Source organism: Spermophilus citellus (assembly GCF_964194105.1).
Source record: "Spermophilus citellus genome assembly, chromosome: 5".
NCBI lineage: Eukaryota > Metazoa > Chordata > Mammalia > Rodentia > Sciuridae > Spermophilus > Spermophilus citellus.
The window spans coordinates 96,597,902-96,669,990 of record NC_138186.1 but is presented as its reverse complement, the minus strand read 5'-3'; the positions used below and the strand labels follow the sequence as shown (position 1 = coordinate 96,669,990).

General features: G+C 38.8%; 2 protein-coding genes across 7 annotated transcripts; both read right to left on the bottom strand.

Moving 5' to 3' along the window:
- Nucleotides 1–27,554: 27,554 nt before the first annotated feature.
- LOC308650549 (uncharacterized protein C6orf163) lies at nt 27,555–54,285 on the bottom strand. The gene is made up of 6 exons (XM_081296575.1): nt 54,183–54,285; nt 47,754–49,068; nt 44,590–44,684; nt 42,965–43,072; nt 35,994–36,196; nt 27,555–27,992 (listed from the first exon to the last, which is right to left on the bottom strand). The coding sequence occupies exons 2-6, from the start codon at nt 47,899–47,901 to the stop codon at nt 27,560–27,562; spliced, it is 987 nt and encodes a 328-aa protein (XP_081152701.1). The 5' UTR covers nt 47,902–49,068; nt 54,183–54,285; the 3' UTR covers nt 27,555–27,559.
- Nucleotides 54,286–54,289: 4 nt separating this feature from the next.
- SMIM8 (small integral membrane protein 8) lies at nt 54,290–66,358 on the bottom strand. 6 transcript variants are annotated; one of them, XM_081296580.1, is made up of 3 exons: nt 66,266–66,358; nt 56,794–56,950; nt 54,290–54,680 (listed from the first exon to the last, which is right to left on the bottom strand). In XM_081296580.1, exons 2-3 carry the CDS (start codon nt 56,926–56,928, stop codon nt 54,522–54,524), a joined length of 294 nt encoding a protein of 97 aa, XP_081152706.1. In that variant the 5' UTR covers nt 56,929–56,950; nt 66,266–66,358; the 3' UTR covers nt 54,290–54,521. The 6 variants fall into 6 exon arrangements, with proteins under 6 accessions (XP_081152706.1, XP_081152705.1, XP_081152707.1 ...); XM_081296579.1 differs by having other exon boundaries at nt 66,262–66,332; XM_081296581.1 differs by lacking the exon at nt 66,266–66,358 and adding an exon at nt 58,033–58,164.
- Between the last annotated feature and the right edge of the window lie 5,731 nt (nt 66,359–72,089).

Genomic DNA, 72,089 nt, shown 5'->3' with positions numbered 1-72,089 from the left:
TAGAAGAGCAAACAGTTTAGGAAAGTGTCTGAATGGTGGAATGTGAAAGAATTTGTCAGGGAACTGAACAAATGAAGGAACCTTCTGAAGCTTCCTGCGTGCTGTGTGCCTAAGTGTAACCCACCCCTGTGTCTGTCCTTTGTGGACTCTCCCTACCTACCTTCACTTGCTCTCCTTTCTTTCCCATCTTCCTCTCCTCCTCCTACCTTTCTGCTCTCTCCCCACCAGGCCTTTCCCTCTCACTTTGTTCTGGAGGATGTTATTTAATATTAGCGTCTACATGGATAAAACATTTCTGCTTCATACACTTAATATTATATTATTCTTTTATTTGTGTAGATTGTCCACATTATCTGAGAAGAAAGAATTAAATATAAAGGACTTTATTATTTGCAAAGTTCTTTCACTTGTGTTATCTTGTTAATCCTTAGGTTCTCTCAAAATCTTATTAGAAAATAGCATTTCAAATTACAGCAATAGATAATGATAGCAAAAAAGCTTTCATTCTGTTTTTCCTTAATAGTCAGATGTCTCTCAACTGAGCAAAAGGGGAGCTTCCTGCCTTGGGGATGTGGAGTTTCACTTGGTTGATTTAGTTCTCTATTCTCTGATGTTGCTGTGGACATCTTCCTCTGGCCCATTTTGCAGATGTTCATGATCATGATATTGCCTGTAAAATAAATTCCCAATTCTCTAGCAGGGTGTTAGAAAGCCTCTATGATTAACCCCTGATCTTTCGTTCAGACTTCATTTCTCACAAGCCCCCTCTAGCTACCACACTAGATTACATTTTCCTAGTTGTGCCTTTCCTCATACATTTCTCTCTGCTTAGATGACCCTACTTTTTTCCTCAGCAGACCTGACAATTGAAATTGGACTTGTGCTTCAAGGCTCAGAGATAAACTAGCTGCCAGGCTTCTTGGAATTCCCACTGCCTTTTGTTCATACCTCAGTTGGGCCCTCCCCAAATTGGGCATCATGTTCTATTCTTACAGTTTGTGAACCTATCACCTCCCACTACTGTCTAATGTTTTCCTAGGCCCCTCAAACCTAGCACAATGACTACAGAAACTAGGTTTTTCTGTGAATGTGTTGTGAATGACTGAATCTACTGTCTTTATCAAAATTCCCTAAGAGCTGGGAAAAACAACAACAACAACAAAACAAGGTTTAAAAAGATTCATTTATATTTCTGTTCCATTTAAGGATTAAGTCACCTTACTTATTTGGTACCAGATTTTACTTTAGCATATATGACATGATGTTCAATATGCCACTGCTGAGTGTTTCTCTGCCTAAAATCAAAGTTCTGGAAAAAATAAAAACCATCTGCCATAGGTACTTATTCAGGCACTGCATATAAGTGTAAGGATTCATCAAACATGACTCTGAATTTGATGCCAACTTTTGAGAAAGCTGTGACATGGCCTTAAGGCTGCCTGTACTTCTAAATTTCAGTCATCTAGAAAATGCTCCAAATTATGCATTTCTCTACAATGGGTCATAAAATGTGACATTGAAGTTACGGAAAAAATTACATTTGGATCTATAATTGAAAGAAAAACTGATGGTATTTTTAGGAAAAGCCTCTCTAACTGAAGAAAATAGGAATAGGTTATAAAATTACTTTATTGGGGTTTTATTAAGACTCAAGCCATCTGATCCACTAATGTCTCAAGTTTATACCAGGGTGACATTATCATAACCACATATGGTCCTTCGGGAGGTAGATGTCACTCAGGAAGAAAAGTAATATATTTGTGGCTCAGATTTCTTAGCAACCTAAGAAATTAATTTTGCCAAAATTCAAAAGTGATTTCTTTAAATGTTACTGTGTTTTCCATTTTCAAGTTCAGAAAAATTTCCCCAGTCAGATGTTCTCATTTTTTCCTTTTATAACCTTTTCTTGCGACCTTACAAAATGGCAACACTTTTTCTCTTATAGGACATACTATGTTTAAAAAGAAACAAATTTTTACAGTGGCAGAAATACTAAGTTGAGTTTATGTAAAGTAGGCACCAGTGAAGCAAGCTAGGTGGCCTCTGCCCTGGATTATAAAGGGAAAGCTGTGAAGATGTGTTCATAATTAAGGAGATAGCATCGTCACCTTTCCTGTCTTCTCCATCCCCTTCTCCCTCTGCAGAAAACCTCAGTGTCCTCCACGACTTCCTTAATGATATCTAAGCACAAATATAATCATTCTCCAAAAAGGGTCACTCATGCTTTCCTTTTAAGTAGAAATGAGGGTAGGTGTTCAATAAAAATTTCCCAAAACTGAGATTCTGGCTTTTCAGAAGGGATGGAACACAAGTTAAATCTTCATAAACACCACTTGGGAGTTAAAGCAAGTTTATGTATTTATTCTTCATTAAAATGATATCTGAGGTCTTCCTTCTTCTCTTTACCTGTAGCTTTTCAACATGGGTCCTCCCTGACCCCCATCTCATTTCTTGCCCTACCTGTTCCACAAATAAATAGCAAGGTGAACATTAAAGTTTTATTATAGCACGAGGGACATTTTTGATGATTTGTATTTGAAGTACTTTAGAAGTTCATTTTGGGCAACTTGCCAGAGACTTTTTAGAGGTTTGTTTTTTTTGTTTGTTTTTACCCAGGATTAAACTTGGGACACTCAAGTCACTGAGTCAAATTCCCAGCCCTATTTTGTATTTTATTTAGAGACGGGGTCTCACTGAGTTGTTTATTACTTGCTTTTGCTGAGGCTGGCTTTGAACTCCCCATCCTCCTGCCTCAGCCTCCCAAGCCACTGGGATTATAGGAGTACACCACCATGCCTGGCTTAGAGTTTTAACACTAAAACTATTTCTTCTAGGTGTTCTATATCATCACTCTCCTTTTATTAATGAAGTAGATTTAAGTTTGGAAGGTTGGTCAGTTTAACAAAGCACTTTGTAATTCTTGTAGTTATATATTAGGTAGTGAGGCCTTAGTGAGAACCTGGTTCATATAGATTTCTTATTCTTATTTCAGAGAATCAAACTTTATCACCTTTGATGATTTAATAATTTTTTAATTTTTTTTTAATTTTAACCACTAGGTCAAAAGAAGGGTCCAACTTTTCTGAACCTAGCCCAAGATAACTACCTAATGAGTCCAAACTTAATAATAGTAGTTGGCATATTATCTCACAAATATGTCACTATATTTACATTGAAATTTAAAGATATCCTACTCTGTATGTGTGTGTGTGTGTGCATGTGGAGATATTATATAGTCTCTGACTCATAAAGTTTTCAACACATTCACTAGAAACTGTACTTCAATTTTTTAAAAAAAAATTTTTAGTTGTAGATGGACACAATACCTTTATTTTTATCTTTATGTGGTGCTGAGGATCAAACGTGGTGTCTTACACATGCAAGGCGACCACTCTACCACTGAGCTACAACCCCAGCCAATGTACTTCAATTTAATTTGAATCTTTCCCCAGCTAGCAAGATGATGCTCATACTCTATAGGGATTCTGAACAGCAGCATCAAACTGCAGCTTCCAGTCAAGCAAGGGATCACAAGATAAAACAACCAATAGTCTATGGTGTACTGTGTTGCTATGATATTTGATGTGCTAAATGCATTTTTCATTAAATGCAGTTTTTACTTGATATTTCTTACAATGAATTTATCAATTTACCACAGTGAATTGAGGAGCATCTATTATATATGCATTTTTTTATCCAATATGCACATTATATCCATGGCACTAAATACCATCTGCAGATGAAATTGATTAATCATTTAGATGTCTGATAAATATTCCAAATGCCTGAAATTTCCCTCAAAACAAGCTCCATCTGCAGCTTTCCCATTGGGTCAACAGCAACCCCAGCCTCAAATTATTCGGTTGGTTTTCTTGACTCATGTTCTACACCCAGTGCTGACCACTGCTGACCATGTCCTGGCCACCAGAATCTCTCCTGGAAACCACTGCCATTTGATGCTCTACTTCGACCTTGTCTCTTACAGTCTATTTTCACAGAGCACTAGAGGAATCCTTTTAAATTGTAACTCATGCCACTCACCTCAAAACCCTAAAATGGTTCCCCATCCCTCAGAAGATATGTCAATGTCTGTACAAGTCCCACATTGACTGGCTCCCATTTCCTTCCTGTTATTCCGGTTCATTCTGCTTAGACTCCCTGGTCTCTCTGCACTCACCAGACACACTTTTGCCTTGGAAATGGTTTTAGCTCCCTCCACCTGGAACTCTTTCTCTCAGATTCTGTTTTGGCTAACTCCCTCGCCTCTAAGTCTTTGTTCAAATCTTGCCTCCTTCTTTCCACTCCCAGCCCTCTGATCTCCCATACTCTGCTCTATTTTCTCTTTTACCCATAGAACTTTCCAGTTTCCAATATACTCATAATATTTGTTGTTTATTGGCAGTTTGCCTTAATAGGAGGTAAACTACACTATGGTTGAGATCTTTTTCTATTTTACTTACGATAAATACTAAGTATAGTATGATGCCTAACAGAAGATTCTCAAAAAGTATTTGTTGAATATGTGAATAAATTACTCTATGTACTGTTTTGCATCTTGACTTTCCACTTAACAGCATATTCATTTAACATATGTTCTTAAAAAATTCTTTTTTTAGGAGAAATACAAATTTATTAAGAACTTTCTCTGCTATCCCAAAAGCATGGGAGAAAGGACAGAGAAGAGCAAGGCAGGGGAAAGTGTCTTAGGAAAAACAGTCTCTAATGTCTCTTCCAGGTGGGGGTAGAGGGGGCACCTTGTCTCCAGGCAGCTCCTGATGCCTTCCTGATTGGAATCCATAGGGAGAAGCCAGAGGCAGTCCAGCCTGGCTGAGGCTCATGCCATGATGTCAGGATCCATGAGCTGTCCATTGGTTTTGTGTCTGTCTCAGTTGTCCACTTTCGCTGGAGCCACTTTGTTCCTGAATACAGGTCTGTCCTCCAGGCCACAGGCAGCAACATCTTCATAGAATACAGGTAGCCACCCTTCTAGCCCTTGGTGTCATCACGGGTACAGGATGTGGTCCCTCCATCGGGTTGCCTGGTGGAGGAGGAGTTTTCTTCTGACAATGTACCCTGGGAGGACTTGCTGCTCTCTGCATCCCACCCACTTATGATTGTCCAGGAGCTGGGTGTGGAGGGTGCTGGGACACGCTGGGAGGCTGTGCTGGGAGTGGGGTCCTCACATGCAGGCTGCGGAGGGGAATGGCAGGCAGGCTGGCTCTTCTACCATCCTTCTGCCCTGATTGCTTCATGGTCTCAGGCAGCTGACAGAGGGCAAGAAGAGGGAGGCGAGAAGGGCAAGCTCACTGGCAATCCTCTTTGGGTGGAGAGGGTGGGTGGGTGGAGTATGGGCAAGGTTCTTCTGAATGCACAGGCTTAACTTGGAAAATGAAGCCTCTCCTTCAAGTTATCTGGTGCTGGAGTTATCAGATATGTAGCCATTGCCTCATCAAATTTTCTGGTTGCCAAAGATATTTCAGGTATTGTATGGTTCATAACCCTGTCAAACATGGCTGTCATTATTCTGGGGTCTGGGTGTTTGTAGTGGCTTGCTAGAATGACTTGGTGAATATTCTCCATTCTGGCTCAACTCCGGGTGTCCCATGGTCCTCTATTGGCCTCAGCATGGGGTTCACAGTCAGTATTTGACTGATGAGGCTTCATACTTTGGTGGAAACATGAAGGGGCATGTTTTACCTGTGTGTACAACCTGTTCATTGAGCTGCGAAGCAGTGGTCCTGTTAAATGTGAGGCACACCGTGACCATAAAGTATAGAAGGACACTCTAGACATCCACTGTAGGGCTATCGTATTCTTCTGCTGAAACACATTCAGCTTCTGCATAACTGGTGAGTTTATCACTCACGCATCCACCAGGATGTTCACCTGCTTCAGATCTCTGTGCACGATGCCTATCTTGTGGCCCTAGAGCATGGTGCATACAATCTGCCTGAACACTCTCCACGGAGGTGTTGCATTAATTGTCCAGGAGGTGTTGCATTAATTGTCCCCCACCTGTCTGCTCCAACATGAAGTACATGTTCTCACTGGTCTTAATGACTTGAAACAGCTGGATCACATTTGGGTGTTTCACCATCTCCATTATATCCTCTTTGGATGTGATGATGGGGAAGTGTATTAGGACATTCATGGCCACCTCTCATCCTGTGAGGAGATATCGGGCTAATTTCACCTGAGCAAAGCCACCCTGCCTGATGTCCCTCAGAACCCTATAATGGTTGGTGAGGGTCTCCTCACTGGAGGAGCTGGCTGAGAGTAGTCACTCTTCTGACTACTCTCACTACACATCTGAAGCAGCAACACCAACTAAGGATTGCTAGTTAAAAAAATATATATTTATGATAAAGTCAAAAGTGCAAAACCACCAAATTACCAAATGAGCTAGCTAACTATCTGTGAGTCTGACAGGCAAGGTCTTTACCAAGAGCTCCCTGTGTATGTGTGTATGTGTATATGTGTGTGTGTGTGTGGGGGATAAGCTACAGCTGTATACAGGTGTTTCAAATTCCCTCACAGTGGCTCTTTGTGAGATCAGAGCAAGAAACGGCCCAATCACAGTTGGGCATAACCTGCTGTGGTTGTCCCTTTTTGGCCTCTAGGACCTTTTCCACTTTAATAAGGATTCCAGAAGCTTTTTGCGCCTATGGAGACAGATATTTAGTTGTTTAAAAATTAAAGTTTGTAGAATACTTCAATGGCTTGAGTCTGAAAAATCTGTAATAATTTTGGCTTTTGAAGACCTCATTGTATCTACTCTCAAGGTATTCAATTCCGTTTTCTTTTAACTCAGGATAATTAATGTCAAAAGAATGGCACCACTTCAGTCATTGTGATGCTCTAACAAAATGCTCTGTTCCCTAAGATACTATAGAGCAAGTTATTAACACGAGGCTGGGAGGGAGGGAGCTTCCATCACAATTTTTCCATAAGGTCCTCACCAGATTTCTCATCAGAAACCCTGGAACCCAGAAGGGAGTGAGTTGATATATTCGAAGTGATGGAGGACAAAACAAGAATCCTGTGGTAGGTCAAAGTGTTCTTCCCATAGGTGGGAGAAATGGAGGCATTCCCAGACGCCTTGGTACTCTCATGCTGCTGTAAGAAAATACGGGGTAATTATTAACAGAAATTGACTCCTCACATTTCTGGAGGCTGACAAGTGCAAGGTCAAGGTGCCTGAAGATTCAGTGTGGGGAGAGGGCTGGCAGGTCTTCTAATGTGGCACTTTGTTGCTGGGTCCTCACATGGTGGAAGGGATGAAAGGTTGAACTCACTCCCTCTAGCCTGTCCCGGCTTTCCTTCTTTCCTTTGTCTTTTGTTTTTCTCTTTCTACTGGTGATTGAACCCAGGGCCTTGCACATGCTAGGCACGGGCTCTACCACTGAACCAGAGTCTGATTAGGTTGCTGATCTCCAACATATGATCCCCCTGCCTCAGTTCCTGAGTAGCTAGGGGGATTATAGGGTTATGCCATTGCACCCAGTCTGATGAATGTACTTTTGTTTATGGGCAGTGCTGGGGATTGAACTTCAGCCTTGTGCACGCCATACAAACACTCTTAAGGCACACATCTTGTCTGTTAGGTTGGAGCCTCAGAGCCTGAACAACTGAAAAACCTCATCTCTCAAACTGCCACACTGGGGTTGAAGTGTCAACAGGAATGTGGAGGGACACACACATTCAAACCACAGCATCAGAAAGACAAGAGTTGAGGGAATAAGTCACCACAACACATACCCTGAGTGAGGGGAGTCCTTCAGGCTGAACTGAAGGACATTAGACTGGAACCCAGAGCTCACAAGGTTGCTTTGTCAAAGACAGAGGGACTCTAGGTATGTAACAAGTCTCTTATCTGCAAGATAAGCCTGCCCGTGGTCGAAGCACTGTTAATATTGTGTATCCCCATTTCTTTTTGGATGCTGAAATTCTTTTTACCTGTAAATTCGTATCTTCCAACGTCTTTTCAAAAAGTTGTAAGACTTCATTCTCTGACAGTGGCTTCGGGATGTTTTTCATCATCTCCGAAGATGCCAATGAGCAATCATTGCTTGCAAATGCAGTCTTCAGGTTAGGAAGAGGAGGTAGGTCTCTTTCTTGCTTCCTCGAGTTCTAAAACAGGCAAATTTGTTCAGCAAACCACCCATTAGTGTCCTAACGTTTAAGAGAAACTTGGGGCGTTTCTTCCTAGATTCCTCGGTCCGCTGGGCAGGCAGGGGTGTGGCGGGAGCCCGGGCAGAGCAAAATCTTGCTTTCGTGGCAGCTGCCAAGCCGCGGAGGAAGGAGAGTGGCCCCAGCAGAATCGCGGCCCGGTGGCGCAGCCACTGCTGGTACCGCCTTATCTTTGTAGGCAGCTCAGAGTGGCGAAGAGAAGGTAACGGTTCAGTTGGTCGCGATCCGGGTTCCGCTGCCCACGCGGCCCGCGCAGCCCGCCCAACCGCTGCAGTCCCGGCAGCTCCAGCACACTGGAAGCTTCCATCACCGTGGGTCCGCCCCCTTGGAAATTTCTTATCAGTGCATTCATTTTGTTTCACTCATTTTTTTTTGAAGTTTATTATTTCATGTAAAACTATATCATACTCTACACAACCTTTCTTTTCTTTTCCTCTGAGAAAAGGTTTTACTAAGTACTCAGCCTGGGGGGATGAAACATAATGGTAGAGCGCTTGCCTAGCATGCACAAGGCCTTGGGTTCAATCCCTAGCACCGCAAGTAAATTAAAATATAAATTAAAAATTGCCCAGGCTAGTACTGAACTTGTCCCTCTTCTGCATTGGGTTTACAGGTGAATGCCACCAGTACTTTGGGACTTAACCAGCTCCATTAGCCCCTCCCTCCCATCCTCCCTCCCTCCTTCCTTTCTTCCTTCTTTCCTTTCCTCCCTGAACAACTGAAAAACCTCATCTCTCAAACTGCCGCACTGGGGTTGAAGTGTCAACAGGAATGTGGAGGGACACACACATTCAAACCACAGCATCAGAAAGACAAGAGTTGAGGGAATAAGTCACCACAACACATACCCTGAGTGAGGGGAGTCCTTCAGGCTGAACTGAAGGACATTAGACTGGAACCCAGAGCTCACAAGGTTGCTTTGTCTTTCCTTCCTTTTTTCCCTTCCATCCTTCCTACCTTCCTTCCTTAGTTCCCTTTCTTTTTCTTTTTGTACTGGGGATAGAACACAGGGTGCTTTGCTACTAACTGCCCCCCCCACCCCGTTTTTTTAAAAATTTTGAGTCTGGATCTTGTTAAATTGCTGAGATTGGCCTTCAACACGTGATTCTCCTGCCTCTCCAGTCTCTGGGTTACAGGTGTGCCCCACCACGGCAGGCCATTTAGCTTGTTTCTTCTTTTTTTTAAAACAAATAATACTATATGAAAATCTGGCCCATATGTTATTTTGTATGTAAACATATATAGGATAAAGTCCTAGAAGTGAAATTTCTGGGTCAAAAGAAATATGCTTTTTCATTTTGATTTGCCAAATTGTCATAAAAAAATTGTACTATTTACCTTATACCTCCAGCAACATACAAGTGTTCGTTTCTTCATAATTTCACCAGTAGTTCTATTTTAAAATTATTGTTATTGTCTTTACCAGTATGAAAGATAAAATAATGACTTCTCAGTAAAGTTTTAATTTTCATTTCTTGGATTTTGATTGGTTGGAAAATCCTATATTTTAATGATGTTTGATTATTTTTGTATTTCATATATATATTTCCTATGAAGTTGTTGATCTATTTCTTATTGAATCCTAAGAATTCTGTATATAGTACATAAATTATCCCTTTGTCTATGATAGGAAATGCAGATATTTTTCTCTGGCTCATGGTTTGTTTTGACCTTGCTTATGGTATTTAAATTAGGACAATTAAATTTTTTTCTACAAAGTAAATTCATCCACTTTTTAATTATTACTTTTTCCTTCTAGGTTTTACTTTAATCATAGAAGGTTCTTTACAATTCAATTTATTTAAAAATTCTCACATGGGAAGCTAGAGAGAAAAAAAGGAAAATAAAGGTGTGGGGAGGGATCTCATGAAAATCAAAGGGAGGTCAGTAGATTAAAGGGACCAGAGGGAGGATGGAAGGGAGGGAAAAGGGAAATGATAGGGAATGATATTGGCCAAAGTATACTGTTTTCTTTTTCATTTACTTATTTTTATTTTTTTTTTATTGTTGGTCGTTCAAAACATTACATAGTTCTTAATATATCATATTTCACAGTTTGATTCAAGTGGGTTATGAACTCCCATTTTTACCCCCTATACAGATTGCTGTATCACATCAGTTACACTTCCATTGATTTACATATTGCCATTCTAGTGTCTGATGTATTCTGCTGTCTATCCTATTCTCTACTATCCCCCCTCCCCTCCCCTCCCCTCCCCTTTTCTCTCTCTACCCCCTCTACTGTAAATCATTTCTTCCACTTGTATTATTCTTTTCTTACCCCTCATTTCCTCTTATATGTAATTTTGTAAAACCCTGAGGATCACCTTCCATTTCCATGCGATTTCCCTTCTCACTCCCTTTCCCTCCCACCTCTCATCCTTGTTTAATGTTAATCTTCTTCTCAAGCTCTTTGTCCCTACCCTGTCCTTGGTTACTCCCCTTATATCAAAGAAGTCATTTGGCATTTGTTTTTTAAGGATTGGCTAGCTTCACTTAGCATAATCTGCTCTAATGCCATCCATTTCCCTCCAAATTCTATGATTTTGTCATTTTTTAATGCAGAGTAATACCCCATTGTGTATAAATGCCACATTTTTTTTATCCATTCATCTATTGAAGGGCATCTAGGTTGGTTCCACAATCTTGCTATTGTGAATTGTGCTGCTATGAACATCGATGTAGCAGTGTCCCTGTAGCATGCTCTTATTAGGTCTTTAGGGAATAGACCGAGAAGGGGAATAGCTGGGTCAAATGGTGGTTCCATTCCCAGCTTTCCAAGAAATCTCCATACTGCTTTCCAAATTGGCTGCACCAATTTGCAGTCCCACCAACAATGAACAAGTGTACCCTTTTCCCCGCATCCTCTCCAGCACTTGTTGTTGTTGGACTTCATAATGGCTGCCAATCTTACTGGAGTGAGATGGTATGTTAGGGTGGTTTTGATTTGCATTTCTCTGACTGCTAGCGATGGTGAGCATTTTTTCATGTACTTATTGATTGATTGTATGTCCTCCTCTGAGAAGTGTCTGTTCAGGTCCTTGGCCCATTTGTTGATTGGATTATTTGTTATCTTATTGTCTAATTTTTTGAGTTCTTTGTATACCCTGGATATTAGGGCTCTATCTGAAGTGTGTGGAGTAAAGATTTGTTCCCAGGATGTCGGCTCCCTGTTTACCTCTCTTATTGTTTCTTTTGCTGAGAAAAAACTTTTTAGTTTGAGTAAGTCCCATTTGTTGATTCTAGTTGTTAACTCTTGCGCTATGGGTGTCCTATTGAGGAATTTGGAGCCCCACCCCACAGTATGTAGATCATAGCCAACTTTTTCTTCTATCAGACACCATGTCTCTGATTTAATATCAAGCTCCTTGATCCATTTTGAGTTAACTTTTGTGCATGGCGAGAGAAAGGGATTCAGTTTCATTTTGATGCAAATGGATTTCCAGTTTTCCCAGCACCATTTGTTGAAGATGCTATCCTTCCTCCATTGCATGCTTTTAGCCCCTTTATCAAATATAAGATAGTTGTAGTTTTGTGGATTGGATACTGGGTCCTCTATTCTGTACCATTGGTCCACCCACCTGTTTTGGTACCAGTACCATACTGTTTTTGTTACTATTGCTCTGTAGTATAGTTTGAAGTCTGGTATCGCTATACCGCCTGATTCACACTTCCTGCTTAGCATTGTTTTTGCTATTCTGGGTCTTTTATTATTCCATATGAATTTCATGATTGTTTTATCTATTTCTACAAGAAATGCTGTTGGGATTTTGATTGGCATTGCATTGAACTTATAGAGAACTTTTGGTAATATCGCCATTTTGATGATGTTAGTTCTGCCTATCCATGAACAGGGTATATTTTTCCATCTTCTGAGGTCTTCTTCTATATCTCTCTTTAGGGTTCTGTAGTTTTCATTGTATAAGTCTTTCACCTCTTTTGTTAGGTTGATTCCCAAGTATTTTATTTTTGGGGGGGATATTGTGAATGGAGTAGTTGTCCTCATTTCCGTTTCAGAGGATTTGTCGCTGATATACAGGAATGCATTTGATTTATGCATGTTGATTTTATATCCTGCCACTTTGCTGAATTCATTTATTAGCTCTAATAGTTTCTTTGTAGACCCTTTTGGGTCTGCTAGGTATAGAATCATGTCATCTGCAAATAGTGATAATTTAAGTTCTTCTTTTCCTATTTTTATGCCTTTAATTTCTTTCGTCTGTCTAATTGCTCTGGCCAGTGTTTCGAGGACTATGTTGAACAGAAGTGGTGAGAGAGGGCATCCCTGTCTTGTTCCAGATCTTAGAGGGAATGCCTTCAATTTTTCTCCATTCAGAATGATGCTGGCCTGTGGCTTATCATAGATTGCTTTTACAATGTTGAGGTATGATCCTGTTATCCCTAATTTTTCTAGAGTTTTGAACATAAAGGGATGCTGTACTTTGTCGAATGCTTTTTCTGCATCTATCGAGATGATCATATGGTTCTTATTTTTAAGTCTATTGATGTGGGGAATAACATTTATTGATTTCCGTATATTGAACCAGCCTTGCATCCCAGGGATGAATCCTACTTGATCATGGTGTATAATTTTTTTGATATGATTTTGAATCCGATTCGCCAGAATTTTATTGAGGATTTTTGCATCTAGGTTCATTAGAGATATTGGTCTGTAGTTTTCTTTCTTTGAAGTGTCTCTGTCTGGTTTAGGCATCAGGGTGATGTTGGCCTTGTAGAATGTATTTGGAAGTTCTCCCTCTTTTTCTATTTCCTGAAATAGCTTGAAAAGTATTGGTGTTAGTTCCTCTTTAAAGGTTTTGTAAAACTCTGCTGTATACCCATCCGGTCCTGGGCTTTTCTTAGTTGGTAGTCTTTTGATGGTTTCTTCTATTTCCTCTATTGTTATTGGTCTGTTTAGGTTGTCTATATCCTCCTGACTCAATCTGGGCAGATCATATGACTTAAGAAATTTATCTATGCCTTCACTATCTTCTATTTTATTGGAGTATAAGGATTCAAAATAATTTCTGATTATCTTCTGTATTTTTGAAGTGTCTGTTGTGATATTGCCTTTTTCATCCCATATGCTAGTAATTTGAGTTCTCTCTCTTCTTCTCTTCATTAGCATGGAAAAGGGTCTGTCGATCTTATTTATTTTTTCAAAGAACCAACTTTTAGTTTTGTCAATTTTTTCAATTGTTTCTTTGTTTCGATTTCATTAATTTCAGCTCTGATTTTAATTATTTCTTGCCTTCTACTTCTTTTGCTGTTGTTTTGCTCTTCTTTTTCTAGGATTTTGAGATGAAGTATGAGATCATTTATTTGTTGTTTTTTTCTTTTTTTAAGGAATGAACTCCAAGCAATGAATTTTCCTCTTAGGACTGCTTTCAATGTGTCCCATAGATTCCGATATGTTGTGTCTGTGTTTTCATTTATCTCTAAGAAGTTTTTAATTTCCTCCTTGATGTCTTCTAAAACCCATTGATCATTCAGTAACCTGTTGTTCATTCTCCAAGTGATGCATGATTTTTCCTTCCTTCTTTTATCGTTGATTTTTAGTTTCATTCCATTATGATCAGATAAGATGCATGGTATTATCTCTGCTCCTTTATGTTGTCTAAGAGTTGCCCTGTGACATAATATATGATCTAGTTTTGAGAAGGATCCATGTGCTGCTGAGAAAAAAGTGTAACTGCTTGATGTTGGGTGGTATATTCTATATATGTCAATTAAGTCTAGGTTGTTAATTGTGTTATTGAGTTCTATAGTTTCCTTATTTAACTTTTGTTTGGAAGATCTGTCCAGTGGTGAGAGAGGTGTGTTGAAGTCTCCCATGATTATTATATGGTGGTCTATTAGACTCTTGAACTTGAGAAGAGTTTGCTTGACGAACATAGCTGCACCATTGTTTGGGGCATATATATTTATGATTGTTATGTCTTGTTGGTATATGGTTCCCTTGAGCAGTATGTAGTGTCCCTCTTTATCCCTTTTGATTAACTTTGGCTTGAAATCTATTTTATTTGATATGAGTATGGACACTCCTGCTTGTTTCTGCAGTCCATATGAGTGGTATGATTTTTCCCAACCTTTCACCTTCAGTATATGTATATCTTTTCCTATCAAATGCATCTCCTGTAGGCAGCATATTGTTGGGTCTTGTTTTGTGATCCATCCAACTAGCCTGTGTCTCTTAATTGGTGAGTTTAAGCCATTAACATTTAGGGTTATTATTGAGATATGGTTTATTCTTCCAGCCATATTTGTTTATTAATGTTACTAAACCTGATTTGTTTTCCTCTTTGATTACTTTCCCCCCTTTACTGTCCTACCTCCCACTGTTGGTTTTCATTGTTATTTTCCATTTCCTCTTCCTGTAATGTTTTGCCAAGGATTTTTTGAAGAGATGGTTTTCTAGCTGCGAATTCTTTTAACTTTTGTTTATCGTGGAAGGTTTTAATTTCATCTTCCATCCTGAAGCTTAATTTCGCCGGATACACGATTCTTAGTTGGAACCCATTTTCTTTCAGTGTTTGAAATATGTTATTCCAGGATCTTCTAGCTTTCAGAGTCTGTGTTGAGAGATCAGCTGTTATCCTGATTGGTTTGCCCCTAAATGTAATCTGCTTCCTTTCTCTTATAGCTTTTAAAATTCTCTCCTTATTCTGTATGTTGGGCATCTTCATTATAATGTGTCTAGGTGTGGATCTCTTATGATTTTGCACATTCGGCGTCCTGTGGGCTTCTAGGATTTGGGATTCTGTCTCATTCTTCAAGTCTGGGAAGTTTTCTCATATTATTTCATTGAATAGATTGTTTATTCCTTTGGTTTGGAGCTCTGTGCCTTCCTGTATCCCAATGACTCTTAAGTTTGGTCTTTTAATGTTATCCCATATTTCTTGGATGTTCTGCTCTTGGTTTCTTAGCAGACTTGCTGAGCTGTCTATGTTCTTTTCAAGTTGAAATATTTTGTCTTCATTGTCTGATGTTCTATATTCTAAGTGATCTACTCTGCTGGTAGTATTCTCAATTGAGTTTTTAAGTTGGTTTATTGCTTCCTGCCTTTCTAGGATTTCTATTTGTTTGTTTTTTATTACCTCTATCTCCCTGTGAAATTGATCTTTTACTTCCTGGATTTGTTTATGTAGTTCCTTGTCAAAGTGATCTTTCATTGTCTGATTTTGCTGTCTCATGTCTTCCTTGAGACTCCAGATCATCTGAAGCATGTATATCCTGAATTCTTTATCTGACATTCCATCTGTTGCAGCTCTTACCTCTTCTAAAGTTGAGTTGACCTGCATTGCTTGTGGTCCTTTCTTTCCTTGTCTTTTCATACTGCTCACGTTTCTTTCTGCTTGGTGAAACTGTTGCGTTTTTGAAATTTTCCCCCTATTTATTTATATTGCTCTTGTATAGTTGGGAAATCTCCCTTGCAGGGCGGGTAGTGGCTGTGCTCCTCCTCTAATTAGGGTGATCTGTCTACCACGCTGGTCGGTCGCAGGTCTGCCCACCCTGCGGGCGCGGGTGGCGGCTCTGCTCTGCCTGCACTCCAATTGTGGTGACGTAACTACCACGCCCTCGGGTCGTTGGTCCTGATCCGGATGTGGGCAGTGGCTCTGCTCGGCCCCTACTCCAATTGGTGTGACATGTCTACCACGCTGGCAGGCCTCTAGGCCTGTTCCGCCGGTGGGTCACAGGTCTGCCTACCTTGCGGGCTTGGGCGGCAGTTCTGCTCAGCCCCCACTCCCAATGGGGGTACCTGACTGCCTCTCCAACGGGTCGCTGGGCCTTTTACGGACACGGGCAGCGGCTCTGCTCCACCCCCACTCCAACCAGTGTGATGTGACTGCCTTGGTGCTACGTGTCCACCACGCTGGCAGGCTACCGGGCCTGTCCTGCCAGTGGGTCGCAGGTCTGCCTACCTTGCAGGCTCAGACGGTGGCTCTGCACAGCCCCTACTCCAAATGGGGTGACTTGGCTACCGCGCCGTCGGGTCGCTGGTCCTGTTCTAGGCGTGGGCGGCTACTCTCTTCGGCCCCAGCTGCAGTTGGGGTGTCATGATACCACGCTTGCGGGTCACTTGGCCTGCTCTGGGCGCAGGCGGCAGCTCCACTCTGCCCCCCTGACCCCCACAGCACCCAGCAGGACCCGGACCGAGAAGCAGTCACCGCAGGTTCCCCAGCCCTGGGCCAAAGCAGCTTCGGGAGCCAGAACCTGGCCTCTCCGATCTCGGCCACGCTCCGCTAGGAGCAGGCTCCATGGAGCGACCCCCGCGGGTTCCCCAGCCCCAGGCCAAAGCAGCCCCGGGAGCCAGAGCCCATTGCACGCTCCACTGGGAGCAGGCTCAAAGACACAGTCCCTGCGGGCTTCCCAGCCCCGGGCCAAAACTGTTCCAGGAGTCAGAGCCCAGCCGCCCCGAGCTCAGCGCACGCTCCACTTGGAGCTGGCCTCAACACGCAGTCTCCGCAGGTTCCCCAGCCCTGGGCCAAAGCTGCCCGGGGAACCAGAATCCGGCTGCTCAAAGCCCGGTGCACGCCTTGCCAGGAGTGAGCCCTAAGGAGTATTCTCCACTGGTTCTCCCACCCCAAGCCTGAGCGATCTGTCTGGGAGACGCAGGCAAGTACCAGCCTGAAATCACCTGTTCCGTAGCTGAATGAGCTGAGATCAGTAGAAAACAGGGATGATTTCATCAGCTCTCCAAGATGGCGGCTGCTGTCGTCCTCCGTGGTCCGACCGGTGTTGAGAATCGAACTGGACTGCTTCTCTCCTCTGTCTCAAAGCCGGAGCTCAGCACTAAGCACGGCCATTGCACCACTGGCAGGAGCCCCCAGAATCCGCATCGCTGCACTCCCGCTCCAGCACCTCGTCGCTTCCCAGCGCGCACCGCAGACTCCAGCTGCAGGGCGGTCTGCCGATCAGGCACTGCGACCCTCCGTGCGGAGAAATCGCCCGCGACCGAGCCCCCGCAGCCGAACCTCGCGCGATGGAAATCCGTCCACTAGATTCTGGAGCACCTCAATTTCACTGGAAATTCCCAACAAGATAGCCTTCAGCTGTTTCACCTTGTCTTTCTCCCGCACAGTGAGGCGGCGCACTGGGGTGATGCACTCCCTTCGCCGCCATCTTCCCCTCCCGCATCCCAAAAGTAATTGTGAGGATCAAATAAACGTGTTTAAAATACCTACCATATCAGTTAGTACATGGCCATTTTTATCATCTATAAACAACAGCAATAACAAAATGGGATAGCAGCCTCTGTCCTGTCTTAAAAATTGTTTTGAGAACAATGTACATGAAAAAGCAGTGTAAAGCATTATCCTAATGTTATTAACCAATTAGTCTGAATTGCAGTTGTCCTGAAATTTCAGAAAGTTAAACACTGAGGATAATAATAGAATGCATTGATGCAATTGTAAATAAGTTGCTACTTTTACCATTACAAAATCCAACATTGGTTAATGTAAACAAATCCTCAGGAAGTTCTTCAGACTTAATCCCATTGGTATTCCTACCCATATAAATAAAGAGCTCCATTTTATTGTTAAATCCAGTTTATACTAGAACTGGCCCCCATTGGATCCTGGTATTCAGCTATTTTTGTGTCTTTTGTCTTATTTCTTAATATTTCTTTGGACTTTTATTTTCTCAGCTTGTTCACAGCCTGCATATGGAGAACTGTTGCTGCACGGGTCATGTAGCACAATGCTATCCAAGTTTCCCAAGTAATCATCTTTCTACTAGAAGTTAACGTACCTCTCCACAATAGGAACAATGTAAGGACGTGTCTCTTCACTGCAACAGATGCTAAAATACTTATGTCTGACCTTGAAGTGAACAAAGTTAGACACAAAAGTGTTTAGATTTTCTCTGAGAAACATTTCCCTCCTTATTAGTACAATTCCGCTCCCTGTTTTCTCTCCTACATTAGACTTGGTGTTTGTATTAGTCAGGGTTCTCTAGAGGAACAGAATCAACAGGAAGTATGATTATGAAAAGTGGACTTATTAGATTGTCTTACTTCACCAGAAGTTAGTCAGTCAGTCCATAGGCGGTCTGCAGGCTGGAGAGCTGGAAACCAGTAGTTGTGCTGTCCAAGAGGCTGAAGCCCCAGAACAAGAGGGTTAACTGTGCTACTCTAGTCTGAGACTGAACACTTCTGGAAACTCCCTGGAGAATCAGTGGCAGAGTCTGCTTTGGAAGAGTGAAGAAGTAAAAGTCTGATATTCTCAGGCGATCACAGCAGTAATCAAGAACCTGTTCAATAAGGATTGAGGGACACCAGCCCGCACAGGACCCAGGCTCAAAGTAGTCCCTGGTCCATCCCTCCACCGAAGGGGCAGACACCCGCCAGAGCCTAGCCTCTGGCATAGGACCACCCATTTGGTCCAGCAGACTACTGCAAGAGTCAGGCAGGCCCAGATCTGTCCACACTGACTTGTGCAGGACCCAGGTGCAGTGTGGGTCCAAGTTCATCCCCCCTACCCCCACCTGGGAGCCTAAGTCTAATCCACTTCCATCTTGGGACACTGCAGTCATCGCCATAGCCTTCCCCACATAGTAAACCCTAACTTTTGACAACAGACAGGGCCTACAATTAGCTGCATCTCAGAGCAGGCATCCCAAAGAGAGTGTGAGGCCCAGTCTTGCAGTCCCTTCTCTGTAAAACATTGCTTCCATCTTGGGGCACCTTAACTATTATCTTGAGTTACCTCTGCTATTGCCGCCACCAACCTTAGAATGTAGTAGCATACACTGAGGGACACCTGCAGGATCTGGAAGCCCAACATCAAAGTGAGGTAGAGACAATCTGCATGGGTATTACAAGAATATAGGAAAGAAACTGTAACATCTCAGATCCACACTGCAAGAAAGGAAGACACATAGACAACATGAAAAAACAAGGGAAGAAAGTGCCCCAAACAAACCAGGATACTACAATAACAGCAGCCATGTATAGCGAAGTTGATGAAATGTCAGAGAAAGAGTTAAGAAGGTTCATAATTAAAATGATCTGTGAATTAAAGAATAACCTAAATGAACAAATACAGGCAAAAATTAATCATTCCAACAATGAGATAAGAGAGCAAATACAGGAAGCAAAAGATTACTTCAAGAGAGATATAGAGACTCTGAAAAAAAAAAAAAACACCAAAAATCCTTGAAATGAATGATTCAATAAACCAAATAAAAAACCCAATAGAAAGCATAAACAACAGACTAGATCACTTGGAAGAAAGAATTTCAGATTATGAAGACAAAGTATACAACCTGGAAAATAAAGTTGATCAGTGAAGATAGTAAGAAACCATGAACAGAACATACAAGAATTATGGGACAGCATCAAAAGTCTAAATCTAAGAGTTATTGGGATAGAGCAAGGCACAGCATTTCAAACCAAAGGAATGCACAATCTCTTCTATGAGATAATATAAAAAAATTTCCCAAGCATGAAGAATGAATTGGAAAACCAAATACAAGAGGCTTACAGGACACCAAATGTACAAAATTACAACAGATGTACACCAAGGCACATTATAATGAAAATGACTAGCATACAGAATAAGGATAGAATCTTAAAAGAGAGGAATCAGATCACATATAGAGGGAGACCATATCTCAGCAAATTTTTCAACCCAGACCCTCAAAGCCAGGAGATCATGGAACAACATATACCAAGCTCTGAAAGGAAATGGATGCCAACCAAGAATCTTATATTCAGCAAAACTAAGCTTTAGATTTAATGATGAAATAAAAACTTTCCATGATAAACAAAAGTTAAAAGAATTTACAACTAGAAAGTCTGCACTATAGAATATCCTCAGCAAAATATTCCAAGAAGAGGAAATGAAAAACGATGATGAAAACCAGCATAGAGAGGTATTATACTAAAAGAAAATCTAATCAGAGGAGAAACCAAAAACATTAAATAGCAAAAATAAACAGAAATGGCTGGGAATACAAATCGTGTCTCAATAATAACCCTGAATGTTAATGGCCTAAACTCACCAATCTAAAGACATAGACTAGCAGATTGGATAAAAAAAAAAGACCAAATAATTTGTTGCCTCCAAGAGACTCATCTCATAGGAAAAGACATCCACAGACTGAAGGTGAAGGGTTGGGAAAAATCTACCACTCACATGGACTGCAGAAGCAAGCAGGGGTTTCCATCCTATCCTTATATTAAATAAAGTAGACTTCAAACTAAAGTCAATTAAAAAGGATAAAGAAGGACACTACATAATGCTCAAGGGAACCATACACCAACAAAACTTAACAATTATAAATATATGCCCCAAACAATGAAGCATCTACATTCATCAAACAAACTCTTTTCAAGTACAAGAGTCAAATAGACCACAACATAATAATTTTGGGTGACCTTAACACAACTCTTTCATCACTAAATAGATCTTCCAAACAAAAGCTGAACAAAGAAACTATAGAACTCAATAATACAATCAATAACTTAGACTTAACTGACATATATAGAATATTTAATCCTTCAATGAGAGAATACACTTTCTTCTCAGCAGCACAAGGATCCTTCTCTAAAATAGACCATATACTATGCCACAAAGCAACTCTTAGCAAATATAAAAAAAATAGAGCAAAAAGTATTACCCTGAATTCTATCAGATCATAATGGAATGAAATTAGAAATCAATGATAAAATAAGAAATAAAGTCCACTCCAACTCCTTGAGACTAAATAATATGCTACTGAATGAACAATGGGCTGCAGAAGACATCAAGGAGGAGATTTAAAAAATTTTAGAGGTGAATGAGAACACAGATACAACATATTAAAATCTCTGGGAAAAAATCTCTGGGACACTATGAAAGCAGTTCTAAGAGTAAAGTTCATTGCATGGAGTTCATTCCTTAAAAGTAGAAAAAGTCAACAAAAAAATGACTTAACATTATATCTCAAAGCCCTAAAAAGAAGAAGAAATCAACACCAAAAGCAATAGAAGACAGGAAATAATTAAAATCAGAGTTGAAATAAATGAAATTGAAACAAAATAAAAAAAAAAATTGACAGAACAAAACATTGGTTCTTTGAAAAAATAAATAAAGTTGTTAGGAGTCATATAATTTGCCCAAATTGAATCAGGATGATATACACAATTTAAACAGATCAATTTCAAGTGATGAAATAGAAGATGCCTTCAAAAGCCTACCAACCAAGAAAAGCCTAGGACCTGATGGATACATAGCCGAGTTCTACAAAACCTTTAAAGGAGAACTAAGATTTCATCTCACTCCAATCAGAATGGCAGCTATTATGAAGACAAACAAAAATAAGTGTTGGTAAGAATGTGGGGCAAAAGGTACACTCATACAGTGCTGGTGAGACTGCAAACTGGCACAGCCAATATGGAAAGCAGTATTGAGATTTCTTGGAAAATTGGGAATGGAACCACCATTTGATCCAACTATCCATCTCCTTGCTCAATACCAAAAGGACTTATAAAAACCATACTACAGGGACACAGCCACATCAAAGTTTATAGCAGCACAATTCACAATAGCTAAACTAGATGCCCTTCAATAGATGAACAGATAAAAAAATGTGGTATATATACACAATGGAATTTTACTCAGCAATAAAATATAATGAAATCATGGCATTTGCAGGTAAATGGATGAAGTTAGAGAAGATAATGCTAAGTGAAGTTAGCAATCTCAAATAACCAAATGCCCAATGTTTTCTTTGATACAAGGAAGCTGATTCTTAGTGGGATAGGGAGAGGAACATCAGAGAAATAGATGAACTCTAGATAGGGCAGAGGGGCTGGAGGGGAAGGAGAGGTTAGAAATGATGGTGGAACGTGATGATCACTGTTATCCAAAGTACATGTCTGGGGGCTGGGGATGTGGCTCAAGTGGTAGTGCACTTGCCTGGCATGTGTGCGGCCCGGGTTCGATCCTCAGCACCACATACAAACAAAGATGTTGTGTCTGCCGAAAACTAAAAAATAAATATTAAAAAAATTCTCTCTCTCTCTCTCTCTCTCTCTTTAAAAAAACAAAAAACAAAGTACATGTATGAAGACATGAATTGGTGTGAATATACTTTATATGCAACCAGAGATATGAAAAAATGTGCTCTATATGTGTAATAAGAATTGTAATGTATTCCACTGTTATATATAAATAAATAAACAAGACAAAAAAAAAAAAGGAAGGATCGAGAGCTGGGTTGTAGCTCAGTGGTAGAGTGCTTACATGTGAAAGGCACTGGGTTCAATCCTTAGCACCACATAAAAATAAAGGTATTGTGTCTTAAAAAAAATAAGAAGACTTGAGCTTGCATCTGCTGCTGCTTCCTTGTTCTTCCAACTTTTATTTTGTCCAAGTCACCATCCTCGGGGTCTCCAATTCAGTTGGCTATTCCACATGCCAATCATACCTAGAAACACCTTCAATGACACACTCAGAAACCTCTTAATCATTGGCATCTCTTAATCCAATTAAGTTGACATTTCAAATTAACAAGTCCCCTCTTTGTCAACTTGATATCCAAATATGACTCTTTACATCACACTTAATCTCCAAATAAACAAAATGACAAGGTCATAATTCCACCTAGCATAACTATTCTTCTGACAACATAAAACGCACTAGTTCTTTTCCCAGAAAAGAAAAAAAAAAGCAAAAACATTACTGATGTTAAGCCAATTAATATTACATTACGTGATGAGTAACAGGAAAGTAACAATCAATTTCTCTTAATGCATGTGTAAGTATGCACAAACATATTCTTAATGGAATAGGAAAGAAATACCAATGGCAATTACAATCCTGGTTTCTGTAACTGGTCATGTGGCCATAGTTGGTATTTATGACTCTTCTACTAGCTATTTGTATTCTCTCTACCTTCAGCAAGCACCTCAGCAGGTCTTGGTTCTTTACCTGGAGGTGTGACCCACACCTTAATTCCTGAAGGGCCTGAGACATTTGTTGTCTTGCCTGGATTGGGTTGTGGTAGTTTCCCATTGACAGGGTAATATAAAGAGACACCCTAAGGGATCTCTTGCACTCTGGGAGTATGCTTCCTTACCTCTATTGTGAAATAATAGTCCAATGTCCCCTTGGTAATCTGGATCAATCACCAGCACCATAACTCCCTTATTAGCCTATTGACTCAGAGACATGAGGAGCCCAAAGTGGCCAGGGGGAAGTCTTTAGCTTCAGTTTAATGAAATCATTGTTGTATTTCCTGGCAGAAGCATTCCTCCTTCTGGAACTAAGACTTCTAGGCCCACAGAGCAGGGACAGGAAGCAATAACTTTCCTAGTGGGTGACTTGGGTTAAGGGTGAATAGTACCATTCCTGTCTCCACTCCTTGATTCCTGGACCCATGAATTCTAGCAATAGGAGTGACAGTACTATATAGTGGATGCTGATTCAGAGTATGGACAGCCTTCTGAAGAACCTTGCCCCAGCCCTGCAACGTATTGCCACCTAGCTGGCACTGTAACTGCATCTTCAAGAGTCCATTCCATCGTTCTATCAAATCAGCTCCTTTAGGATGGTGGGGAACATGGCAAGACCAGTGAATCCCATGAACATGAGCCATTGCCTCATTCTTTGGATGTGAAGTGAGTTCCTTGGTCCAAAGCAATGCTATGTGGAATACCATGACTATGGATAGGCATTCTGTAAATCCACAGATGGTGGTTTTGGCTGAAGCACTACATGCAGGAAAGGCATAGCCATACCCAGAATAAGGACAAACAGCTGCCCCTTCCATTATGGAAGTGGTCCAATAAAATCAACCTGCCACCAGGTTGCTGGATGATCTCCCCAGGGAATGATGCCATATTAGGGGCTTAGCGTCAATCTCTGCTGCTGGCAGATTGAACACTCAGCTGTGGCTGTAGCCAAACCAACCTTGGTGAGTGGAAGTCCATGCTGCTGAGCCCATGCATAACTGCCAACCCTGCCACCATGACCATTTTGTTCATGAGCACATTGGGCAATGATGGGGTGGCTGGGGAAAGAGGTTAACTGCTATCTACATATTGGGCCATCCTACCTACTTGATTATTAAAGTCCTCCTCTGCTGAGGTCACCTTTTTGTGGGTGTTTACATGAGACACAGATATCATCATATCCCTTGCCCAAAGAGGTTTATCCACATATCTCTTCCAACAAATATCCTTGTCACAAATTTTCCAATTATGTTCTTTTGAGTTCCCTGACCAGTAGACAAACCACTGGCTACAGCCCATTCACACATCTAGCCATTTTTTTCTTCCAGGCAAAATGCACAACCAGATGCACTGCTTGAAGTTCTGCCCATTGTGAAGATTTCCTTTCACCACCATCCTTCAGGATTGTTCTAGAAAAGGGCAGCAGTGCTGCAGCTGTCCACTTCCTGGTGGTACCTGCATATCTTGCAGAACTGTCTGTGAACCAGGCCCTAGTCTTCTCTTCCTCTGTTAATTGATCATAAGGTACACCCCATGAAGCCATAGGTTCATGCTGAGGGACAGAAGGTGCCATAGCAGAAGTAGGAAGCATGGGCATGCTGGACCACTTCTTCATGCAGCCTACTTGTGCCTTTGGGTCCTATCTGTGATGGATCACATATGTACCACTTCCACTTGATGATACAGTGCTGCTGTGCACATCCAACTTTATGACTTGTTGGGCCAGATAACTCCCAGTTCATGATGGGCAGCTCAGGTCACATAGTAACCTGGTGGCCCATAGTCAAGTGTTCAGTTTCCATTAAGGCCCAGTAGCAGGCCAAGAACAGTTTCTCAAAGGGAGAGTGGTTATCTGAAGATGATGGCAGGGCCTTGCTCCAAAATCCCAATGGCCTCTTCTGTGATTCACCGATGGGGGCCTGCCAAAGGTTCCAGACAATGCCACTGACACTTCAAATACCATTGAGTCTGCTGGGTCATATGGCCCAAGTGGCAGAGCAGCCTGCATAGGAGTCAGGTCCTGTTCTGGACCCCAATCAAACCAAAAAGTTTTTCTAGTCACTTGGTAGATGGGCTGAAGTAACATCCACGTATGGAATCTGCTGCCTCCTAAATCTACCAGGTGTTGTGCTTCTTTCTTATTTGTAGGAGAGGCCAGGTGCAATAACTTATCCTCTACCTTAGAAGAAATATCTTGGTAAGCCCCACCACTGGACTCCTAGAAACTTTACTGAAGTTGAAGGCCCTTGAATTTTAGTGGGATTTATTTCCCATCCTCTGTTACACAAATGCTCCACTAGCAAGTTCAAAGTGATTGCTACCTCCTGCTCAGTAATCAACATAATGTCATCGATATAATGGACCAGTGTAATACATTGTGGAAGAGAAAGATGAACAAGTCTCTGTGAACTAAGCTGTGACACAGTGCTGGAGCTGACATACCCCTGAGGAAGGACAGTTGAAGGTATATTGCTGGCCTTGCCAGCTGAAAGCAAATCATTTCTTGTGGTCCTTATGCACTGAGATGGAGGGAAAAAGCACATGCCAAATCAATAGCCACATACCAGGTACCAGGAGATGTATTAATCTGCTCAAGTGAAGAAGCCACATCTGGTACAGCAGCTGCAACTGGAGTCACCACCTGATTAAGCTTATGATAATCAACTGTCATTCTCCAAGACCCATCTATCTTCTGTACAGGCCAAACAGGAGAGTTACATGGGGATGTTGTGGGAATCACCAGCCCCACATCCTTCAAGTCCTTGATGGTGGCACCAATCTCTGCAGTCCCTCCAGTGATGTGATGTTGCTTTTGATTCACTATTTTCCCAGGTATAGGAAACTCCAGAGGCTTCCATTTAGCCTTTTCCACCATAACAGTCCTCACTCCACAGGTTAGAGAACCATTGTGGGAGTTTTGCCAAGTGTTAAGTATACCTATCCCGATTACACATTTTAGGACTAGGGAAATAAACACAGGATGAGTTTGGGGGCCCATTGGACCCACTGTGAGTCAGACCTTGGCCAAAACGCCATTGATCACCTGACCTCCATAAGCCCCTACTTTTATTGGAGGGCCACAATGACGTTTTGGGTCTCCTGGAATCAATTCAGAGCTGTCTAGTAGTCCCTGAAAGTTCTGATCATTGCCTTTTCCCCAATACACAGTTACCCTTGTAAAAGGCCTTAGATCTCTTTGAGGAAGGATGGGAGAAAGATTAACAGTAAAAAAAACAGATTTTTGGTACTGTACTAGGGTCCTTCCACAAGGGGACCTGGCCTCCCCTTAATTCAGGGGTTCTAAATCTGTAATTAACTCATATCTGGGAAGCGGTTGAGGGATCATGATTCTCTGTTGTTATGATCTAGGGCAGACTTTTGTAAATTTGCCCTGGAATTTTCCTGCTTATATTAGTCAAGTAAGAATTTGGTGGGTTTTCCATCTATTTGGCTTCTAGAGACACTATGATTAATTAGACAATGCCAGAGATCTATACAATACGAGTCAGAACATTGCATCCACTTCTTCCCCTTTGCTGTCCATTATGGTAACTATGATCACCCGTCTTTGGCAACTGAGCACTGCCACTGGGCCCCTTCCTCCCCAAGACCACAGTTCCCACAGTAATGTCTGGCATGCAAAGCAGAGCAACCACAGAGCTCTTCAAGGATGCTGATGACACCGCACAAATTTGTTTCTTATAAGTTTGGTGAAGGGTACAACTTCTGGACCCTCCAAGTATGGGGAGAAAGGTTGTACATGACAGATTTATTCCAGCATTCCAATCTCTCTGAGCCTCTGAATTCCCTCATTAACAGTAAACCAAAGGATGTCAGGCATTTCCAGCTCATTTATAATAGGCCATCTTTGAACCCATACTTCAGCCAACCAGCCACACAAACTATTAGTACCCTTTTAAACACTGAGCTATTACCTTACATCTAGAATCTCTGCTAAATGGGCCAATATCAATAATTTAGCCTGATCTAAGTTTATGTTCCTTCCATTCAGAAGCCTTTTAATCATTGGCATCTCTTAATCCAATCAAGTTGACAATTCAAATTAACCATTCATGGGCTGGGGATGTGGCTCAAGCGGTAGCGCGCTCGCCTGGCATGCGTGCGACCCGGGTTCGATTCTCAGCACCGCATACCAACAAAGATGTTGTGTCCGCCGAGAACTAAAAAATAAATATTAAAAATTCTCTCTCTCTCTCTCTCTCTCTCTCCTCTCTCACTCTCTCTTTAAAAAAAAAAAAAAAAACCATTCATCATAACCTGGAATGTGCTTTTAAGTATTTTGGTTTTCCATACAATGTATATAGCCCAATAGTACCCTGTACAATACCAGGGGTTAATAGTGGTTTTAAATAAATTTATTAAGCCTTTTGAATGCTGTTTATGTGGAGACATTTCAGCTAAAGACCTCTATTCAAGAGTTGCTTCATTGTCCATAAGAAGATTGGAAGGTGTTTTCCTTCTTTCTGGCATAATAAAATCGGCTTGTCCTGGTGAAAGCTGAGGAAACGTATAATCAATGTATTTTTGAAATGCTGCTCTGGTTTCCTGTAGTTCCTCCTCCAGAAAATCTTTCCAGTTTGTCATGATTCCCAGTTGGTTTACTATGGACAGCAGCTCCCCCTGAGTGTTAACCAGCTTATCCATCACATTACCAAGAGTGGCCTGGTGTGTTTTCTCAGCTTCCTGAAGCACTTCCTGCGCCTCTTCTTGCTTTTGTTTCTGAGCTATGCCATAGTAGATGTTCATTTCATGTTCCTTTTCTCTTATTATCTGGTTAAAGTTCATCCTCTGGTCCTTAATGATGGATGCACCAGTATTCAGGAGTTCATCCATGGCCTTGCTACCAAAAAAAAAAAGATACAGATTTATTAATTAGATGGATTACCTACTAAAAACAGATTGCTTTTCACTATATCCACAGATGTATAAGAAATCATTACATTACTGAGATGAGACAGGCTGCTGTAGAGAGCATTAGCAATGAATCAAAAAATTTTTTTCATAACAAGGAGGCTATTCAGCTTCTCTGCTGTGGGATAGAGCAAGGCCTCTAGTCTAATGTCTCATGGTACATTTGGGGACCTGCATTCACTTTAGCCAGAAAAAAATATGAATGAGTTTTGCTTAAAAATGAAGAAATAGTGGCTGGGGTTGTGGCTCAGTGGTAGAGTGCTTGCCTAGCATGTGTGAGGCACTGGGTTTAATTCTAAGGACAATAAATAAACAAACAAACAAATAAATAAATAAATAAATGTCCTTCGACTACTAAAAAATAATAATTTTTTTAAATGAAGAAATAGTTTCAAACTTACATACTCCTAGAGAAAATATATCAACCCAGCTACTTGATTTTAGCCAAAGGGAAGAAAACTCTATACCTATGGGCTAGATCTAGCTTTAACCCTGATTTTATCTGAGAGGTGTTCAAGGACAGCCATTTCAGATTTATTTGGTCTCAGGATCCCTTTTATACTCAAAGTTACACTTTTACACTTGAGGTTACTAAGGGCCCAAAGATCTTTTGTTTATATGAGTTGTATCTATTGACAATACTAGAAACTAAATATAAACATTTAAAAATATTTATTAGTTAATGTAAAAATAACAATAAATCAATTACACATGAACTTAAATATTTTTGTGAAAACCATCTCTTCTAAAACAATAAAATATTTGGTGAGAAGAGTGGCATAATTTTTTTTAATATTGTTTAAAGTCTGGCTACATCAAAGCTATGCTTTCATATTATTTCAATCTATTGTGATATTATACCCCATAAAACCTCTGGAAAATTTCACTATACACTCATTAAAAAATGAGAGTGAAAAAAGTAGAATCATCAAGAATGTATTGTTGATTTCATGGATACTCCCCAAATGTCTCAAAGACCCTGAGGGTCCTTGGACTATGTTTTCAGAAGCACTGTTGAATGATTCAGATGTCTGGTTATAATTTATATAGTTATATATAATTTATAGCAGCCAACCCTTTGACCTCTTACCAGGTGCCAAACTTCTGTTCATGTTAACTCACTGACTTCTCAAAAACAATTCTGTGAGATAGTTCTTTTATTATGCTCAATTTAAATAACTTGTCCATCTTCACTTTTAGTAAAAGTGGCAAAATCAGCATCACAACCCATGCAGTCTTAATTCAGGGCAAAAACTCGCAGCCACTATGATAAATCTCTAGTGGATTTCTATAGTTTACCTAGTCTGAGAAGAACCTCTGAAGATCTGAGAATAAATAAATCTGCAAATGTTGGATTCAAATACTTACAACTGTTAATAAAATCCCTCCTGCTTCCCAATTTAACATAGCCTTTCCAAGATTTACCACTTACTCTATTGTCCAAATTCCTTCCTCCAAGATGCAATTAATCCTCTCATCTCTTATTGTTCCATCTTGACTTTTAAATTTGACAGCCTTGAACTAAACATCATTGTCCTTAGCTTCTCTAGTTACTAGACTATTTTTCTTCCTTTCCCACCAACTAAGCTATATCCATTATTGATAGCAAGTGTATCATTGGACACTGTGTCCCAGGGACTTTGCTAACCATTTTATATTTATTATATCTCATTTAATTTTCATAAGAACACAAAGAAGCTGGTACTATTTTATTTATTATTATTCACATGTGATAGGTGAGAAAATTGAGCCTTAGAGAGATTAAGTTATTTAATATTGCAAGGGGAATTGAGCAAGGGGAAGAGATCCTACCCTTAACCAATACCTGCTTCGATCTCATGAGACATCACTATAAATTTTTTCACTGAGAGGGTAACACAATGAATGTAACATTTTAGGATTGTTATTCCAGTAACAGTGAGTGAACTAAATATTAGTGGGGTGAGTCAGAGAGACCAAAAAGTACCATTTTGTAACATTCTGGAGGTGCAATGACAAGAGAGAGGGAGAAGAGACATAAACAAAGAAATATCAGAGTCACAACTGCCAGCAATCAACTACTGCTAGGATATAAGGAATGCATGAAAAAGAGGAATTTAACCCAACTTCCTGGCTTTCAACTCGGGGCCCCAGTGGAATGGAGGTGGCATTAGTAGAAGTGACATTGTACGTACAGTTGAGATTGCACATCCACACATATCCTTAGGGTTTAGTCTGATGTTTTATAAAACCCTTGGGTTGTTGGTGAGACCGTGAACGTGATGACAGGGGCCATGGAGCTTAGTTCAGAAAGAGCCAGAAGGAGCCTTCCTCAATCAGGTTTTAAGTCCCCAAGGAAGAAACTCTGCTCTTCTAAAGTCACAGTTCTGTAACAGGCAGGGTGATTTTCTTTCTGGGTTGCCCCCATACGGGAGGTATTCAGGTAGGGGCCATTGAAAGTCTCCATAGAGCTGACCTTAGGTAAATCTGGTTTCAATGAAGTCTATCTTAGATGACTCCCAATTTCACCCTCAATATTTTTTTATTTTTTAGTTTTATTTTTTAGAATTTTTTGTTGTAGATGGACACAATACCTTTTTATTTATTTATTTGTATGTGGTGCTGAGGATGGAACCCAGTCCTCACAATTGGTAGGCAAGCGCTCCACCACTGAACTACAGCCCCAGGCATGAACAGTCTTTTGTTTGTTTGTTTTTGTTTTTTAAACCCCCTGAAATCAAAGTCTCTTCTCAGAAAGTTCTGGTATTTTCTGAATGTCCTTTCCAACTTCTTCTAGCCTACCTCAGGGCCCAGATTTTTTACCTTTGGGATTTACTCCTTTTGATTTTAGTCAGGATGTCTCTGAATTTAATTCTGATGATTTCCTGAAGGTATGGAGTTAAAGCCAGGAATGGGGTGGGGCATAGTGCATAGAGGCTGTGATCTTCAGTGCCATTCATCTTTATATTTTTGCTCCTTAACATGGTAGTTGGAGTGGATATATTTTTTTGTGTGTGCCAAATAATATCAAATTTTAAAATAGCTAAGTTGAAGTATTGCAAAAGCTTAAAAGAATTTATGCTTTAAAAATTTTCTAAACATAAGCAAATTATTTGCCAGAAAAATAGTCAATTCTTATGATTATGTATTTAAAATATGTTTCCTCTAAAAGAGAGGCCTAGAGAGCACATTGTATAAGGACTGAAGGAAGTGGGTATATTAGTGCTCTCTGTTTTTTTCCTTTCCTTCTTCAAAGTAAATCGTGGAATAATCTCTCCACAAATATTTTTTTATCTGTTTACAATATTCTTCTTTATTTGTAATAATAAAACTCTACAATGATGTTATTGTAATTTTTTTCTCCACAAATATTTTGAAGGATTGCTATGCAGAGTGGAGGGCAGAGCCAGAAGCCAAGGGTGGAAATGAAGGTGAGGCTTAACATTTTGGATCAACATTAGGAAAAACAAGACAAGTGGCAATGTGTAACGCTTGAACCAACAGCCTCCAATAGCAAGTAATACTCCTGTCACTGGAGGAGATGGCTCACCAGCTGCTGGTTCAGCTCCATAACCTCCAATATCCTTTCTGATTAAATGAATATCTACGCTCCTTCTCTAAGCAGTGAGGTCCATCTTCCATCTTTATCTCTAGTATCATAGTCTCAAAGAGTATAGACTTGAAATTCTGAAATTCACACATTTCAGAATGGTGCTGGTTAGAAATGTAACTATTTTCAAAAGAGTTACAGTAAGTGTCCACATCTATAGAATTCAGTCTGATGTTTTAAAGAATAATCTCTCTCTCTCTCTCTCTCTCTCTCTCTCTCTCTTTCTCTCTCTCTCTTTCCCTCACCCTCTCTCTCTCTCTCTCAAGAATGGACTCTTGAAGAAAAAAAGGTTATTTCTTTAAATTGATAAACACAAAGTCTTTATTTATTTATTTATTTATTTTTATGTGGTGCTGAGGATTAAACAGTGCCTCACATGTGCTAGTAAGTGCTCTACCACTGAACTACCCCAGCCCTGAAAAAAACAAAAATATAATAATTCAAATTTACTAAGCTATTGGGGAAAAAATAAAGCATAGAAAATTTGTAATAACAATTTATTTGTCTTCTGCTCTCTTTAGGATCTGTTTTAGTTCTCCTCATTATTTTTAGAAGGCTGTTGACATGGTACAAGATATTTTGCTCATACATTTAAAGAAATATATCACTAAGCATTTCTTCTCTTCTACTTATTAAGCAAAATTTTTAAACTTTTCTTATACATGTTTTTGTTATGGTTTTGATCTAGATTGTTCCCCAAAGCTTGGTCCCCAGTATAGCAGTGTTCATAAATGGGCCACTTGGGACTGGATCATGAAGGCTCTGACCTCATCTGTAGATTAATCCAGTGAGTGATTCAGAATTTGAATGTACTATTTAGAAGTGGTAGGAAGTGGGGTTGGGGTGGTGGCTCAGTGGTAGAGCACTTGCCTAGCATGTGTGAGGCACTGGGTTCAATTCTCAGCACTGCGTATAAATAAATAAGAAGTGGTAGAAAGCACAGAACCTAGTAGAAGAGAGTGGATCCTTGGGGGCATGCCCTTGGGAACTATATCTTGTCCCTGGCTTCTCTCTCTCTCTCTCTCTCTCTCTCTCTCTCTCTCACACACACACACACACACACACACACACACACAAACTCCCTGGCACCCTCTGGTTCCAGGCTGCCATGAGCTAAGAAGCTTCCTTTGCCTTGTTCTTCTGCCATAATATTCTGCCTTACCTCAGCCCCAGCCCCAGCAGGGGATATAGCTCAATTGATAGAGTGCTTGCCTCACATGTACAAGACTCTGGGTTCAATCCCCAACACCACCACCAAAAAAAAAAAAAAAAAAAAAAAAAAAACAAGCAAAATAAACTTTTGCTGCTTTAAGTTGTTTTATGTCAGGTCTTTGGGTCACAATGATGAAAAAGCTGACTAACACATTTCTACTGTTCAACCTCCTTTCTACATCTATCAGTAAAAATCCTGGATCTTAAAACACTAAGAACCAGTATTTCATTTCCCCCACTGGGTATTTCTAAATCATGATGAGATTTTTTCCCAAAAGTCATTTGTACATATAATAGTAGAGCAAAGCATAACATATTAGATAATTTGCCTTATTAGGCTATGAATCCATTTTTCATTTGAACTACAACTTTTAGCTCTACTTCAATCAAGTATAAAAATTGTGCTTGCAATTTTCAATTCTGATTTTCTACCCTGGACATAAGGAACCTATGGCTTTCTGGTTTCATAGGAGAATTAATGATACCCTCAAGCTGGTGCTATAGGTATTATAGAAGATATGGGCAGGTGGGGAACATCTCTAGAGGCCAGCCTTCTGCAGCACATTTGGATCTTAGGGTTATTATTACCCTTGAGCTTCTCCATTGGCTCTGCCTCATTATACACCAAACCTTCTCCTTCCATGTCTTTGCTCTTTCTGTTCTCATTCTTTTGCTTCTCTCAAAGTGGGATCTTCCATCTTCTAAGGACCAACCCAAGACCAACTTTCTCCAAAAAAAAAACTACCTTTCTACTACCCCATCCACACTTTATCTTTCCAGGACTTCAAACTCCTCCAGAATCTAAGTGTTACCTATGCCAGTACATCCAGGTTTGCTCATCTAATTACTTCACCTAATGTGCCAGAACTTCAGTGCCACATCCACAGAAAGCATCTAACTAGCTCTGAAGAAGAATACAAATCCTCTAGATAACTCATATAACTTCATGTAGATCAAGGTAGCCTAATGGAAGGTCACAAACTTTGGACTCATACAGGCCAGGGTTCAAATCAGGCCCTATTATCTCCTCTCCATGTGACCTTTGGGAGTTTGCTTAGTTTCTCTGTAAGACTTGGGGATCTTAATCTGATGATATACAGGATGACAGAATCCCCAGGAAAGGATATGAGAATTCAATGAGAAGTACACAAAGGGCTTTTGTATACTAAGTACTGAATAAAGGATAGCTGTCACTAGGAATTACATGACCACAAAAATTCGTGAGCAGTTCCTTCATTCACATCTTGCCTTAGATTAGAATATAATTAGAAACTACTCAAGCTGAGATATTAAAAAAAAAAAAACTTTAAAAGTCCCATGTCTCCTGAGTAATATGTTTAGAATCTAATCACCTTAATTCACAAAAAAAAGTTGTCTGTGCATTTAACAAATTTCTCAAAATATATATGTATTCTGAATCCTTAAGTCTTGCATGAAAATTTATAGTCAAATAAAGAATCTATGATAGAATTCTAATTAGTGGTCTCTTTACATAGATTAATTTCTATAAATGTTTTAAACAACACTGGAATCCAGCAATATCTAGAAATTAGATCTGGTATGGATGCAGGGTTCATTTAAGCAGAACAAATTTGAATCATTTGTTAAATAAATATTTAAAGAATACTAGCCATTTATCAGGTTTTCTTTCAGACACTTGGAAAACCCCAGTGAACAAAACAGACATTTCAGTTGGATATAAACAACAGACATAGCAGTTCCCTAGTCTCAGTCTATTGATTCAGTAGAAGATGGACACTGAAAATCTTATTTCAGTTAAACACAGGAAAGTGGTGGAAAGGGACAAAAGCAATAGAGCAAGGGAGAGATCAGGAGACTTCAGGTATGTGTATGTGTATGAGGAGTGGATCCAGAGGCTCCTCAGGAGGAAAACCCCCTGCACATGGAAAGGGAACAGAAAAGGGGAGAAGAGGGTCCATTTTCCATGGCATTGGACCACAACTCATTCTCTAACTCCCTCCTCAAATCCTTTCTCACTCTCCTCTTCTACATCCACAATGATTTACAATCTATGCAGAAAGGGCGATACCCCTGAAACTGACACAACTGTACCCCTCATTCTTGTTTATCTCCTTCAGGATTGTTTATCCTCCTTCAGGATTTTACCTTTAGTGCTGTTCTAATGGTTCTAATGAAAAAGATTTCACTAATCAACTATATACAAATGTATGTGCTTGTTAACTCAAATGGCAAAACAAAAGTGACAGGCCACAGTCTAGGAGGCCAAACAGGGAGGTCTCAGTCTCAGTTTTATGCTGCAGCTCTATGATCTTGGGCAGGTCACTTGTATCTGGAAACTGTTTTTCACTTGACAATTCCTGTGCTCCTCACTGCTGTCCTATTCCACCAAATGTTCATTATGTACCTAGAAAGGTTCCCTTGATGCACATTCTCACACAAACACATGCACACATATATTGTGATGGGTGTAAAATGATTTTTATTATGTACATATATGTGATTATCACAAGCATGTGATTATATACATATTTACATCAAAAGGGTATGGAAGGATACAAAGTATAATTTAAAATGGTTTTCTCTGGAGGCAAGGAGGGATGAGGAAGCATTAAGCTGAGATATGCAAATTTTGCTCTATACAGGTCCACAAAGTTAATTTTTTTTTTTTTTTTTGCAAAAGCAAGAAGTAATATAACCACATAGGAACTAGGATAGAGGATGTAAAGATTGACTTAGGTATTTAAGGGGAAACGTTTCTTGATTTCTCTCCTCAGCTTCTTAAAACTGGAGATCCAGAGTGGAAAAACATAATATTTAAGTGTAGTTATCTCTTGAAAAGGGAGATGGATATGGAGAACATATGGAAGCTTCTTAAGTGTTGGTAATTTTCAGTCCCCTTATAAGATGGGTATCAGGTCCTTCAGTACTTGTTACTACTTTGCTTTAAAACACACAGACACACACACACACACACGCACACACACACACACCCCCCTTCTGTAAGATATGTTTGCTATATTTCATAATAAAAATGTAAAAATTCCCCAAATGGGGAACATCCACCCATGTACCTTAACCTTATCCCTTTCTTCAGGTAGATTTTGATAAGAGTCAAATACTAATTTGCAAATGTAATCAGTGGAATACCTTCTTTGGGCTTCTAAAAGATCCTGAGCGATCCGTCTTTCTTCTTCCCTGGCTTTCTCCACAGCCTCCATCTTCTCCCTGTGGCACTCCATCATAATTCTTTGGATTCTGTGCACCATGCGTTGTTCTGCAGCCATGTTTTCTCTTTTCATTTCATCACTCATGTTTCGAAACATTTCTGTCTTGGTTTTAGCTTCCATGTCCTTAAGCAATAGGAATGCTTGGTTTAGATGTTACAGCCTTGATGTTTTAAAATATTTTAACTTTTTTTTTTTTGTGTGTGTGTGTGTGTGTGTGTGTGTGTTTTAAAGTGCTAGGGATTGAACAGGGTTCTCACACAAGTTAAAAAAGTGTTCTACCTCTGAGTTATAATCCCCAATCCCTTAAAACGAATCCTAAGAGGTAATCTAAATCATAGATTCATCCACCTGAAGAAGTGTGCACCTGATAACACTGATAATTTAAAAGACTATTGTGCATGATATGTAAAACTTTCATTTATGTGATGTTAAATAAAATCAGGAAACTATAAACTATGTACATAGATACATATACTGTGAACATATTGAAATGGAATATGCAAAAAGGAGGGGTGAGAATAAAGGTCTTTTTTTCTTAATTGTCATATTATCATTACAACTTTTTAGAAAGACAATATACAATTCTGCTTTAGTAAGTCCTGGGAAATGGTGCAATAATTATTGTACTAAGTAACTTCTGTGTAGGAGAGAACATGAGACTCAAGCAGAAAACAGTTGTACATTACTGCAGTCAAAGGAACCTGCCTTCCAGTCCCCACTGCTGTTGGAATATTCAAGCTCATTTGTGTTGGGAGGTACTTTCTCTTTCATAAAGAAGACAGAAACAAGTGTTTCATTGCTCTGTGGTTAGGAGAACCTGTGAATAGCTTTCAGACAAACAAAGAAAGGAAGCACTAGTCAAACCAAGATTTGTGGGGAAAAAATAAAACCTCATATATAGTTGTAAAGGAAAATTCTGTTAGTAGACATTTTAGAAATGTGGCCGAATATTATGGTTTGGATATGAGGTCTCCCCAAAAGTTACTGTATTAATTCAGGAATATTCAGAGGTAAAATGATTGGATTGTGAGAGCTGTAACCTAAAGAGTCCATACTTGTTTGAATGGACTGACTGGATGGTAACTATAGGCAGGTAGAATGTGGATAGAGGAGATGGGGGCAGGTAGGGTATGTCCTAGAAATGTACAGCTTCTCTGCAGTCCCTACATTCTCTTTCTTTCTGCTTCTTGGCCCCACCAAAAACTGAACAGTTTTCCTCGGGCCCTTCTCCTAAAGATGTGTTGCCTCACTTAAGGCCAACAACAATGGAGTCAGCCATCTATAGACTGAGACCTCTGAAACTGTGTGCCCCAAATAAACTTTTCCTCCTCTAAGTTGTTCTTGTCAGGTATTCTGGTCATAGTGATGAAAAGCTGAGTAAAACACTTGTTCTCAAAGTATTCACTATCAGTGGAAGAGACCAACAAACTAATTTTGCAATGAGTCTTGTAGTAGGAATACATGCAATAAAGGAGCAGTTTGTTCTGTCCAAGAGTTTCAAAACTTTCATTTAATGGTAAACTTTTATCTCTACTTTAGGGAAGATATCAAGAGAACATAAATAAAGTTATTTCACACAAGTCAGTAGAAGAATTAAGAATGAAAACCAAGGTTCTCAATGACCAGTTTCTCCCTTGCTGGTTATATTGGACTTTTCCAAGAAATTTATCCATTTATTAATTCCAGAAACACTGCAAAATCTTATGATATAGTAGCCTCCCTGTCTCCACCTGCCTATCTGGCCGCCTGCCTTCTTTCCTTCCTCACTTTTCTTTACTGCAGAATATCTTCTTCAAATGAAATATCACCCAAAGTTGAAAGGAATAAAACCAATAAAGTTTTCCTGGTTCAATTTTGCCTAACACCCTTCAAAACACTTTCTGTGGGGGGCTCCTGGGAAGCTGGTTCCATTACCATGTATCCAGACAGAATCCTCAGCAGAAGTTGAAAGTTTTCAGAAAAATGAAATTCCTCTTAGTTTATTAGAAAAATATTTTAACAATTAAAATATTTGTTAGACAACAGCTTTTTCAAGAGAAGAAAAGTTTTCAACTTCTTACTTTGGCTACTCCAGTGGTGAATATTTTTAAGAGATAAGAAAAACCAACTTGAAGAATTTCTCCTGAATGGCCTTAATTGATGGATTTGAAAAATCTTTATAGGGAAATATTGGCCACTTAGGAATGTAAGCTACATTTTCTATATAGCAAAAGGCTTTGTCTCTAAAACTGCTTGAAAATTAAATATTTTGAGTGAAAATGTCTTTAACCACTCAGTTTACCTCATAAAAAGACTATAATAAAACACTAATGTTTTCTTGGTCATCTGGGCTCAATAGACAAAGATGAATGATTGTACTAGGGTAAAAATTTCATATGGTACTCAATAATTGTTCAAGTTCACAGAGCCATTTGTCTCTGCCATAAATGACTTCAGAATGAACTGCTGTTTGAGACTTGATAACTGCTCTTTGTAATTTTTCTTACTCTTCTCATGCCTCCTTGGGTTGAGGACTGTCTGTTCTAACTACTATCAGTGAGCCCCCTTTTGTCTAGTTTCCAGCATTTAATCTATTTTGGGTTTAAAATAGCAAACCACCAAGGTTGTTGGATTCAGGATGTCAAGTAAGTATAATGACATCTGAATGAGGATGGAGGAGTTCTACTACGGGAAATATGCCTGAGTTTTCTCTTGTTGTTAGGGGTGTTATTAAATTCTGCAGAGGATATCTTAACTTATTTCTGTGTTTTCAAGAAAAAAAAATATATATATGTATGTATTTTTTTTTTTTGATACCAGGGATTGAACTCAGGGGTACTTGACCACTGAGCCACATCCCCGACCCTATTTTGTATTTTATTTATTTTTGTGGTATGGAGGATTGAGCCTAGGGCTTGTGCATGCAAGGCAAGCACTCTACCAACTAAGCTATATCCCCCCAGCCTTTAAGTATATTTTCAGTAATTGAGACTGCAAGATGGTAGAGCTTTAAATAGGTGAGCTATCATATTACCATAACATATTTCTCCTTAAATAACTGAATTTAAAAAATAACATCTCAGCCCTTTATTTTGGCTGAGTTCTGAACTAGGATTTGGAGAATTAAGCCTCAGTCTCTCTTTTATGTAATGACCTAGAAAAATCCAAATCATTGTCAGTGAGCCCCCTTTTGTCTAGTTTCCAGCATTTAATCTATTTGCTACTGCCTCACTTAGCGTATAGAGTACATATATGTACTATTGTTTCATTCAGCAACCTATTGTTTGACAGTGTTCTTATCCAGTGTAAGATTTCCGGATAAAACTGCTTTTACTGAAATATATCTTGAATGAGTCAGCCCACATTTTGAAGATATTATAGAAAACAAACTTCATGAATCCCACTGTGTTTACTGTACAAATATCTGTTTATGTACAAATATCTGACAAGCATTTTTACACAGTGTCTCTCAGAAACTTCCTCAGGTTTTATGACAATGAATATCTGGGCCTCTCTTGAGTGTCTGATTTGTTTTTACCTTATGGACATGGTGGTCCATGGCATTTTCCTATGTGAACTGGGCATGGGTAGTGAGATGTTGCAGCCACCCCTAAAAGACCTTGCTAAGACTGGTGGTATTGGGGCACTGGAGCCAAGCAGAGACCATTCTAGTATTAGAACCCAGGGGAAGAGCTCTCTTCTCTGTTAGTCCCCTGGGGGCAAGGACAGTCCATTTAATCTCAACTAGTACAGAGATAACATTTGGTAGATGCTCACTGTCAGATCAATGAATACATGGGCCCACAGACCTTGAATTGTTCATTAGTTATGGTTTTTCTTTTTCTTTTTTTCTTTTCTTTTTTTTTGGTGTGTGTGTGTGGGACCAGGGATTGAACTCAGGGGCACTTGACCATTGAGCCACATCCCCAGCTCTATTTTGTATTTTATTTAGATGGAGTCAGGGTGTCACTAAGTTGCTTAGAACCTCACTTTTGGCTGAGACTGGCTTTGAACTTGCAATCCTCCTGTTTCAGCCTCCCAAATTACTGGGATTACAAGGCATGCATCATTGTACCAGGGTTAGCTATAGTTCTTATTAAGTTAGTCCATACCTAGGGCTAGGTCTCTGCCACTTCCAGCTTCTGCCCATGTACCTTGTCCTTCTTTGTTTCTCCCTTGGCCAAATGTGAAAATATTTCTACATTCATATCAGATGTAAACAGGATACAGAACTAAATAATGAATCCCAGGACCTCTGCCTGGAAAGTTTACTAGTTATCTAGAATCATGTGTTTGAACAGATTGCAGGTTAAAAAAGAGTTCCTTTTCGGCAACAGAATAGAATAGACAATATGATCGATGTATGTACATTCCATGTATGTATTATATATCAAAGTGCATTCTACTGTCATGTATGACTAAAAATAAATAAATAAAAATTTTAAAAAAAGAGTTCCTTCTCATCTTGTAATGACAGATTCGTGGGACCTCAATAGACCTCAATGAAAAACCAGCCTCTACCTCAAAGCAAAGCCTGTCCAAGGAAGGGGGCGTGACCCTTGTCCTTGGAAAGACCCACAGAGCACTCCTAGACATATACCCACCCAGGTGAGTTGTTTATCTACAAATAACAGGAGATCTGCTGTGCCAGGTGTTCTGACTCAGTCAGGCTAGGTGGGGACCCATAGCAACCCACTAGCAGCCACCAATCAGCATGAGACCAGGAAAATACCTGGGATGCCAGATGACCCTCCCAGTAGTTTATGATGGTTGATAACGGGTTGGGAAACCTTTAGCATGAACACCCCTCTTGGCTTAAACCAATCAGTTCAAACTAATCCCCCTTTTGTACTAACCAATCACCCTTACCCAACTTGTTCCTGCCAGTGAATGTGCTAATCATGTTTTAGAGTTGTTTTATGATTTTCCCGTGGTGTGTGATGATTTGCTAAGAGATGCTATGATGTATGTAGGGTCCCTGCCTTCCCCAAAGAGTGTATGAAACTGTTGCAAACCCTGGGCTCAGGGCCTCTCAGCATCACCAGTTGCTGTGTGTGCGTGGAGGACGGAGCTAGCTCGCAATAAACACCTCTTTGCTGCTTACATCAATCTTGGTCTCTGGTGGTCTTTTGGGGGTCCCGAATTCAAGCATAACACTCCAGGAGCTGAATCTGATGCAATCACACAAGAGTCTTTATTGCAAGCTCGAGCCTGGACTCACAACCATTTCTGACACAGTGATCCCGAGGAATGAATCCTGACCCTTAGTTCAATGAGGATTTATAGGTTTTGGGGAGGATACAGAAAATCATTTCACACCTCGGGAAAATCAAACAACAACTCTTAACATTGATTAGCACATTCATTGGCCGGAACAAGTGAGTAAGGGTGATTGGTTAATTCAAGTGGTGGATATATTTGAACTGATTGGTTTAGGCTGCGAGGGGTTGCAAGAGTGTATATGCTAAACTTGCCGGGTTGCCCAGCCTTATTATCAATCACCAAAACTATTGGGAGGGCCCTTGGTATTTCAGGTATCTTCCCTGTCTCACTCTGATTGGTTGTTGGTCCGAATTAGGCCTCAGGCATTCTTTTGGTCTTTTTCAGGAACTTGCATTTGCTGAGTCAAGGACATCTGGTACAATAAATGACTCAGCAAGGTAGCTATGTGCTTAGGTTTTCCAAGGACAAGGGTCACCCCTCCCGCTTTGGACAGGCCCTGCTGAGGTAGAGGCTGGTTTTTCAAAAATGGAGTCACATTAGTTTCTCAATCTTGTGACTGCTGTTCTTATAGAAAATACTTCAGAGACAACTCAGATGTCTGTTGGGGTGAACACTAATCAGTGCCTAGGAAAGCTGACAGTGACTCTAAGGAATATGATAATGAAGGAAATGGAGAGGAGAAGCTGGCCACTTCTCTTATCTCCCTAATCTTTTTTTGTGTGTGTGCTGGAGATTGAACCCAGGGCTTTGTGCTGGTGAGGTAAGCACTCTTCCTACTGAGCTATATCCTCAGCCCCTTATCTCCAATCTTTAGGTAAGGATCAACACAGATGACCTTGGTTGTAAAGTAAAAGAATATACTTGCAAAACATTTGAAGAGGGCTGGGGTTGTGGCTCAGTAGTAATGCACTTGCCTGGCATGTGTGAGGCACTGGGTTCGAGTCTCAGCATATATAAATACATAAAATAAAGGTCTACCAACAACTAAAAAAAAGTCTTTAAAAAAAATCTGAAGAAATCCACCTGTACAGTTGGCATGCAACCTACTGTATACATTCCCTCTACTTGTAGGGATGGTGCAGCATTCCACAATACCCTGGCCACTACCACTGAGGAGTATATAAGTTATAAAATGTTCAAACCTCTCTGTTGAGTTCTCTAAGTTCTTTGGGATCAGTAAACAGTACACTGGGGCATTTGCAGCCCTGGGCTGAACCATGTCCCTCTTGGCAGTATAGCACATGCAAATTTAGGAAAAAGTAAGTCCAGGAGAAAGAACAGAATAGCCTGTTGCATTCATTCAGTGCTATAGAGTTTTCCTTCACATATATATCACTGCTCCATAGAGCTCAGCATCTCTTCTGTGAATCTCCAGGGCTTCTCTCCATAATTCTATGAAACACCACACAGACTTTACATATTAAGGTATTTGCTCTCATTCTTTTGTCAACTTAAGTAATTTTTTTTTTACTAACTTCAGCATTTCTTTTTCTTTTTTTTAGTGCTCTTTCCAGTCAATTACAAATATATCACATTAAGATATAATTTTATGCTACTATTTTATAAATATCTGCACCCTTATAAAATGCCAAAATAGTAAACATAAGTAAGGTTGAGCTATCGTTTGATTTTTTTTTTTAGTAACTTCAGCATTTCTTAAATGACAACAACAAAACCACTCTAACAAACCTGTAAATCTTTCTGATGTTTCTCTTCCAGAACCTGAATTTCAAATTTATGTTTGGCAGTTAGATCTTCAAATACTTTATCCACTGCTTGTTTTTGGAGTTCATTAGCCTTTGAAAGAAATAGTCCAATTATTATTAATACCTCAGGATGAAAATAGGGCAAACTGTCACTATATGGGATGCTGGTCAATCTGATTTTCACGTTTACTAAAAATTAGCAACACCATGGGGCCCTATTACTTACTCTATTCCCATTTCAAACTTCCCATAGTGCCCTGGCTGTCTTCACTAGAGATCCTAACACATTCCAATACTACAGCTTTATTGTATATATGCTGCTGCACTGTCTTTTCTCCTTGGCACTCTATTTCTTACTTGCTTAATTAGCAAAGTAACTTATGCTTATCATAGAAAATGTGGGAACAGAGACCAGACATGCAAAGCTACAAGCTGAGCAGGGAGACTGAATACTATCCAGATCCCCTGCTTCAGGGGTTCAGAAAGAAGTTTTGTTAGTATTTTTGAAGAGAATATCCAGACAACTAGATAAACTTATTTTCAAACTGTAGACTATTTACAAAAGCATCCACTTATATTAGAATGGATAAGTAACTGATGACTAATAATCAATTCAAATTTTATTACTAGTAAAAAAATAGACAAGTACTTAAATTTTGATATGTTACTCTTTGCATTACTTTTTTATGTTCAAAATATATTCATACAAAACTTTTGCTGGCACTAATACTGGGCAATTCTAATACTATTAGCTACAATGTCTATTTTATGAAGAAATCAAAAAATAATATTCTAAGAATTGTGATTTGTTTTGTCCTCAAGGAGTTTTAACTCTCTTTAAGAAGTCATGTATATTATTCTACCTATGACTTGAAGAACTGGGGGCTGCACTGTTCAATTACCTCTGTGAGTCCCAACATTCAAACTGCCTCTATGATACTCAGCAATCATATGAACGAGGTATCAAGAATTTGGGGTTTCATTGTTTAAGATGGGGGTCTCAATTTTGTTGCCTATGCTGGTCTTGAACTTGTGGGCTCAAGCAATTCTCCCACCTCGGCCTCATAGATAGGTAGGACTACTGGCCTGGCAGTATGAAGATTTTTCCCTTGATGAAGAGGAGCAGGCCAAGATGAACCATTTGAAAAAAATGGACATTATTTCAGGTGTTTTGTACACCACACAAAAGGATGATATATATTAAATGTAAGACCATAATAATCACTTTACAAGTATTCCCTTTTCCTCTTGAGGTTTAAACAAATGAGAATAAAGAAGGCAGGAGTCATCCACACAAAGAGGAAGCTTCTGATAGGGCCCTCTTCTTATAAAGCACCCACATGTGTGCTAGGCACATTATTTCATTGAGCCCTCATTCCTATAGAATAGGCATCATTATTATCTCTCTTTTATTTATGAAGAAGCCAAGTTGAAGAACTTGCCTAAGTTCCCATAGCTAGCCAGGACTCAGGCCTTTCTAGCTGACTCTGTAGACTATGCTCTTGCCTACTGAGCTATATAGTATTGTTTCAGACAATTCTGAAAAGAATTGTCTTTCTGCCAAAGAACTATAAAGATGTATTTTAGGTTGATTTCTACTTCTTTTACCTGATTCCATACGTTAGCTTCTGCTTTTACAATCCTTTCTTTGAATGAGATCTCTTGATACCTCTCTTCTTTATTCAGAATATTTGCCCCAATATCTGTGTATTTAAAGAGAAATGATCATAAACCTCCATAGATTGTTTCCTGGATTTCCCTTCCATCATTATCTAGGTATTTATGTGGGCCATCTATGAGTTATAGCCTTTTAGGAGAAGTCAATTCTGTGTGTGTGTGTGTGTGTGTGTGTGTGTGTGCGCGTACACGTGCGTGCGCTATTAAATCCACCATGCTAAGCATATGCTCTACCACTAAGCTACACCCCTAGCCAACATTTTTTTAAAGTATTAATCATAGATTTTAAAATTTTTTTAATTGAATTTTTAAAAACTAAATGACAGCATAATGCATTACATTTTTATTACACTTATAGAGCACAATTTTTCATATTTCTGGTATATAAAGTATGTTCACACCAATTCATGTCTTCATACATGTACTTTGGATAATAATGCCTATCACATTCCTCCATCCTTGCTAACCCCCTGCTCCTTCCCTTCCCCTCCCACCCCTGTCCTATCTAGAGTTAGTCTTTTCCTACCATGCTCCCCCTCCCTACCCCACTATGAGTCAGTCACCTTATATCAGAGAAAACATTCAGCATTTGTTTATTTTTATTTTTTTTATTGGCTAACTTCACTGAGCATTATTTTCTCCAACGCCATCCATTTACCTGCAAATGCCATGATTTTATTCTCTTTTATTGCTGAATAATATTCCATTGTGTATATATGCCATATTATTTTTTTATCCATTCATCTACCGAAGGGTATCTAGGTTGGTTCCACAGTTTAGCTATTGTGAATTGTGCTGCTATAAACATTGATGTTGCTGCCAACAACATTTTCTTTAAAGATTCCTATTGAGGGGGTAAGTTTTTCCCTAACTGATCAGGAGAGAACTCAGCACTATTAGGCCTAAATAGACAGTCATTCCCCTCATAATGCCCAGACCACACAGTAGGCAACTAGGGAAGCAAAGTGAAATAAATGCCTATTGAAAAGGCATATTTTTACAAAGTGGAATGGTGAATGAATATCCAAGATATATTAGTATATTAGTACATTTTCAACTCCTCTCTCCTTGATCCTATCTGGGTACCGGTGCTATTTCCGTCAGGAGAGTAGAAGCCGAATGTCTTCCTTACATTATATACATGCCTTTCTTCAGTGTGGGTTTACCTATTTCAGATGTAGTGTGAGCTAAGGAGTGGTTTATTATTTCTCTGTCAATGATCTAACTTTATTTCCAAATAATAAAACCCCCCAAATAATACCCTTTCTACCCAGAAAAGATCATAAGTCTAGGGGTTAGAGAACATGTAATATCAGATAGGTAAGAACAGAGCTGGCCCTGGAGCATGAGTCCTTCAAGCTGGTCACAGGGTTTGCCCACTTTCTCACAACTGAGTGATTGTCAGAGGCGGCCCACAAGTTGTTACAGGAGTAATAACCTTTGGGTGCTGAAATTGTACATAGTGATTTTTCTTTCTGAATTCTTATAGTACTTACTCTTCATTCCATTCATTCTCACATCTTAGATAAATTGAATTATTAACTTTTCATGTGATTATGTTTTGATGATCAGCCTCCTAAAATTACAAAACACACTTTATAGTGCATTGTATCTCTTGTGGTGCCTAGCTTGGCAATACAAGTGGACATGTGTGTTTATCTGCTTAGCACCTCTTCTCTCCTTCTGGTAATAGGACCCACTTCTCTCAAGAAATTCCCTCCCTCACTTGAGATCATTCCAGTAAGACTGCCAATTGCAGCATCCAAACTTCTGGTCTTCCACCCCTCTCTAGGTCAGAAAAATTAGTCCAGGATTGAGCATGTGCTGAAGCCTGGCTATCTATGCTCTTCTCTAAGACTTCATATAAGGATTTAAGGAGAACATATCTCTTTTCCCTCTGAGATTTCTAAGATGGAGATAACAGATACTTAAAGCTATTTGAGTCCACCCCCTCCTTTCCCAGGTGCATAAGCCTGGCTGCAGTAGTAAACAATTAAGCCAACTCACTAAGAAAGTAAGCATGGCAGATTGAAAGCCTAAAGTCAAGTTTCTCTATCAAAGGGTCAAGAATTTCATTTTATTCAGTATAATCTAAGTTGTGTTTCTGTCACCGGCAACTGAAAATGCATGTGTGGAAATATAGTTTTCGCCACTAGGTCACCAGTGAGTTTTAAAACAGGGCAAATACTATATGGTAGAGATGGACACACTGTGAAAAATCTCAACACTGTGTAGCTACAGTTATGAAAGACCTAGGAAGAAAAGTGACTAAGTGTGGACCACTAAAGTGTGGAATTTCATAAAAATGCGATACAAATGTAGGTTGCTATTACCTTTTTTAATGCTTAAATCCTTACTTTATATTTGTTATTCTCATACAATAGGTTACCTGAAGAGCTTTTTAATAATGCATATGCTGAGAAACTGCATACAAACAACTTGTATGAATCTAAAAGTCATTATGTTGAGTGAAAAAAGTCAATTTCAAAAGGTTATATACTGTGGGATTGTTTGGTAGCAAACTCAATCATGACAAAATTATAGTGACAGTACCCTCACAGTGATAAAACTGTGGTGGCAACAGAGAACAGATTAATGCTTTCCAAAGTTTGAGTTAGGGGAAATGAAAGAGTTTGTTACATGAATATACACATGCAATCAACGTCATAAAAATACACACTATGGAAAAAGTGCATATAAAGTCTCTGAGTTAATATTAATAGCATTTTTCCAATGATAATTTCCTGGTTTTGACAAAGTACCAGGATTGTGTAAAATACCAATGGAAGAAGCTGGATCAAAATGTCATCAAAATGCTCTACCTATTTTTGCAACTTTGAGTCAAAATATTTCAAAATAAAAAGTAATTAAAAGGTAAGAAAAAATATATATGCTGAGTTCTGACCCTGGAAACAGACTGAGAGGCTAAATACCTTACCTAATGAGTACAATTGGTAGGTGGAGTTGCTAAATTCCAACACATATTCTTTCATGGTAGACAAGCAACTTTGAACAGGGAAAAGCTGATAAAAGCCTACATAACAGAAAGAATTATATATTATGTTTAGAACAAAGGAAAACTAATAGTCACTTACCCAGTATATCTTTATGAGTGTAAAAGCGTGTCTTGAACGGCTTGTAATCATGGATTCGTTTGAAGGTTTCTCCAAAAGGAGCTGGTGGAATTATTTTATTACAAAAAGCACAGCAAACAAAGTTTGTATAATCTGTATTTCTGATCATAGTTAAAATTTCAGATGTCTTCTATTATTTCCAGTTAAAATAATCTTAAGATCAGGAAAATTATTTTTAAGAGAAGCTAGAATTTTAAGAAAGCTGCAAGACATTCAGGGTTTTAGGATAAAGCTAGAGGCTGGTGAGGACTAAATGATTTACCATGATTATGTAGTTATGTGCCTAATTTAAAGAATGGTACTAAAAGCCTCTGCCATACAAAGTATGGGCACTGGATTTGGGAGGATTTAAGTAGTTGCTCCCTTCCAGCCTTTAGCATAAATTGTTAACACACTTAGCAACTGTTGCCAGGTAAGACAAGCTTTGCTCATAAAAGCAACTTGAAATAATGACAAAAGGGAACATAATGCAGCCACTGATTTTCCAGATAGTTTCTGTATTAGTTTCCTGTTGCTGCTGGACTAAATTAACACAATCTTTATGGCTAAATACAACATAAATTTATTCTCTTGAATTCTGAAGGTCAGAGTCCAAAATGAGTCTTTTAGGGACATTTCTGGTTCCTTCTGGAGGCATTAGGGGAGAATCTCTTTCCTTGATTTTTCTAGCTTCTGAAAGCCATCCACATTCCTTGGGTCCATGGCTTTGGATCATATTGCCTTTTTCCTCCAGCTTCCCTGGTGATATTGATTCCTCCTCTGATCTTCTGCCTCCCTCTAAGGACCTTGGAGATTACAATAGTCCCATCGAGGTAATCTAGGATGATTTCCGCATCTCAAAATTCAAAGCTTGATCACATCTGCAAAGTCCCTATATATAGTAACATATTCACAAAAGGCATCAGAGATTAGAATCTGGACATCATTGCAAAGGAGGAGAACATTATTCAGCTGACCACACTTTGTTTAAAATTTTTTTTAAAGAATGGATTTTTAGCTGGTTGTAGTGGCACACGTCTATAATCCCAGTGGCCCAGGAAGCTGAGGCAGGAAAATTGTCAAGTTGAAAGCCAGTGTCAGCAATTTAGCAAGACTCTGTCTTAAATTAAAAAATTAAAAAAGGGTGGGAATGTGACTTGGTGGTAAAGAGTCTTTGGGTTCAATCTCCAGTATCCAGCTCCCCCAAACAAACAAACATAAAAGAATGAATTTCTTTCAAGACCAAGGTAGTTTCTTATTTTTTTCAGGTTATTTATAAATGTGATGCTTTGGTGACCTGGCAATAAAACATAAATATCACAGTATATTAAAGGAAAAATTAGTCCATAAGTCAGTATTCAAAATGACTAAGCCTGGTTTTTAAAATAACCTAGCTAATTAATTTGCACCTATAATTTTAGAAAAACATTCTTAGAAATTCTGACTATTACAAACATCTGTGCAACCTGATTATACTAAGTGACTAAATGTTTAAGGTTGTCCAACAAAGTAGTACATAGCATCTACGAGGCAGGACTGATCTTGAATTGATGTCATCAATGAAATTAATTTCAACAATAGAACTCCCATAGGACCCTGGTGAGAACTAAATGATTTACCCCGGACTAAGTTTGTCACAAAAGTTACAAAAGCAGGCTCTGCTCTGCTCTGAGTTCTCCATGATGTATAGAATAACAGTTTTCAAGCTGTGCTTAAGACTGTGTTCCTCCATTTTATTGTATGTGTTCTGGTCACTGGTGTGATCAATTGGTCACTTGGCTACCTCAGTCCTGGGGAGTAGAGGCGTGGAGTCAACACACAGACACTGGGAGTTTAGTGAGAGCTGGCAGGTGACAATCGCAGTTGAGTCCAACCAGCTCGTTTAATACGGAAGTGATTACAATTGATATAGAATGCATCTTCCAATCATACATAAGAAAGCAGGTTATATAACATCTAGAAACCAATCATCTTATTATTAATGTAGCTGCACTATGAGGAAGCTCTAAATATTGCTTTGCAGTGGAAGGCAGATTGGAAGGATCATTTTCCCTAGGATAGGGGACCTTATGAGTTGGGGGTTTCATGCCCTGAAGCACCTAACTATCAGTTTCCTTGTCTTGTAACTTGGCAATGCTAACTTCAAGCACTGCGGATGTGGTTACTGACGGCTCACTAGAGCAGAGTGCCCCTGCAAGTATTCCTGTCAGGCCTGTATGAGCGTAGGTTTTCCTAGCACTCTGAGCTGCTCATAGCTGCTAGCTGCAAACTGAAAGTTATTCCAACATTTTATAAAGCAGTAGTTTGCTATAAACACTTCCATTTTGAATTTCAGTGCTAAGGTGGAATGACTTTACACCTTGTTTGTGTAAGTAAGCAACCACCATCTGCCCAGAACAACCATAAGACACAAACTGATATGTTAATTGTGCCAATAAAAATGACTACCTGTGAATTTTTAAAATTTATCAGAAGTACATAGATGCATAGGCATATTGAGCTCATATAGAAAAAAACAGGCCTATGAGATTATCAAACACAGCAGACCACTGAAGGATGAAACTTCACTTGAGACCCATAAAAACAGGAGCCCCCCGCAAAACTGAACATGATGGCACCCTGACCCTGTTACTCACTCATCATGAGCCTTGCTCAGGAGAATCACCAGAGTGAAAAATGTCCAAAGCTCTGTGCTCTGGCTTTAGCAGAGTGTGGTTTCTCCTGCCTGTGTGGACCATGAATACTCAAAGCTTACATCTCAAACTGACACTGTGAAACTGCCTTCTCGAGACCTTGACATAGAATAAGTTCCTGTGCATTGACATGTATGTGCCTTGAACATGTTATTTGGCTGGTTCATTTTCTTATCTACCTATAGTAACTCTTTGCATTCATATCTTCTGCTTTGCCTTTGCTTTCAGTTCAGCTTCTGGCCTTAATAAAAAATACACACACACACACACACACACACATATACATACATACACACACATATGTTTATATACACACATATATACATATATGTATATACACACACATATACATACATATATATGTAAATTATATAAAATTAAGACTGGGCCAGGCTCTATGGCACACGCCTGTAATCCCAGTGGCTGGGGAGGCTGAGACAGGAGGATCAGGAATTCAAAGCCAGCCTCAACAATGGTGAGGTGCTAAGCAACTCAGTGAGACCCTGTCTCTAAATAAAATACAAAATAGGGCTAAGGATGTGACTCAGTGGTAGAGTACCTCTGAATTCAATCCCTGGTACCACAAAAAAAAAAAAGGAAGAAAGAAAAAATTTAAGACTGGAATAAAAGAAGCTGGGATTGCCCAGTTTATGACTACCAGGTGATCCACAAGTGCTCAGTGATTTGCCACTGATGAAAGTGGTTTAGCCTGTGAATTTATAGTTATTCAATAAATTCTGACATTGTAGAAAGACATAAACCTGTTTGGTCTATGTTAATGGCATAGCTTGTTAAAGACAGTTCACTGTAATTCCTTTATGAATCACATTTATATTGACTTGTATGACCTGATAGTAACTGGCTGAAGACTTAAACTCTATCAAATGGTGCCAGGATTGACTTCAAGAAAATGGTTAATTGGGACTGGGAGAGGAATTTAAAAGGAGATGAATTCCTACCAAAAACTGAAACCACTATATCCACAAAGTTAATTGTCTGGATTGAGAATAGAGGTCACTTGTGTCAATTTGATTCTCTTATCTATTCCTGGAAATTCCTGCCCAGAAGGAAGAATAACCAATTGGTTTTGCTTGATCTGGAGCTGTCCCTGTTTTAAAGTTCTGCATCCCAAGAACCCCTCATTGCCTGGTAAACTAGAAGGATCTGTCACCTTATGGAAGATAAAGTGTTAAAGCCAATAAATAACTTACTTCACTGTTTGCTTTAAGAAATTCTTAGAAACCAATTTACCAATTGAACACCTCACTGATTTGAGGCAACTAGTTCTCCTCTCACAACAAAACATTACTCCTTTGGGCAAAAAAGGCCACTTGTCCTTTATTAAACAATAGTTTACTTACCAAGACTTGCTTCAAAACATAACCTACGTCAGTTTTTCCCACTCAAGCAGATTACCACACTGTTCCCTGAACAAGTTATTTAAAAGTTATTTTAAAATAATATATAGATAGGTATATGTCTATCTCTCTGTATACACACACACACACACACACACACACACACACACACACACACACACACACATATCCCTTTGAACTCAGATTCCAAAGCACTGTAAATATCTTCTTCTGACTATCTCATATCCCATTCGTAAACACAACTGACTTTATGATAAAGAGGCTTCTTAGTGCAGTAGGTTTAATAAACTTAGTTTTGTTTGATCAACAATTTGTTCTGATAGTCTTGTGGGGGAGTTGGCAATTAATAATCTTTTTCATATTTGTGTTCTAAAATATAGGGATTTTTTTGTATTTAAGACTCAAATATCTTATGTTTAAGGGCTAATATAACTACTTAATTATTACATGGATTTTTATACATAAGAGGAGTTTAATATGGTGAAAAGATTCCCTAGACTTTTGGAGCAAGGACATCCAGGTTCCTGTCCTGAGAATTACTGGAGATATTGGGTAAATCTTTTAACTCTTCTTAGCTGGTTATCTTTTTTTTTTTAAGGAGTAAAAAATAATTTTAATCATAAAAATATGGAATGCTTCACAGATTTGTGCATCATCCTTGGGCAGGGGCCATGCTAATCTCTATATCATTCCAATTTTAATATATGTGCTGCCAAAGTGAACACTCAGCTGGTTATCTTAACTGTAAATTAACAGAACTGGACTAGGTGAAGTCCAGTGTTCAAAATCCTATGACTATTTCAAAGGGTACTTTATTTGGGGTTGTTATGCCCATTCAACAGAAAATGAATGAAAACATTAATACATTGCCTTTGACACTCTGCTCACACAAAGAATGATATAACCTGTAACCAGCCTGTAGGAAGTCTTATAATTAGGTATTCATTCCTAAAACTCAGTGTGATTCTTCCCTCACAATAATTTTCACAGCTTTGTGCTTGACTGTATCTGTTGCTACCCTGTTTCCTTCACACAGACATGGCTTAAGGCTTCATAATATATAGTTTTGTGGCCCTTCTGGACTGCGATAATTGTTCACCCAAGTAGTTCACCCTTATACTGAATGTGAACTTATTTTCTTGAATCATAAAAGACTTCTAAAAGATGGCAACATGACAATAAGTATATAAGCTAAAAACAGAAGAATCCTAGTTCTATGACAATCAAAATACACAGAAAATCAAAAGCAAAAGGTATTTAAATTAAAAGGCATTTGTACCATATAAGTGCATTTTAAATGATACAAAGTATACTATATGGAGAGGTATAGCAAAGAAATATTTAGGGCTTAGTGATAAAGATTTAATTAGATCCATGTAGATAAACACAAATGGCTATGTTCTTTAACACCTACAAATTCAGACATAACTGCATCTTTACATACCTTGCAAAACTTGAAGTGCTAGAAATTAAAACCAATGTGATGAAGACAAACTGCCTGTGCTATTATTATTACTTGGTAATAACAAAAGAAACAAAACTTCAGGGATGAGATTTACTGCTGAGCCCCAACTACAGTAATTTGAAGAAAGGGGCAAATATCTAACAATGAAACAGGTCCAGAACCTTATCAGGAAGATTAAAATTATATAAGGAAGCCTAGCATAGTAAGAAAACCTTGTCTATTTCTCATCTATTGAGTAGTTTTAAATAATTAGAAGAATACTTGGTCTTGTGCTTATAACATCATAGAAACTAAACAAGTAGCATCTAGTTATAGTCAAATACCTCATAACCTTTTTTTAAAAAGAAAAATTTCAATTACTTGGTATTATTCTCTCAATCATTATTTTAGTAACTGAGGGGGATATCTTTTTAATTTAAATACAATTCTGAACCAAAAACAGTTGAAAATGAAACCAAAATACAGGAGTCATCTGTGACTGTAAGAACTATTTGTCAGAGTCAAACTCAGTTTTCTTTTTTCTTTTATTTATTTTTTTAAAGAGAGAGAGAGAGAGAGAGAGAGAGAGAGAGAGAGAATTTTTTAATATTTATTTTTTAGTTTTCGGCGGACACAACATCTTTGTTTGTATGTGATGCTGAGGATCGAACCCAGGCCGCACGCATGCCAGGCGAGAGCGCTACCGCTTGAGCCACATCCCCAGCCCTCAAACTCAGTTTTCATTTCTCATACCTTAATGTTGACTTCAGGATTTAAAGTTATGATTTCTCCTTCCTTACAAATACAGCTTCTATGCCATGTAGAACATGCACATTTTCTTTGCATGCAACAGAACAAAACAAAGCTCTCATAATAGCTACAAAGCACGACTCACCTTAAAACATTAAAACGTTCATGTACACTTAACAGCACTGAGTACTTTTATCACACAGAGCTCAATAATTAACAAAAATGACTCTATCCTCAAGTCTTTTTTTAAAAAAAGAGGATTTAATAAAAGAGAAATACTCAGATGCTCTTTCTATGGAAAGAAAATAAGACAGTGGCTGCAGCTGTATAGGGACAAAATTTACTGTAGTCATTTGGCTACAACTGCTCCCTTCTCTTCTCATTAACATATTCTAGAATAAGAAATATGATTATGTACACGCAAAAAGCTTTCATTTGAAGATTTCAGAGCCTTTAATAAAGTTCCACTGCAGTAACCAGCCCTTTAATCCCATTTAGAAGTTTTTCTCCTCATATAACTGTGCCCTTCACTATCAATTGCTTCATAGAGGTCCTTTTTATTCTCTTGTGTTGCATGTAGATAACCAATATAAGCCACACAAAGTGAAAGGGTGACCAATCCAAAAGCCATTACAGGTTTGTTCTGTCAAAGAAAAAAAAATATAAAGTCTCATTAGGACAATAATTTGAGGAGATTCAGCTGTCTGTTGCATTCTCCTCTTGACACACCAAGTCTTTATTACCAGGCTAGCATTCCTATGGCAATATTTCAATTATCATTTACTCAATTATTTATTCAATTAGCTTGACTCTTGTTTACAGATTATAGAAGATTCCTGCTTCTCCTTTCTACAGCCTGGACATCTTAGATCTCCACCCTCAGGAGGGTGACACGTGAGAGAGGAGTGAGGCATGGACATTGGTCTGGTACGGAGTTTCAGTGGTATCTATGTGATGCAAAGAAGTTGCTTAATTTATCTTGTCCAAGTCTTTCCACTTGCAAATCTCATAGTAGCTTATTTAATTAGAAAGTGAGGAATGAAGAACAGAAGGTGTTTTTCTTGCCCAAGATATGTATAACTGTCAAAAAGCCTTTTATAACCTATTTTAGGCATAGAAGTAATAATAATGTGCACACTTTTCTGGGAGCCTAAATTTAGTGACTGGAACAGATATTATACTGTTATAATAACTTTGATGTACTAGTGGAAGACCCAAGACCATAGAAGCAAAGCAATGTAGCCTTGAATAAAATAAAATAAAATAAAAAACTTTTAAATACAGGAGTTTCCAGAGTAATGTTTTGTCTATTAATATTTTGGGCCCATGGCTGACAGTGTATAACTGAAACTCTGAAAAGCAAAAACTCAGATAAGGGGTAAGGGGTGACTATTGTACTACTTCAAATCGTAACTGCTAAAGAATAAGAGTTAAAGTTTTTGACTTGAATGAATATCTTTAAAAAAGCTGCAAGCTCAGAGCGGCTTAAATTTGCAATTCTTGAAATTCTATTGGCAATTTAAAAAACACATTAGTTTGGTCATTAAAACAATCTATCTTAATTTAATTAAGTTGACCTATTTAGCTTTAAAACAGCTTACATTGGCAACTACTATTAAAATTCTAATCAGATTTATTTATTTTTTTTAAAGAGAGAGTGAGAGAGGGAGAGAGAGAGAGAGAGAGAGAGAGAGAGAGAGAGAGAGAATTTTTTTAAAATATTTATTTTCTAGTTCTCGGCGGACACAACATCTTTGTTGGTATGTGGTGCTGAGGATCCAACCCGGGCCGCACGCATGCCAGGGGAGCACACTACCGCTTGAGCCACATCCCCAGCCCTCTAATCAGATTTAATATAATTTGATTTCATTTACTTATAAAATAGAATTTACATTTATTTAAAAATAAAATTCATCAATCAAATATATTCATTAATTTACAGAAGAATATAAAAGATTTTCTATCTCCATGACAGCGTGCAAATGTATGGTTTGGATTTTTTTCACAAAATGTAATATTGCTTAAATAATGATTAATAAAAGCTGGAAATGCAGTAAGAACAATGAATTTCCATTTTTGTCTGTTTCAAAGGAAGGTCTTGGGGCTGGGGATGTGGCTCAAGCGGTAGCACGCTCGCCTGGCAAGCATGCGGCCCGGGTTCGATCCTCAGCACCACATACAAAGATGTTGTGTCCGCCGAAAAACTGAAAAATAAATATTAAAAACTTCTCTCTCTCTCTTTAAAAAAAAAAAAAAAAAGGTCTTATTTACCAAATAGTACATGATCAAACTATAAGAATTACCTTCAGGCTGGGGTTGTGGCTCAGTGGTAGAGCGCTTGCCTAGCACAGGCGAGTCCCTAGTTCAAACCCGGACACCACATAAAAATAAATAAATAAAGATATTGTGTCCAACTACAACTTTAAAAAAAATAAATAAATATTTTTTTTAAAAAAGAATTACCTTCAAAATAGTGCAATAATTAAATTAGTATGTTATCTTGAGAAGCTGATCCATTAAAATAATCATTTTCCATTATAATTCTCAAATGCCCTCAAAATACTTCATTTTAATCTGTGTATTTATACATGAAACAGGATTTAAAAATTTTTTTTCACTTGCTTTTATTCATAGAGAGGACTTACTAATTGATAGAAAATTTCCATGATAAAATCAAATGCTACAGAAAAAGAACTTTCCATTTCAGATAGCCTAATTAAACATAAAGTCTTATCCTGGATTATGTATTATCTTACAGGCTTAATGAAGAGCTCTGGATTCACAGCTCGAAATAAGGTCGTCGTGCGTACCCCTCTGAGCCCTGGATTTGGAAAGTCTTTCTCTTTGGGTGATTCCTTTTTAAGTGTTGGTGGCTCAGGTGCTGAAGACATCTTGACTAATGCGATTTATTACCTAAAAACAAAGTAATACATTATTCCTTCATACTTGTTTCTTTGATAAACCTCTTTTAAAAAATATTTCTTATACAAGCAACAATAAATGTTGGCAAGGATGTGGAGAAAAAGGTACACTCATACATTGGCAGTGAACTGCAAATTGGGGCAACCACTATGCAAAGCAGTATGGGGATTCCTCAGAAAACTTGGAATGGAACCACCACTTGATCCAGTTATCCCACTCCTGAGCATATACCCAAAGGACTTAAAATCAGTATATTATAGTGACACAGCCACATCAATGTTTATAGCAGCTCAATTCACAATAGCTAAACTATGGAACCAACTGATGTGCCCTTCAATAGATGAATGGATCAAGAAATTGTGGTATATATACACAATGCAATATTACTCAGCCTTAAAGAATAATGAAATTATGGCATTTACTGATAAATGGATGGAACTGGAGAATATTATGCTAAGCAAAATAAGCCAATCCCAAAGAACCAAAGGATGAATGTTTTCTCTAATATGTGGTGCTAATTCATAATAAGGGCCGGGGAAAAATAGAGGTAATTTGGACTAGACAAAGGGGAGTGAAGGGAGGGAAAGGGGCATGGTGGTAGGAGCAGAATGAATTGTACATTACCCTGTGTGCATGATCTGTGTAACTCTACATCATGTACAACAAGAAGAATGAGAAGTTATACTCCATTTGTGTGTGATGTGTCAAAAATGCATCATTCTACCGTCATGTATGGCTAGTTAGAACAAATTTAAAAGATCATTCTTATACTCATTTAAATTTTTTTTTATAGTTGTAGATGGACAGCATGCCTTTATTTATTTTTTTATGCAGTGTTGAGGATCAAACCCAGTGCCTCACACATGCTAGGCAAACACTCTGCCACTGAGCTACAGCCCCAGCCTTACTCATTCTTTTTTTTGAATTCCAGGTATGCATAAAAAGTGATTGTAAGTGGCACTTTAAGTTTGGTTTGCTAAAATGGTTATTACTATTATTTTTTCATCTCTTAAACCCCAGTAAAGTGGGCAGAAGTCTGGAGAATGGTTTGTTGGTCTGAGTCAGATTGTTACCTGTTGTAAGAAGTCAGGGCTATGGCTGTGCCTCAGTGGTAGAGCACTTGCCTAGCATGTGTGAGGTACTGGGTTCGATTTTCAGCACCACATATAAAATAAAGGCATTGTGTCCATCTATAACTAATTAGAAAAAAAAAGAAGAAAAAGAAGAAAGGGCTAAGGGAAAGAGAGGCAAGTGGGTAATCCATTCCTTTATTTACTCTTCTTTTCATTTTTTCTCACCTTCCAACAGCCCTTCCACAGCAATCTGAGGGAAGTACTATACCATTCCTTTGCTTAATATCTCCTACAGCTTTACCCCTGGCCTACTTTCCCCTCATCCTCTGCCTTTTTCCACTGGCCCACCCAAGCAGAAGAGGAAGCAGCTGTTTCTATTCACTCCCCCTCTATTAGCAACTCCCTGGAAGGACATCCTCTGCTATGTACTTAATCTAAATATCCCTTCATCTCTTGGCTATTCTAAATTTATCCTATTAAACTGAAGTGTGTCTTTTGTCCTAGCTGGAATAGTCAACAATTTGAGAATGTTTTTCTCTTCCAGGTATCATTCCTGCCATCTAATACTGGGATAGTGGTGGTGGTGGGAGTCAGGGTTTGAAAGGGAGGAGGTTAAAAAACAAACAAAAAAAAACCTTCCCCAAACTGAAATTAATGACAATAAAAGTCAATAAGAGTCAGACATTCACATTTAAGCTGGGCACAGTGGCCCATACCGGCTCGGGAGGCTGAGATAGGAGGATCCTGAGTTCAAAGCCAGCCTCTATAAAGGCAAAATGCTAAGCAACTCAGTGAGAGCCTGTATCTAAATAAAATACAAAAAATAGGGTTGGGGATGTGGCTCAGTGGTTGAGTGCCCCTGAGTTCAATCCCTGGTACCTAAAATAAAAAATAAAATTCACATTTAAACATTAATTGTTGCTTTGTACAAATATTCTTTATTAAGTCTTCTATTTTATATACTTTAAAAGCAACATTTTTTGCAACTTAACAGTCTTGGAGGAAATCAGGTGCTTAGCTTTTCAAAACACTTTATGCTGCAATGCTCCTGAAACATTAATCTATACCACTCAATAGGGTAAACACCTCATAGAAACATCTGCCTGAAGGGAAGGGATTCTCCACTTTCTATATTTGCAAAGGCTTTAGATCATTGTTGGCTGTTCTATCTCTTGGTCCCCATACATGTTATAGTTATCATTGCTGATGTCATCATCTTCTCACCATCATGGCTTTCTGGTTCCATTTTTAAACAAGTGAGAATCCCTGTAGCAATTTCATGTACTGCAAACACTTGGGAAATAAATTGCTATTTGTAGCCATGAAGTCTTCAAAATATAGCTGTTTGGGGATACCAGAATCAGTAGCAATTTAGAACTAGGATTGGTTCAAATACCATGTTGAGTTGGTATCTTTTTCCAGGTGTACCTCAGAGGCTTCCACAGGAATTATGGCTGTTAGTTGCCAACATATTACTATTGTACACGATTTTACAGACCACTGGGTCTCAACAACCATGTCAATGGTTTGCTTCATGTTGATGTTCTCAGCCTTTTTCTTCCTTGTCTAAATTTAGTTATTCCTGCAACTGGCTCCAGTAGCAAGCTTTTGCTGTGTGAATAATCCCGGATTTGAAGGCTGAAGAATGGCTGTGCAATTCAATGGGAAAAACTCAATTTATATGCAATCCAAGCATGGAAATATGTTTTAGGCAAAGCGATTTCTTACCAGCAAGAGGATACCGCATTTTGTTCCTTTCATTTTCTTGTCAACTTAACTCAGCTATTCCCTACTCAGCCATTCCCTAAAAAAAATGTTATCATTTGGGCATGTGTGTTGGCTTGTTAATTACAGGAGAACAAATGAACAATTCTGAAGCAATGGGGGTTAGCTGACTTGCCAATGATGAGTAGTCCAAAACACTCTATAGCAGAATATAGCGACTACCGATCTGTTTACTTCCTTTTAAAAGATCGTCTCTGTCATGAAGCACAAAAGAAAGTCACAAACTGGTAGAGTATACCTGTTTCATCAGCATTTAAAACACCATTCAAGCTGTAATCAGCAATTGTTTGGTCTTTGTTTTTAAAATTTCTCCTACACACAAATTACTAATTTTCTGGAACACTGTTTTCTTCACTACAGACAACATCTGAAGCAATTCCATAAAGCGCCTAAAATTTGTTCAGTCAGCTGAAACTTACTATGGCCAAGTTAGTAAAAACCTGAGGCATTATGTTGCAGAAATAGTACAATTAAATGATCATTTCCTGCATGAACTTCTTGGTTACTACCCCCAAAGGACCCACATTCAACTCTGCTTTCGTCTTAAAATATTTTTAAACTTTCTCTTCAATCTTGGCTCAGTCTTTAAAAATAATGGACAATGTAGGGGGAATGATGCTAAATACCTTTGCTATTTCTCCTATCTTGTGACAGCAATCTACTGTTTCCACTATCATCACTCTTCTCTTCTAATAAAGACCCCATTTGAACCTTCCTATCATGATGATTGGATGGAAGATGTGACAAATGTGTTTAGATTTAAGTAACAAATACTGGCCACCAAGTGCTGAAGCCAGATATCAATGATGTTTCTCCTTGTATTAAAAAGTACACTTGAATAGGAATGTTGGGGAAAGAGAAAATTCAAAAGGAAAAAATTAGTGAAGTGTAAACAGCATTTCAGTCCACCAACAGGATATATCTATAAGAAATATTAGGCAGGAAATGATTGACATATGGCCGTACTGTTAGGATAGAACCTAGAATCCACAGGCTCAGTTTACTACTACTAGGACATTAGATAAAAATACTAGGAGAGGGAATGCAGTTGTGACTCAGTGGCAGAGTGCTTGCCTAACATGTGTGAGGCCCTGGGTTTGATCCTCAGCATCACATGAAAATATATTGTGTCCACCTACAACTAAAAGAAATTAAAAATACTAGGATGGTCTAAAAAGGCAAATTTACAAAGGCAAGGCTTTCTAATCAGCAACTGACACAAAGGGATAAAAACAGCTCCATGTCATTAAAACAAAGATATCCTATAAAAATGAATTAAAGTTGTTCATGGGGAAGAAAAACAAGGTAATAGTAGGTATGGAGAGCACATTATTATAGAGCACAGAAGAGTCCTCAGAGCATAGTTTATCGTGACGTGAACACTGTGTGGATGGCAATGACAATGTGTCAGGAATTCAGAGGGGAAAATACACACACACATACACACACACACACACACACACACACACGTTACAGCCAACAAAAATTTCACTACAAGTTGAATATCCCTTATCTGAAATGCTTAGGACCAGATGTGTCTCTGAATTTTTCTAAATTTTGGAATGTTTGTATACTTAATGAGATAGGGGATAAAACTCAAGTCTAACAACAAAACTCATTTAATACTTCATATGTACCTTATCACAAACTGAAGGTAATTTCACATAATACTTTAAATAATTTTATACATGAAAAAGTCTGTGTATGAGAAAGCAAAGGTGCCACTATCTCAATTACCCATGTGGACAATTTGTGGCTATTTGGAATCACCATCATTCCACTCTGAACTCACATGCTACTAGACAGCAATCATTTTAATGTATTCATTCACACATAAGTGCTTAACAGGAGAAAAAACAGGACATACAATTAATATAGTGAAGAAGTAATATGTTTAAGGTAACTAAGCAGCACAGTGGCACCAGCTGTTAAACAATAGCAGCTTTCAGTTTCCACCTGCAACATTGTTTGATTAAAAGGCTGTTGTACACTATTTTATTTATTTAGGTGAGAAGAATCATCAGAAGCTGTCGAGGGGCCAGGAAGTGGCTCCTCTAGGGATGAGGAGGCATTGTGCTGGGTGGCTTTTTTAAAAGTTTGCTCCAGGGTTGTCTGCCTCATTAGCAGCAGTTTTTGTCTCAGAAGTCTCTCTTTGATTTTATAAATTGACATGATTTCTTGTTCTGTTATGAATGCACGCTGCTCTAGACCTTTAATAAGCCCATCACACAGTCTGACCATGTTTTCCACAGGCACTTTCTCTGCAGTGTTAACATCCCCTTTGTCATCACCATTATCACATTCACCTTGATGCAGAACCATTTCAGGTATTTCACCATTGGTCAATGAATGAACAACTGGAGCTTGATTATTGATATGAAAAACTTTTTTGATATCCACTTTTTCAATAAATTTCTCTGTTGCTTTGTTATTAGCAGCTGTTTTATCACCACAAATCTTTAAAAATGTAATACCATGTCTTTTTTTAAATTTCTGCAACCAGCCTGTTGAATATTCACAGTTTCCTTGAATTTTCAATTCATCATGATAGATCTTTGCTTGTTTCATGATCAGCATACCATTCAGTGGCATGTGTTCATTGCGACGCTGACGGATCCACTCTTTCAACACACGATCAAGATCTTCATTCTTAGCTTTATGCAATGTTTTTCTATTTTTCATTAACTTTGGTTCATCACTTTCAGCATAGAACTTCAGCAGTTTATCCTTCTGTTTCTTCAAGTCATATATGGTGGTCATTCCAACACCATACTCTTCTGTAAGTTGTTTCACACTAATACCACTGTCCAGTTTTTCCAATAGCTTGACTTTCTGTGCTATAGATAAACATAAATGCTTCCTCTTTTTCTTATTGTTACTCACAGGGACATCTGCAGGCCTTTTTGACATTTTCAATAATATTTTTACACTGTAGAGCAAAGAATATGCAAAAAACTACTGCTAACAACGCATGTATGTCTTGGCCCCATGTGAAACATGCTGGGGAATCTGCTGTTGGCACAATGGGCCTGCACACATCATTTTATAACCCTCTGAGGGTGTGCTTCTGTGAGAGAATCTGGGTGTGTGGAGAAAAGATATATTGCAGCTGAAGACAAGAAGGGTCTTATTTTCCTTGGGGATGCTGAATAAGCTGTGTTGTATACCTGTGTCTTGACTGCAAGCTGTCATATGAGATTAAGTGTGGAATTTCCCACTTGAGGCATCATGTTGGCACTCAAAAACGTTTTGAATTTTGGAGTATTTCAGACTTTCAGATTAGGGATGCTCAACCTGTATTTTAAAATTAAAGGGATGCAGTAATGTTTAATACCATGAAATTCAACCAATATGAGATGTGTCTATTAAAAAACTATCTGGGGTTCTAACTTGAATTGTAATGGCTAAATTTCAGTTACAAGATTCCTTGATCTTCTTTTTCCCTTAGAAGAACCTAGTTTTCCTTCATAAAGAATCAAGGAAATAAGCAATCAAGGTAGCACTTATATTGCAACATCCATATCCAAATTCTTATTAATAATACATCATTTATGTTAAACTAAACTCTTCACTAGAAATAACAAAGAATATGTGGACTGGGGCTGGAGGATAGCTCAGTGGTAGAGCACTTGCCTAGCAGGAGTGAGAGGCTAGGTTTGATCCCCAGCACCCAACACACACACACACACACACACACACACACACACACCCCACCTGGACTGGAAACCCACATGTATATTTTTAAAAATTTAATATGCTACAATTTCCGTTGTTTTTGATATTTTCTGGAGTTAATGAAAGTAACATTTTTCATTTTTAGCATTCTTTAGTAAGAAGTAAGACATCTCAGTTTTATGGTCCTTTCTCCTGTTATAAGCCAGAAACTGAAGATGTTACAATTGTTCTCCCAAAGTTTTCTAAACTTATTTACACATCAAATACATAGTTATATGTATAAAAATACATTAGATTATTTTTAAAATGTCCTGAACTTATTTATACATCTAATACAGAATTCTTTTTTAAAAAATATTTTTTAGTTATAGGTGGACACAATACCTTTTTTAATTTTATTTTTGTGATGCTGAGGATTGAACCTAGGGCTTCACACATGTGAGACGAGTGCTCTACCACTGAGCCACAGCCCCAGCTCCTAATACAGAATTCTTAACACTCAGATTACTGAGGTCATAAAGAATAACATAAAGAATTTGTTATATGTAGTTATAAAAAATTAAAAGAATAAAATATTTTCCCATAAGAGAAGGTTCTTCTGTATTTCTATATGTGCCTGGCCCACAGAACTGTGTATATGTGGGAATTAGAGATGTACTGGTTGAATAAACAAGTGTGCAGCATGAAAAATCTCAGTTGACTCTTCATAGATGTATAAATCACCAGGATTTGGGGGGGAAACAAAGTTCTATATCAACAAGCAAACTTTTAATCTTTTTTTTTCAAACTTTTAATCTTGAAGTAAAAGCAGACTTGCTATTTTCAAGTGCAGAACTAATGTTAAGTTCCACTTCAAAAAGTTGCACAAATTTTAAGCTAAGGCCAGGTGCAGTGACACACACCTGTAATCCCAGCAGCTTAGGAGGCTGACACAGGAGGATAGAGACTTCAAAGCCAGCCTCAGCAACTTAGCAAGCCCCAAGAAACTTAGGAAGACCCTGTCTCAAAATTAAAACAAAACAAAACAAAACAAAAAACATAAAAAGGGGTGGGGATATGGTTCAGTGGGTTAAGTGCCCTGGGTTCATTCTCTGGTACCAAAAAAATAAAATAATTATAAGTTAAAAGCACAGCAATAACTGATATTACCACTCAAGTGAACTATACCTAAGACAAAACCAGTTAACATCAGGCACACTTCCATCAGAACTTTCTAAGTCTTCCCATCACTTTCTCCAACTTCCCCCCAACACACACAGGAGTTATTAGCACTTATTTGCATATAACCTTAACAAATATTTAGTTATACTCCCTTTTAAAATCTGTTTATTTTGAATCTAGATTTAAATGGGGGAATCATAAAACACACACACACACACACACACACACACACACACACACACAGGATAGCAGGAATGATAGAAATTTGACATTGCACCACTCCTAATTAATTTGGTGACTAATTTGTGTGCAGGACCACTTGCAAAATAATAAATCAGGCACTACTGACTGCACAATCTATTCAGGTGCACTTATTCTTATTTCTTTTAGAAGAATCAGGAAATTTTAAAATGGACAAAATATTTTATTGGGAGTATAAATATATTTTAGTTTCATATACCACCGTATCTTAATACTTAAATAACTTGATGATTAGTACACATGAGGAACTGTATTTAAAAAAAAAAAAAGAGATAAGACGATATCTTGATATCTGGGTCAGAATAACTTAAAAAAATAATTTCAATTAGTACAAACAGGTTTGGGAAAATCAGAGGACTTTATGGCTTGAGGGAATTTAGCACAGTCTCAAATTTCAACTTTACCACTTCTAAACTGTGATTTTGAGTAGGTTTCACTTCTGATTTCCAGACTTCACCTTTATGAAAGCAGTAATACTGTCTATTGCACAGAACAGATGCGAATGTATACGAATTAAATGAAAACATTTTTTAAAGCATAATAGATTTTAGATTTCCAGAAAAAGTTACTACTGTCATCTTATCCTCCATCCTCCTTTAAACAAAGAGAAACCCAAACTCAAAGTGATTGCCTCTTTGCTAGGAGGGTGGGATTATCCAGGTCACCCCACTTCCAGCCCACTCCTTACTCCATCACTTCATACCATCTCACTTTAGACTTGAAAGAAAATATGGACTTTGCATCTGTGAGTTATTAAAACAACATTTGTAATAATAAAAAATGGGTCCTATATGTTCTTTGCAGTGTAATTTTTTTTTAAATCTCTTTCCATTTCTTGAACTTACTGTACCTGAAAAAAGGAGAAATATTTTGTCAAGGGCTTGTTGCAGATATCCTGAAAAACCTATTTGGCTTCCCCGCAAAGTAGTACCTACACTTCCGTTAATTACTTAGGACCTACTCAAAGATAGGTGCATTTGAAGCCTCCAGGAGAAACTGCAGTCAATTAAGTTCCAGACACTGTACTAGGGAGTTGAAAACGCACCGCTACAAAAGAAAAGGGAATCTTGTGAAATAACAAAACTACACTCCCCTAAATGAGAGAGCCTGGTGAGCTGGGACTCAAACAGCAGAGAAAGTCGCAAGGGTCTGGGAAATGGGCTCTATGCGGCCGCATATTTCCGAGACACGGCGTGCGGCTCACGTAGTCCCTGAGCGGCAGGGTCGGGCTGCCTGAACCTACGCAACCAAGTACGCGGCACCTGACAGTAACACTGGAAAGAAGCAGCGGCCCTGCCCACTCCCAGCCAGCGTCCCTCCACCCGGAAACCCACCGCCACCGCTCACCTACCGCGGGGTCACCCCTTATCCGCGCTTGCGACTGCTCGGACCGCTGCAAGAGAGAGAAGCCGAGCGCGCTCGACCCGGCCCACGCTACAGCGCCACCTACATCTCGGAGGCTGCAGTGCTGAGGCGCAGGGATAACTAGGCTCCACCTGCCCATGCCTCTACCTCCTGAGATTGACCGTTCCACAGCGGGGTTTGTGGGCTGGAGTTTTGCAAGGGACATTTCCTCCTCCCCCCTTTTCTCCTATTGACCTGTCTTCAGCCTTCCAGCTTCAAATAACCTTTCCGTTTCATGTTCATGTTTTCTACAAATAATAGGAGACCATCGCCAAGAAATATGTGTTTATTTAATGAAAATGGGGAGTATTACAAATTAGAAAGAAGACTTAGGTCTAGGCTCTGTCTACCCTTACTTTAAGGACGGAATAATTTAAGTGTACAGTTAATCCTCTGCCGTTTCTGTTAGGGCCTTCAGATTCTTAAACATACAAGATTATGCAGTAATGATTAAGATAACAAGATGGATAGGGATGCTGGTTTGCTCATCCTTGTTAATGCTTACATTTGTTAAATTTTGTTTTAGTTGTAGATGACACAATACCTTTATTTTATTTATTTATTTATTTTATGTGGTGCTGAGGATCAAACCCATTGCCTCACATGTACTTAAGCAAGCACTCTACCACTGAGCCACAACCCCAGACCAGATTACAGGTTATATTTAAACAAACAGAGTAACTGGTACACAGATTTTTGGCATGAGTTTATGTAAAGCTTTGTCGATTGGATTTTGAATATAAAATTTGTTCTTTTAAGTAAAATTAAATGTACATTTGATGTGAGGCTTACTTTTTCAGTGTTCATTGATATCGGGTATTATTGGGCAATCTTTTGACAAAATAAGTTAAATTTCCATGGAAGAGCTGCCCAGAAGCTGAGAACAATAGGCAAGGATACAAAGCATTGTGCTGCATCATCAACAGACCTAATTTTCTCCTCATCCTTAGGGTTCTCCTCACTAATATACAACTTGCCAAATATCAATATGGAAATAAAAATGCTATTACAGTCATGACCAATCCAAAGGAATCAGATGAAAAAATAAATGAGACATAAGAAAATACAAGGAAAAAGCATCAATTGTGGTAAAGACAACAGAGAAAAGCCTAACTTGTAAATTTCTTGGATACAAATACAATTCAAATAATCTGAGTAAACAATAATTCATTCCATTTTATGATGCTTTCAAGAAATTACTTTGAAGAGTGATGCTGGTCTGGTTACTTTCATAATCTTCATTTTGGACACAATAATAAATATTTAATAATACTGAACAGAAGATTTTTATATTTAATGGGATTGCATAAAGCAGAGGTTTGTCTATGTGAAAACATTAAAATTGATCAAAGATAGCCGTTGTAATAATTAGTGGTTCCTAAATGTGCCCTGAGATGACTGTAATGGTCTGGGATCCTTCCCAAGAGATATCTGGTGACACAGGTTATTTTTTTTCCAGGCAAGCATTAACGGTTGACTTATAATATCTAATAAAAATCACACATGATCAGTGTTTTGTCAAAGGCAGATTTTTTAAAAAATATAAATGCTGCCTTTTTTAAAACCATCTTTCAGAAAGCTGAATCAAAGTAGATGATTTATTAATGTGAGCCAAAGATATCTAATTCCCTTGAATAAATTAGTTGACAAATGTAAAAATCAAGCATGTTGTGGTAATTTGAAAAAAATAATCCCAGTTCTCCCCACTGCCTGTGTCCACACTCTCCATACCCTTACCCATGCCCTCCCACTCTGACTCTGGGTTCAGCCTTGTATGGCTAATACAATATTAGCAAATGTGATCCAAAAGAAGCTATAAAAGCATTTGAACTGGTAAGCATGCTCCAACAAACCCACTGAAGACGAAAGATACACAGACCAAAGTCAAGATCCCATTCCCCAAGCTTCTGATTCTGCCAATCTGGATTGGAGCCTGAGAATTTCCATTTTTATCAAGTTCTTGGGTAATGTTGCTGCTCCTAGTCCTCAAACTGCATATTGAGAACCATTAACCTACATGATAGGGCATTTTCTTTTCCATTTTCTAGATAAGATATTACTTGTTATTAAATAATTTCTACTTTGAGGAGAGGGATGTAGAATATTTTAACTCATCGTAAGAAAATCCTCTGAAAATTTAAATTTAGGATCCAATTACACTTCTAACAAAAGAGACAAAACAATCATTTCTGATGATTGAGATTTAAATACAATTGGTATTAATAATAAATCCATGGATTATTATCAGTGTAAAGACAATTGATTAGGACAACTTTATTTGAATATCTTGCTATTTATTCTGAGAAGGCATTTTCCAAGAATCACCAAAAAATACAGATATTTTAGGAAAATTAGAAGATGTATTCTAATTATTTCTAACTCCATTCAGGGTACAAAACAAATACTTTAGTTACTGAGCAGCATAAATTATAAGAAAGTTCTTTAAAAGTTCTAAAAGAGGGTCACATAATGCCTCAAACAAAACTACAAAGTCTCCAGTTCAAATAATAATAATAATAATAATAATGATTTCCTTGTTTTCTATCCTCCCTATCTTCTTCATGGGGCTTTCCTCAAGTCATTTGGAAGTTGTTATACAACAGTTGACATATAAGGCAAGGGTATTTGTAGCTTGCAGTAAGTGTTTTTATTCACAGCAAAGCTGTGAATGCACCACATTCAGGGAAAATGGGTGGTAACCTTTTGTGCCAAATTAAGGTAAGCTGATAAGTTAAGTGCTTTTCTTGATTAGTGACAGCATTTGTTAAAAATTCACAATGAAAAGACTGAAATCTCTGGAGGAAAACAGTCTCACATGCTAACAAGACTTGCCAAACTTCTGCCTCTCTCTCCAAGCCACTAGGGATGCCCTGTCTCTCTTCCAGTCATATCTAATTATTTTGCACAGTTTCTTTCTGTAAGAAGTAGAACTCTGACAGGCAGACAGGCAAAAAATGCTTTTCCATTAGCCCAAGAAAGCCTGATGAAATAAGATAAACTGGCTCAGGCACATTATAATGGAAAGTAAGTGAATCAGACAAAAAAGGTAGTAGGATTACTCAATTGTGAGGGATGATTTTCTTTAATATTGTTGATGCATGTATTTTCAATAACTATATGATATAAACTAGTATGCTGTCCTGCATGTTAATCAACTTTTTGTTACAGTAGGAAAGATTTATTTGCTCACAGTTTCAAAGGTATCAGTCCATGGTGAGTCGGCACCACTGCTTTTGGGCTGGTGGTGAGACAGAACTTCACAACAGGGAGCTCATAGTGGGTCAAAACTGCTCAATTCACGGTGGCTGGGAAACAAAAAGAGAGGAGAAGGGGTGAGCTGGTTGAATACCCCCAGTAACCTAACTGCCTTTCCTGATTTCCACCTCTTAAAGGTACCACCTACTCCAGATAACACCACAGACTGGGGACTAAGACTTTAACACATGGGCTATTTAGGGATATTCCATATCTAAACTATAACACCTATTAACCATTTTTTTTACTTCGGTTACCATGTATTGGTTCTTTTCAACTTTATGTTTTACAATTCATCCATATCCATGCATTTCAGTCAATTGTTTGTTTCCTTTGCTATATAATATTCTATTGTATTGAGAATTGAAATGACCTGCTGTTGAGAGCCACAGCCGAAGGGGCCCCAGCAAACTTCCAGCTGCCAGCTGATTGGCTCCTCTGTGGTGATGCTTAATGGGCTGTTTCCCTGCCCTTTCAGACCACGGAGCTGCTCACTGGGGGACTCTTTTGGCTCTGCCCACATGACCCAGCCAATCAGCCTCAAGAGCAGGAGGAGTGGGAGGGGTTGAGAGGCTTGTGGGAAGCCGGTGGTGGCAGTTGGGCTCTGAGGGAATTCCTGAAGAGCTCGTGTGGTGTGGCATGTATGTTCTAAAAATAAAGTTCGTTTTTGCTTGATAAGTGGCTCGTGAATTGTGCCCAGCCAGACTGCAGCATTTGGTGGCCCATACGGGGAACGAACCCGTGACCTTGGTGTTATTAGCACCAAATAGTGGAGCTAGTCAGACAGAGGAAAAAATTCAAGTAAAAGAGAAGGTCTCTCGAGCTAGTCAGACAGAGGAAGAAAGTTTAGAGCAGAAAAAGCCATCAGGGGAAAAGTTACAACAGGAGACTGCTACTAACACCTTTATATCACCAGAGGCATAAGTGTCCAACCAACAGTGCCACCTCCATATGCTGAGAGGCCCCCAACCCCCATAGTTGATAGATGGGATCCTGAGACAGGACCTCAAATATTAACATGCCCTGTATTTGAGCAGGCAGGAGGGCAGCGAATTCACCATGCTTTAGATTTCAAAACAGTGAAGCAGCTAAAAGAGACTGTAACAACCTATGGTCCTCAAGCACCCTTCACTGTAAGCATGGTCAAATCCATTACCAACTTGAACATGACGCCAGCAGATTGGGCTAGTATGTGTAAAGCTGTGCTAAATGGAGGACAATACCTGTTATGGAAGGTTGCCAATGAGGAATTTTGCAAGGAGACGACTAGGTGAAATGCAGCAGCTGGTTATCCTCAGAGAAATCTAGATATGTTGTTAGGAAAGGGACCTTATGAGGATCAGCAGCAACAAATTGCATATGATCCTGCCATATACTCACAAATTGCTGCAGGTGTGGTTAGGGCATGGAAGACTTTACAAGGACATGGAGGTTTACAAGGTCAATTATCTAAGGCAATACAAGGAGTTAGTGAACTTTACACTGAATTTGTAGATAGGCTTATTCAAACAGCTACTAGAGTCTTTTGGAATACAGAACAAGCAAAGCCATTAATAAAACAACTGGCTTATGAACAAGCGAATCGTTGGTGCAGAGAAGTCATTAGACCATGGAAACATGAAGATTTAAACACATATATTAAATTATGTAGAGACATTAATGAACAAGGACAAGTCTTGGCAGCTTCAGTACAACAGATTTTAGATGCCAGGCCAAAAACATGCTACAATTGTAAACAAACAGGACATTTTAAAAGGAATTGCCCCATAGGAGGAGGGTTTAACAAAACTAGGTATCAAAGGAGTAGAATACTGGGTATTTGCCCACAATGCCATAGAGGGGGACATTGAGCTAATGAATGCCATTCTCAAACCACTGTAGAGGGTACTCCGTTATCAAAAAACGAACAAAGACAAGGTGTCTATCCACGATATCGTGGAGAAAGGCATCAGGCTCCATTGCCAAAAAACGGACAGGGGGGCCCAATGCTCCGGGGCCCAAGATCACAAATATACAGGGCACTGGAGGAACTCAGCAACCCCATCAGGGTAGTGCCCAGGACACATTGTCCATTAGATCCCTCACTAGACAAACCAGAGGAAGCGCAGGATTGGACATCTGCGCCTCCGCCAGAACAGTACTAACTCCAGAGATGGGAGTTCAAATCATTCCCACAGGGGTAAAAGGACCTCTTCCCAAAGGAACAGTAGGCTTATTATTGGGACACAGTTCTTCTACTCTAAAAGGACTTATGATAAGTCCTGGGGTAATTGATCCCGATTATGAAGGTGAAATAAAAATTAGAGCCAGTTCTCCAAAGGGTATATCAGTAATTTCACCAAGGGAGAACAGCAGCCGATTTGGATGCCAGAGAGATTAACTAAAGCGATTTCTATAGACCAAAAAGAAGATGATTTGGCTCAAATCCATAACAGCTGATATCCAAAACTCCAGTTTGGCTATCCTTACATCTGCGACAGAACCAGGATGCTTTTTTCAATATCTATTTTATTATT

Coding starts and splice junctions, on each gene's coding strand:
- LOC308650549 (XM_081296575.1), bottom strand. CDS start 47,901: ATGATCAGAAATACAGATTATACAAACTTTGTTTGCTGTGCTTTTTGT. Junction 43,073..44,589: donor AAGCTAACGTATGGAATCAG/GTAAAAGAAGTA, acceptor TTTCTTTCAAAG/GCTAATGAACTCCAAAAACA. Junction 27,993..35,993: donor CTTTTAGAAGCCCAAAGAAG/GTATTCCACTGA, acceptor TTTTTTTGGTAG/CAAGGCCATGGATGAACTCC.
- SMIM8 (XM_081296576.1), bottom strand. CDS start 62,727: ATGTCAAAAAGGCCTGCAGATGTCCCTGTGAGTAACAATAAGAAAAAG.